Source organism: Castor canadensis, chromosome 8 (assembly GCF_047511655.1).
Source record: "Castor canadensis chromosome 8, mCasCan1.hap1v2, whole genome shotgun sequence".
Lineage (NCBI taxonomy): Eukaryota > Metazoa > Chordata > Mammalia > Rodentia > Castoridae > Castor > Castor canadensis.
The window spans coordinates 45,387,321-45,459,409 of NC_133393.1; positions in this window are offsets into that span (position 1 = coordinate 45,387,321).

A 72,089-nucleotide genomic window follows, 5' to 3' on the forward strand; every position below is an offset into this window, starting at 1 on the left:
GCTTGTGAAGTTGTGAGCCTCAGCTTTCTTCAACTGTGTGCCCCAGCCTATTGAACAGTTCCACCCACATTCAGTCAACTGCCCCTGGAAACACTCTTAAACAAACACACTAAGTGTGCTTGACCAATTTTCTAGTCATCTCTCAATTGAGTCAAGCTGAAATCAAGATTTCCATCACATGAGTGTTTCATTTCTGCTTTTTACTAACTCATTAAATAAATAACAATACTAAGAAGTATCAAATCATATGTTGTCACACCACAATGTATTAGTAAATGAGAATTTTTTAAAAAATATGTTTGTTTTGTGACCTTTTGGTGGTTGTTTATTGATAACAATAGGATTGATGATTTTCAGCTGGTCTTAGACCCTCAGAAGGCTCTCCTGCTGGGTTGGTTACCTAGGAAGAACATATATGTAACTAGAAGGATATGAGATTTCTGCCAAAACTTCATTTTGGGTGCTGTGTTTTGTCACTGGAGAGAGGGTCAAGAAAGTCTTTTGTCAAAAATAAAAGCCTTGTCTCATTACTTGGTACCCAGTTTCTATAGTTTTCAAATGTGTCAGTGGAAATAATTTTAAGATGATTCACAAAGTAGAAGATAGGCAAAGAGTTTAATAGGCAAATAAGATGTCAGGAAAAAGCACATAAAGAGGGAAATGAACCCCAAGTAGAGTGGGCATACACACGATTTGTGGTTCTTCCATTAGGGGTACTTGTATTTGTTAGAGTAGATTAGGAACTCTAGCTTTTATTTTCCATCAAATAAATGATTTCTTTGTACTAAGCACCTGGTCACATTTAATCACTTTTCTGTTACAGTGTCTTAATGTTATCACACAAGCATGGAGACATTGCATCCAGGATGATCAATCAAATCAAAGGATCTTGTGACATGGGTGATCATATCTTGTAACTCTTAGGGATATTCTTCTTATCAAAAGAATTGCTGAATTAAGGATTTTTAGTTCCTGGTGTGCATGATTCATTTGGGAAATTGCTCTTATTCTATACTATACTTAATGAGGAGTGATGATTGGGGAACACTGATAAAAGGAGGGTGTATGTTTTGTGTGCTTTTCTTAAAGATTGTTTGATACAGTGCTCAACAAGTTCCAGCTCCTGCTTTTGGATTGCTTTGGTTCCCATGACACTTGTCCCTATACAAACCTGCCTCTGTTTCGAGACATCCTGTGTACAGGGGAATGACTGTGACTCAAGAGAGAATGTTCCTTTGGCAATGCCCTCTCAGGAGGACAAGAGGAACTCTGTCTGACATTCCTAGACCTCTTCCTGTGAGGTGCTCTTTGTAACAAATGCCCTTACTTAATGATGCAACTATCTTGTATCCTTGTTTTTCAGTAAACTATAAATTTCTAACCATTGTCATTTTGTTCCTGCTATTCCTTAGCAATAGAGTTCTGTTTATCTTTAGCACAAAATTTTAAAACACTTTATTTTAAATAACTCCAGATGAATACATCATATCATGTAGGATTATTGTTTTGAGGAGGGGTGGTAGAGGCAAGCAGTGCCCATCTCATGAGATGAAAATGTTTCATATATAATGAAAAAACATATGGCTTTTGGTCAGATATATTGGCTTTATCTAATCTTAGCTAATAGCTGAGAAGCATAGTTTTGGATACATAGTACAATCTATTTTCTTGAGATACTAAACAAAAGAAAATCAACTATAGTTCCCTTCATGCTTCAAGGCAGCAGAGTATTTTTCACTTATCCACACTCAATCAAAATTCTGTGCTTTTTAACACAGTTATTGATTGGAAAATTGTAAGTGATATTCCAACGCTCTGCAAAAGCTAATCATGTACATGCATGTGTATACATTGCATTGTTTTCTTAATGGAATGGGAATGAAAATTTATCCATTGCATAACTCGGCTTAGGGGAAATGGTAAATAATCTATATTCATATTTGCAATTCACTGTACTCTGTTACTCTGCTAGACTTGAGAGACTGTGAACTACAGATAGAACTTGCTGCTTTACACCATCTAGAATTCTAAAACAGTGATCAGTACAGAGGTGTATAAAAGTGGGTGTCACATAATCATTCTGAGAAGAGTCTACTGAACTCAAAGAGAAAGATAAAAGGAATCTATATGATGTTAACAGAGAAAACAAAACAGGATGCTGGTCATGTTCAAGACTTTTTCAATATCATTCTCTAAAACAGTGTGTCTCAAAGATAATTTTTTGGGAAAAAACTTCTTTGCCTAACTGAAATTGGAACACATTGAATGGATTATCCCTAACCCCCCCTACTCCTAGCAGAGTCACAGTAAAGGAAACCTGTCTAAAGCCATGAAAAAACCTGTATGAGATAACCCCACCTCATTCTGTTGACATTCAGTAGTTTATCATGCTGTTTCTTCCCTGTGAGTGCTTGATTGATCATGTTTTTCCTTAGGTAGTCATGAGAAACCTTTTGTCGTAACAATAATATCAATACGTTAAGTGCAACACAGTTTGGGAAGGGCAGGACTAGTCTATTGAAAAAGATTCTGTGAAATTAAGAGGTGTGGGACAAGACAAGTATATGAAAAAGAGGAGAGGAAGAACATTATCATCTTTATTTTACTTATTTATTTATTTTTGAGACCGTGTCTTGAATATAGCCCAGGCTGGCCTTGAACTCATGGTCTTCCTGCTTCAGCTTCCTCAGTTCTGGGATTATAGTCTGTACCACCTACCTGGCATTTATCAGCTTTGACAAAATATATTCACCTCACATAATTTAGACAAAAGTTTCTACTTTCAACTTATTTGCCCAGATGAGTAGTTTCACAATAAGTCTGTGAAAGGCTCAGTTGCATGGGTTAGATGTAATATGTTTTTTTTAAATCTCTTAAAATGACCTGGAAACTGGGGATATCTGCCCATTAAAATCACTGTTAACAAGAAGAAAAAAGGGGCTTCAGAAGACAAAGCAAATTCAAACTCTTGGATTTTTAGCCATTACTGAAGGCTTGGAGTTAATCAGAGTCTTGGCTTAATGGTACTTTCAAAAGTATATGAAGTATTATATTTTTTTTCAAAATAAAACAAAATGTAGTTTGTGAGAGCTTGTTTGGAGGGGAGCACAGCTACTCATATACCCTTGATAGAACAGTTCTCCTCTATTGGGATGGTCATCCTCTTCAACTGAGCACAGCTTCAGGAGAGATGCATAGGAAATGGTGAGGGAGAAAGGAGACACCTGTCTAGCCAGCCCAATCAGCCAAATCAACCCTGGAGACCAGTGGTGTGACGGATGTTGCAGCCAGATGGCCCTAACATCCCAAAATGTAGATTTTGAACAACTATAGAAACTACTTTTAACAAAAGGTTCTTGACCTGGGGTTATTTGTAGGAGATGGACTTCATAGTACTTATAGTGGTGAGTCATAACCAATGGAATGTACTCTTAAATATTCCCCCAGGAAATAAAAGAAAGTTAGAACTTTAAGTATTTAAAAGGCTGCAATTTGGACTGAAAGTATTGAGAAACACTACTATCATAACCTCAGTGTTCTGGGAAACACACAAGTTTCTCAGATATTGATGAAATTAGTATCCACTCACATATTGCTATTGCTTTTCCATTTCAGGTCCTCATCAGTCCATTAGATATTTATTTATTTATTATTTTTTATTTTTTTGTGTGTGTGAGGATTGAATTCAGGGTCTTGCATATGCTAGATAACTTTTAACACTGAGCAACATCCCCAGCTCTCCTTAGATATTTAGAATTGATCCCACCAGATCACTGACTCACGACAGTGGTCTGCCACCAGAGACAATCCCACCAGCAGCACATTAGACATGGGAACTTTATTAACTGTATAGATCATTGTTATTGAGTCCCTAAGCAAAATGCCTAAAGGTTTTGAAGGATGGGTATTTACTCATTTTCTAATGTGCTTATTAGATTACCTGCACACGTTAGAAGGAAGGTCATCATGGACATTTACAAGAGTCATCTGTTGTACACTCATGGACTACTGTGGCTAAGAACATTGAGAATCAACAGGCAGTAAAACAAGGGACACTGGGCACCCATGAGATTTTCTTATTTGTCAAGTTGTCCTGCTGTCAGGAATTGAATTTTGCCACCTGTAACCTGAGAGTTGGAGTAAATGAACTTTCTTTTAAACTATAAAAACAACACAGGACAAAACAAAAAGGTTTTATTGAAATCAGGTCTGATCTTAGACTGGACTTCTTCAGGGATGGCATTTATACCATTGCAACAGACTTAAAATTGGAACAGACAAATGCCACTCATTATAACAATTTAAATGTCCTAATTTATTATGGCCACTAAATAATACAGCATATTTCCCTTTTATTCGCATGAACCAACTAAAAATAATCAGATGAAAAGCATCTGTTTTGTAAGAAGCTGCATTTATTGAGAGAAAATAAAGCAAAAAAGAAACTCTCTTTGATTCTTAGAAATCCTAGTTATGTGGGATATACATGTCACATACCTACTGGAAATAAGATCAAAAAGAAAGGTAACAAAAAACTTTACCCATCTTCCAAAAGAATTTTTTCTACCTTCTGAAAGGTAAAATTCACTGGAAAAGGCTAGTCTTCATTACTAGGAAGAAAAATATTTGATAGTTTACATCCAGAGATAGAGTACAGTCAGGCTATATAGGTCATAACTTAATTTCATGCTGAATGGCCCAGATAAAGGCTTTAAGAGGAAAGGTTAGCTCTTATGCTTTGCTTTCAGCTTCTCTCAGTCAGGGCTGAGATCTCCCTTTTCCCATCTGATGTGACATCCCAGCATGCACTCTGCTGATGACATCACACCAACCAACAAGTCCTGTAAACATCAAGGCCTCTGGGCACGAAACAAGAAAATAGCATTTTGTCAAACTTCCAAAGGTATTGGTGATGTGTTATAATACAGTTCAAAAAGCAAGCAATCTAGAATGACAGTTGTGAAGTTAAGTTGATTGTAAGTGATGTGAGGCAGGGCTAAACTATTTTGTGAAATGAGCACTTTGAGTTAGAATAAATATAAAAGCTTATTATAATAGCTACTACATTCAAAGACTTCTGAGATATATTTCTTGGACTATAGACCATAATAGAATTACAAACAGATTAATGAACAATCATGTTTTTGTTTCCATTGCACTGAACCAAACAGAACAAGCAAGTTCTACATCAACAAATATTTCCCAAGGAAATTGTGTTGCAAGATCTCAGTTAGGGATTCTGCTATTGGCCAATGCCCAGATATCTTTCACCACAAGTTAGAAACAGAAAACAATCAGAGAAATCAACATTTAAGAGAAGTCAAAGAGCTTTCATTTCCTGAAAGCTGTTCCAATCTTAGCTCCTGCATTGTTCTAGAATGACAATGGCATGACCATCAGATAGCTAATGTAGGATATTATTCTGGGACTCTTTCTTCCCTGCATAGCATTTCTCATCAATCGTCTTACTGGAGTTGGTGGTATCATGAGGAATACAGGTTTCCCAGATTTTAAGGGACAGTACTAAAAGTGGAGTTCAGCTGTCTACCTGGCAGAATTTCATGAATACTTTCTGTCACCCATTTCCTTTTAGACCCTGCGGTGACCTTAGTGACCCTTTCCTAGAAGTAGAACCAGAGGGAATGAAGTAAGGGATGTACTGCCCTCTTTCAACATGGTTCCCATTAATGTAAATAAAAAAGAAAGAGTTGGGCTGGGGATGAAACAGCTAAGATGCTATATAGGTAAGGGTTCCTCAAAGAAATAGAATCAATAAAAGGAAATTTATTATGAGTGATTAGCTCACATGATTATGAAGTCTGAGAAAGCTGAAACTCTACTATCCATAAGCCAGAGACCCATGGAAGTAATAGTATAATTCCAGTCCACACCCAAGGGCCCAAGAACCAGGGGGAACATTTGAGGTATATCTTAGTTCCAGGATAGAGGCCTGATAATTTGGTCCCTAAAAGACTAAAGGTGTCAAGGCACAGTCTGATGATGCCCTGATGACCTCAGAACCAGGGGAGCGGACAAATTCAGCCTCCTCTACCTTTTTATTCTATTCAGGCCCTTAATGGATTTGATGAAGGCCAATGGATTTGATGCTAGTAGTAGCAATCTTCCTTCATCTATCAATTCAATTGCTAATCTCTTCTGGAAACATCCATAAAGACACATTCAGAAGTAACTTTCTATCACCTCTCTAAGTACCCCTTAACCTAATCTCACTGACAAAATTAACCATCACAAATGCAAACCAATGTATCCTTTTAGAATTCATGTCTACATGCACAGAATGCGCTCATTGCCTTTTGTGTTCCTTCTTTCTTTTACCATTCATTCTCTTGGACTCAGTAATTCCACAATTACCTGTCACCTATTGAAAAAGATAAACACCATGCTATGGGCTATACAGAAACAGATTTGCTGCTATCAGCAAGTTTGATAACACACTGCTTTCTTGAATGGTGCCTCCAGAAGATATGGAATTCTTTAGTTTTATGATGTATGTGTTGAGTATAAGAAGTCAGCTTTCTTAAATGATTTTCTAGGTACTTCATAAGTAAATCTTGTCATAATCACTTGACCTGTGTTAATGCCTTGATTCCCTTAATAGTAAAATAAAATCAGAAAACCACTGAACTAACTAACTTTGTGGGGATATTTGGAGGGTTTTGAGGAAAGCCGCTTTAGTTCGTTTTCAACTATCCTGGCAAATGAACATATCACATTTATTAGATGAGAAAACAAAAGTAGCCAATTTCCAAGTAAATCCTTTATGCTTTAGACATTTCAATTAGAACAGTGAAGAGTGTGTAAAAATGACATATGTGTCTATTATCTGAAGTTGCTTTTATATAAAGAAACTATTTCATGACATTGAACCTGTTATCAAATATTAAAGCCTGCAATAGCTAAAAAAAGCTAAGTCAAAACATTGTGTTATATTCAATTATTTAATAATAAACAATTAAACTATAGCCATGAGTTATAGTTTTGGTGGTAGACATTCTTTTCATGATTTTATGGACTCTTTATTTCTTCTTAAGACAATAACCTGAAAAAACAATAGCAACTTAGAAGGTTTATCTCCTGTCACCTTTAAATTGATATTTGAACGTGTATTATTCTTTTCTAGTTTAATGGAAAGCATGATTGATATTTGAAAGTGTACTATTAAGTATTAACTTAAGTTAACATAGGTCTAACTTCCCAGGTATTATAATACTGAATGTGAATTAGAGTCCAAAATGAGTATCCTGCCCTTATAAAACTAAAAAGCTTCTGCTCAACAAAAGAAATGGTCTCTAAACTGAAGAGACCACCCACTGAGTGGGAGAAAATATTTGCCAGCTACACATTAGACAAAGGACTGATAACCAGAACATACAGGGAACTCAAAAAACTAAATTCTCCCAAAATTAATAAACCAATAAAGAAATGGGCAAGTGAACTAAGTGGAACTTTCTCAAAAGAAGAAATTCAAATGGCCAAAAAACACATGAAAAAAATGCTTACCATCTCTAGCCATAAAGGAAATGCAAATCAAAACCACACTATGATTCCACCTCACTCCTGTTAGAATAGCCATCATTAGCAACACCATCAACAACAGGTGTTGGCGAGGATGTGGGGAAAAAGGAACCCTAATCCACTGCTGGTGGGAATGCAAGCTGGTGCAACCTCTCTGGAAAAACATTTGGAGGCTTCTTAAAAATCTAAACATAGACCTGCCATTTGATCCAGCAATACCACTCTTGGGGATATACCCAAAGGAATGGGACACAGGTTACTCCAGAGGTACATGTACACCCATGTTTATTGCGGCACTATTCACAATAGCCAAGTTGTGGAAACAGCCAAGATGCTCCACTACTGACAAATGGATTAAGAAAATGTGGTATTTATACATAATGGAATTTTACACAGCCATGAAGGAGAATGAAATCTTATCATTTGCAAGTAAATGGATGGAACTGGAGAACATCATCCTGAGCGAGGTTAGCCAAACCCAAAAGACCAAAAATCATATGTTCTCCCACATATGCGGACTTTAGATCAAGGGCAAACACAACAAGGGGATAAGGTGAGGATAACAAGGGAGGTATGAGAATTGGTAGGTAACCACCCTCCCAAAAAAAAGATAGCATTTGATGTCTTCAATGCAAAGGAACTAATGCAGAAACTTTAAAGAAACAGAGGCCAATAGGAGAAGGGGACTAGGAACTAGAGAAAAGGTTAGTTCGAGAAGAATCAATTTAGAAAGTAACACATATGTACATAGAATCAATACAAGAATCTCCCTATATAGTTATCCTTACCTCAACTAGCTAAAACCCTGGTTCCCCTTATTAATGTTCATACTCTCTCTTCAACAAAATTAGAGATAAGGGCAAAACAGTATCTGCTTGGAAGCGAGGGGATGCGGGGGAGAGGAAGGGGGTGGGGAGAAAGGGAGGGGGTGGAGGGAAGGGGGTAGTAATGAACCAATCATGTTTACACATATGAATAAAGGAAATAAAATGAAAATAAAAAAAATGAGTGCCATACATATTAAGTGATCGAAGTGATAATTTGATGATTATGAAGCATTTATGTTCTATTGAATGTCCTGGAATATATCCTTTATGATTATTTAATCACACAACACCTACATACATAGTAAAACAGTCTTCAATAGGTTTTCTACTATTTTGAGAGAAGAAATCTGCACTGAGGCAACAATTTGAATGAAGACTCAAAAAAAGAAGTGCTTATTATATTTGTCACTAGTTTCTTCTTATAGCAATAGAATATCTAAATCATAACATTTTAAGCTAAAACAGCACTTTTGAAAGTTCAGGTTCTCTTGATCTATAAAAGTAATTTATGACTGCACAGTAGGCAAAACAAAGGTTACTAATCCATGGACCAAATTATTAAGTAGAAAAGACCAAGGTGGGCATAATTATTTTTACATTTCTGACAGATGCAATTTTTCACCTGTTAAAACTTAGCTGAATGATGGGAAAGGTTAGGAGAAGTGGATTGTCACTGAGATACTTGTGGAAATTACTTGCCATGACACAGAAATGAGTTTTCATCCTTCACATGCAGCTCTCTGCATAGAAAATCTAACTCATAGTGTACTTATGGATAAAACCCTTTCTTCTTCTTTTCATTTAAAATGATTTTGATCATGTAGTTGAATCTTGAATACTTGTTAGAAACAACAGAATTCCAAGTTCAACCATGAGAAGGTTATAGTTCACAGGTTGCTATTACTCCATGCCCTTCAGTTTCAGCATCTATAAAGGAAAAAGGCTGGGCTATAAACTATTTAATCATTTATGATCTAAAATTTTATAATTTTAATAGAGTGAAGTCTTGAAGGATTGATGAATGGATACATATGTAATATAGGATGTAATAAAATGATAACAAGGTGACATGTATATGGGAGTTCGCTGTATGTTTTATGATTTTAGGACAAAATTTTGGGCAATGCAATTTTGGTTAATAATATTCCATCGTTGTGTACTTATATATAACAATTGGTACATGTGTTCACATCACTTGGTATAAACAATGATATTTGAAGTGCCATTGAACTTTTTGCAGCTCCATTTTGTAGAAACAACTGAGAAAAGGAAAAGGATTTAGCCAAAAGATCACCAACTAAGTGATCTTAGTGGAGGAATTTTTTAAAATAGCCCTGACTTGGGGAGTTCAAATTTAAATTAAGCATTAACATATACATCCCTTTGCAAAGTAGTTATTCATACTCTAGGTATTCATTAAATGTGTGCAGTAGTAAAATGATTGATTCATTCAATTTTACTACACTTTACAATTTACAGAGTAGTTTCAGCTATGTTCCCTCATTCAATTAATGAAACAAAACTGTGTGATCAGTTGGATAAGGAATACTACCTACATGTTATCAATGAGACCTTTAGTGCCAGAGATACATCACAATTTACTCAGAGTAACAGAATCAATAAGAAACACATCTGGCCCCAAACCCTGACTGTATCCTGCTGGAAATGTGGAGACTATAAAAGAAGATATTGAAAGGAATAAGTTATAGTGTTTTACAGCATGTTAAAGTAGAGATAGCTTAGAACAATTTTATCAAGAACCAGAAGAGAGGAGTTTGAAGGTTCCCATCACAAAGAAAGGATAAATGTTTGAAATAAAAATACCAATTACCCAGTTTTGATCATTGCACATTGTGTATGTGTGTGGAATTATCACATCATACTCCATATAAGGATAATTGTTATATATCAATTATTAATTTTAAGGAGAAAGAAAGGTATATACTTTACTTACAAGCAACTAACAATTGAATTGGTAAAAAATTGGTTATAAAGTAATTATAACATATTTTTAAAACACTAGCAACTGGCATCTTAATTATGTAAAAACACGCACATAGGAACTTACTAAAGAAATTCAAACTAAGATAAAAGATTGCTACTAGTTACTGATAACTAACTTTTGAATTTCCAACATTGGTGTCAATTCTGAAAATTTTGGTAAACAGAAGCTTTATTCTTTATTAGTAGTTCTCAAATTCTCCAGCCAAGTTGAAGGTACAGTATCCTCCAGTCTTCCAAAAATTGAATCCTGGGAAAGTTCAGTTTTAAACTTGGATAACCCCATTTGGTGTACTTGAGACTAATAATGGAAGTCCATATTGACCATCACCATGACCTCAACCTGGTCAATCTGTTCTTGAAAAGAATGGGACTATACCTGCATCTATGCATAGCATGAAGATTTGGGAATTCACAGTGACCTCAATAATGTATACTTACAACAACAAAATCCAGGCAAAATGAAGAAATATTTTGTTCAAATGTAATAACATAATGCTGATTTAGGATTAGAAGAATTTAATTATATGGGTTGACTTTATCTTCCTGTATTGATACAACTTAAAAATGCGAAAACAAAATTTTAATTAAATATATTTTTTTCTGTTGTGCATGTTCATAGAGAAGAGAAAAAATAAATATAATAAACTAAAATGTTAAGTAAGGCAAAATAAAATTATGAGGCAAGTTCTAAATCAACTCATTTATTAAAATGTTTCTATTGTATAAATTCATCTAAAAACAAGGTTGAGTTAGATTTTCTCTGCTGCTAGAATACAAATTTGATTCTGATCTATCAATAATCTACTTACCATTGATTGAATAGCAGGATATGAGTTTATATTTATATAAACATGGCACAATGTTTATAATAGGGCAAAGTCATAGATACATAATAGAAAATTGTATGCAATTATAGATGATTAACATATCACACTGGAACTTGAATAAAGAAATCAGCATATGATATAATAAAAAGTCTTTTGAAATTATGAGCCTTATTGAGGCTCTAAGAAGACTGGCCTTCCATATAAGGAACAGCAAGACCCATAAAACCACTAGAGATCTTCCTTTACTCCTAATCTCTTCTCTAATCCACAGCCAGAAGGAAAATTGTTGGCACCTTAAAAGTCTTAGGTAAAGGCATTAGTTTCCATGTTCCTAATCACTTTAATTGAACATGTAGTGTGTATACAGAACTGTAATTCTGTCCAGAGGTTGCTTGTCAAGCCATGTTTTTATTGTAATTACCTGATTTGTTCAGCTTTAATCGTATTTACTTTTGAAGGTCAGCTGTCCTGCTCAGACATGGTTAGTTGAAAAGGGAAAATTATGTAACACCCACAGGCAGAAAACCTACAAGACAGAGAAAGGGGAGTAGTAGTACTGTCTTCCTATTTGGATGAGAAATAAAAAGGCAAAATTTTCACCTACAAATTTCTGTGAATTGACAGAATATCTTACTTTCACTTCATTACATCTCATGTTCACTTTTATCATTTGATACTGACTTGTAATATTTAGGGGAGAAGGCTAATAATTTTTTGAAAATTCAATTACCTTTTTTCTTATTGGATACTGATAATAATTAATCTATTCAAAATATTACTTAGGAAAGAAAATTGAAAATGGATACCACCCCATGTTTTCCTGGTTTCTGCTTAGGAAAATTATGTTGTCAATTTTCCATCATGTTCCCATGTATTATGAAAACCTTCTCAAACTCACATCGCTAACTCTAGGGATAGAACTTTCACACAATGATTATACTCCACATCACAGATCTTTAGGATTACTATTACAAGCAATTAACATTACTTACAAATAATTATTTACTTTCTGATATATCCACATATAATTAATACAGACCAAATAACTTGATCACTTGTTTAAATTTTTATCAACCAGAAAGGCATGTAGCTAGTAGTTTCATCCTGATGCCAAGTACAAAATGATGTTATTAATAGCATGAAGCAGAAGAAAAAGTAGAAATAATAAGATGAAGTAAATTAATACTAAAAATAAAATTTTAACAAGTATAGAACAATCTGTAGAAGGATTAGAGGGTGAGAGGCATCTAAACCATCCAGACACTTTTAGAACAAAGTAACAAGAAAATATCTGACATAATTGTAGCCCAAGAAGGAAAAGGAACAATGAATTTCAAAACAAAACTAGCCACTATCATGTTCCAATTATCTATTTCTGTGTAACAAATAATCCCCAAATTTAGTGGCTAAATACCAACCAACCTTTATACTTTGGGGTATCTTGTTTTGGAGCTACTGGAGTTTAAACTCAGTGCCTCATGCTTGCTAGTTAGGTGTTCTACCACTTGAGCCATACCACCATCCCTTTTGTGTATTGATTGGGCTCAGCTAGGGGTCATGGCACTCATAAATTTGAGCTCTGACTATGGCTAGAGCTAGAGCTATCTGAAAATCAGTTTCTTTACTGGGACTTCAGTTGAGGCCACTACCCTGAACACTTGCACATGTCTGCATATGACCTGGACTTCTCAGCATGGTGATTGGGTTCCATGAGCAAACATCTCAAGAGAACCAAGCAGACATGTGTGGTCTTTAATAACATAGTGTCAACTTCCACGCGTCAACTAGTGTCAGTCCTTCTTTGGTGCTTTGTTCATTCTTAATCGGGCAGAGAGAAATTTTTAGCAAAAAACCCTAAAATGATTTTGTATTTCTCTTCTCTTGCAGTATAATATGTGGGTCTTAGCCTACTTGAATTCTATTTAGCACATTTCCAGTTAAAAGCATTGATCAAAATTTTAATGTTTTTAAACCTGATATTTGCCTTAAAACATTAATGGTTCCTTTATTAAGACACTGTTGTTTTCTCACCATTTTTTCAAGCTCATGTCTTGAACATACTACATTATTGAACATACTACAGAAATCCTTCCATTGGTAAAATTCTTTTGTCTTATGTTATCTGAAAACATCTTTATTTTATACTCAACCTCACAGAATAGCTTAAGCATAGTTCTTGATTTATAATTACCATTTCTTAGCATGTTAAGATACCATTTCAATGTTTTCTGGCATCTATATATTTTCTCATGAAGTTTCTGTTTAAAATCAACTTATTTCCTCTGAACATAATTTTCATTTTTTACTCAATGTTTCAATATTTAGACATCTAGAAGGTTGAATTTTATCCAAGCTATTTAGTTTGGATAGGTAGAGGGAACTTAATGGGCTGTACTCAAAATACTTTTATCATATGAAGATGCAAATCGTTCTTAACTCTGGAAACATTTCACCCATTATCTCTCTTCAAATATTGATATTCTCCCATATTCTCTTCTTCCAAGTAGGATACTTGGTAGCATAAGGGTTAAAATTACAGCTCTGTATTCTGATAATTATGTTTAGATCTGCCTTTTTTTTTTTTGTCTCAAAAATGTGCCCGGTCATCAGTTTGTCCCCACTGAAAACCTCTTTTTGAATAGGCATATCCTGCTGGGTAAAATCCAAACCCTGCTCAGTACCCTACATGGAAACTATCCCAACTAAAACTCTTAAGCCTGACTTTCTATAAATTTAATATTCAGAGTTTCTGTTCAAATTAAATGGCCTGCTCACTGTCTTCTGAAATCCCATAGCTTTTACATTGCCACACAATTTTTAGGGTTATATACCCTTCTAGAAATTTACTTTACTTATGAGCACCTTAGCTGTTCTTTGCCACTTGGAAATACAATCACCTACCTAAGAAGAAAACTCAAACAGCAGTAATTTCTATCAACTTGAATTCCTTTGTGGCACATACTATAAAATGAATGTAATGTGTAACATTGGTGTTCATAGACTATAGAACCAACTTTCTTGAATTTAAGTCCTGGAATTCCTACCTGTGAGATTGAAAGTTATGTGACCTGTGTGCTCCACTTTCCAAATCTGTAAAGTGAAATTAAGAAAAGTACCTTCTCCTTTGTTGTCCTGAGAGTTTTAAATATGAAGGTACCAAGTATGAGAAAAAAGGACTCTTAGAATAGTGGTTAACATATGGTATTGCTATATTTTCTGTTAGTTTCAAGTACATCCCAAGTCCCTATCTGTTATATTTTGAGCAGAGGCTTCTGAGGATTACTTCAAGCAGAGGGAACTTACTGGGCTATAATTCCTGGCCTCCCTACTTTCCTTTACCTAGGATATGGAATGACAGAACTTACTCTTGGGGTTCAGGTTGCCACAGAGAACAGATAATTTGCTTTGCCCTTCTTAGGGAAGTTACTAACCTTATGAAGTAACTTTATAACAGGATGAAGAGAAGCCAATATTAGTCATTATTGCCAATAATTGTATCGGCCATTAGATAGGATTCTGAAAGTTACATTTCTGCACCAGTTGACTCTTTCAATTGTTTTACCATTACAGTTTTTATAAACTATCAACTTTATTTTTGGAGTACATATGCCATGTTTTTAAAAAAACTTCTCAATGCATTAAAGACTTGGGAGTCCTTGTTCAGAGACTCTACCATCTAAGTGCCTTGATGATATTAGACACTAAAGAAATATTGTCTAGGGCCAATGATCACTATTATGATTCTACCTCAGAGGAGAAGTGTTGGCTTACACCTAAATAAACTTAATTGAAAATTCCTTTATGAATAGATAAAGAGTGCATTACAAAGTCTTTTATCAACAAATCAAACCTTAAACTAAATATTTAAAAATCCATGAAGTATTAGGCAGCAATTGATAAGACTTCAAGGACCAACGAATAGCAGGATTATTGACTTAATAAACCTTCAATATGTTATGTGATTGATACCTTTCACATGATCTAAATCTTATCTATACTACCTTGGCATTGCTTTCTGATATGGAATAACAGTGGTATATTAGATGAGGTGCCAACCACTGGCTGACCAGGCTGAAATATAGGTGGAAGTATTGATACCATGTACTGTTTCAACCCTTAGGCTGTGAGTCGGCACAGAATAAACTGAGCTTTATACCTGAGCTATTGGCAAACCACTTTTAATCATGAGGTATTGTTGACTCAAGCCTACAACTCATTCCATTCACTTTCCTTATGGCAATGTAAACTAAAGAAAGCTAAAAGGATGCTCGTATTTACATTTCTGTTTCACAGAAGCAAATCTTCATAGACAAGACTGACAAAATGCTCAGAACTTTGATCTTGTGTCTTTTAATTGTCTTTTTTTGTACAGCAGATAAAAATCATTGACATTAATCAATGTTTTATGTAATCTTCAGCAAGTACAAAAGAAAGCCTCTTCTATACCATATTATGACTTTTGATATGTTTGTAAGTATGTGAATTAGTCAAAGCTCATTCAGGAAATCAGAAATCACAATGTTTTAAAAACAGAAGAATTTCAATATTGGAATTTGGAAAGATGATAAAAACAACTGAGGAGCCAAAAAGGGATTAGTGAGTCAATCCAAAGATTAATAATAGCTGGTAGAAGCTACCGTCCTTGGACATGGAGAGTCAGTGAAGGGTGTGGTCTTGACAGAACCCGGAAGTCTGAGCTCCCCATGGGAGGATATGGCTAAAGCAGGGGTTTTTCAGCATTCACCAGGACATGATGTGTGAAGCTAGTGATTCTCTGGTTCAGAGGCTCTGGTTCTGTCAGAGATGTTGCATGATCAAAGCAGAGCAAGTAGGGCAAAGTACCCAGACTTCTTAGCACTTCCTACTCACTAGTTTTCTACAGTTGCCTCCCATTCACTAAATATCCTGGAAGTGACTTATCAACTGATTTGGAAATGTTCTTCCCTGAGACAAGACCAGAGCAGAAAGAAGACAGAGAATGCATGACAAATCAAACAGAAAAATGGTCACTCAGCACCCTCTTCACTTCGTGATGGTTTAGGCAGGGTTTATGCTTGTATGAACTTGTACTCAGGGATGCTAGTGTATATGCTGTTCCCCAAACGGTGCTGCGACTTGCTTCTGTGTCTTAGCCTACTTTATCCCTTGCCTGTTATACCTCTTTCTTCTCTACCTACTTGATTTACTTATCTTTTAAGATTTCCCACCTTCAGGCCTTTCGTAAACACACATCTCTCTTCCTGTTAGAATTAGGGGCATCCTCCTTTTGGCCATTGCTATCATTGCTCTCTATATTACTACCAGAGCACATTGTCATTATAACTAACTAACACATCCACCCTTTCCTAGTAAATGGGAAACTCAAGAGGGCAAGGAGTTTTGTCATGGGTTTGCTTGTTTTAATGTTTGTGGTACCTACCATATTGCCTAGCTTGTAATTCTGTGTATGAAAAGCTGATGAGTGAGAAAATGTTTAGATGGGTAGAGGATGGTGCTCTGGTAGATCTAAGTACATATTTACTGATGTCCTCCTTGGAAGTCTTGTCTTCTACACTATTGCAATCTTTTACTCTCTGATATTAAAACTGACTTCACTTCATTAATAAATTAGAAAGATGGCAAAATATTTTCCTTCCTTCATATATTATTAAGCTCCTACTTAACTATAAAACACTATTTTAGGAGCTAAGGGACCTTGAAGAATATATAGTCTGTCTGAATGTTTTGACTGATTTTATACCAGTTTATTTATCACATAGGCCAGCATTAGTACATATTAACAATCTGCATTCTGATCAATCTATTTAGCTACAAAATTGAGTGTTCATTACATTTTTCCTTAAAGCTATTGTATAATAAGAGGTCACAAGTTGGTTTAAAAAGTTTATGTGTATGAAATTTTCTTTGACATAAAATTGAACTTACAAGCTACTTTGCTTTTACTAATTGAAAGATAAAGTCATTTAGGCTATTTCTTGGTAAATTATATGATAAGACAGCATTGTTAGTATGATATTTTATACAATATTTTTTCTCTTATTATCTACCCAATGTAATGATGTTGTAGTCCACAAATGAATTTACTAATGAGTGGGAAGTTCTTTTTGTTTTGTTTTAGTGCTGGGGATTAAACTCATGGTCTTATACATGCCAGGTGCTATATACAACTGAGTTATATCCCCAGCACTTAGAAGTTTGTTTTTAAAGACAAAAATAATTAATAATTGGCTGGGTAAGAAGATCCTACAACAATTATTGTCTAAACAGACAATAGAACAAAGAAACAAAGCAAAATTATTATCTAAGTATAAGAAAATCCTCTTGGACAGAAGACAGTATCATATTTTTATTTTAGTCAATACATGTTTGGATTCATCACCTTGCTCACACTTTCTAAACTGAGTGAGTAATTCAATGACTTCATTCCAGTATATGATGGTTAATTTTATGTGTCAACTTGACTGGACCATAGGGTGACTGGATGTCTGATCAAGCATTAGTCTGGGTGTGTCATTGAGGATGTTTTTAGATGTGATTAACATTTTATTCAGTAGACAGTAAAACACGTTACCTTTTCCAATGTACATGCACCTCATAAGACTTAAGAAGGATTTTTAAAAGCTGATCCTCTCTGGAGTGAGGGGAAATTACTTCTGCTTGACTGCTTGAGCTGAAACACTGTTTTTTTTTCTGACCCTCAAGCTTAAACTAGAGCATCAACTTGTCTTGAAATTTGATCCTGCCAACTTTTGAACTGGGACATAGGCCATTGATTCTCCTGATTCTCTAGATTGCTGACTTCAGAGCTTGTGACTTCTCAGCCTTCATTTCAGGTGAGGTAATTCATCATTTTATATTATCTATCCTTCTATCTATCTATTTACCTATCTATCTATCATCTTCTATTGATTCTGTTTTCTGGAGAACCCTGACTGATACAGACTTCAATACCAAGAATGGTTCTAAGGAAACAAAATTTTAAGGATGCTTTCTGAATTTTCTGAGGCTACTAAAATTGGTTCTTTAATCTGATTAAATTCAAAGATACCAATTAGTCTATTCCTTATAATAAAGAAAGTAATTGTAATCTATGATATATTCTTGCAATATAGATACACAATATATAACCTTTGGATACTCTTAATCAACACCTTATAGAAAACAAGATTCAGGTGACTGTGTACTGTGGTACTTTTTAACATATTTGGTAACCTGAAATAATGAAATTGGTTGATAGAGCATGTTGTCTCTGGATAAAGTGGAAAAAGAAAATGATTTGAATTCTCACCTTGAGCACCACATACGTGACCTGCAAGCTTCTATGTGTTCCATTTTTTATCTCCTGTAGCTGCAGGGCCAAGATTGCTGAAAATCAAATGCAGTCTCATTGATTTTTCTCACTCAACCAATGACAGTAATTGGCAGAATTACAATTCCAGTTGGACTCCCAGATCTAAAAGGTGTTTATTATTAATAAGAGATCACTAAATAGGAAGGAATGAGATCATGAAAGCTAGGAATGTGTTACCTATGCTTGGTCCACTATTGTATAGATGGAGAGGAATTTTGCCTCAAAATAAATTGTACCTCAAGTATCATCTGTATCTGAATTAGATGATATTTAGATGAAACTATAGATTTTAGAGTTAGAATGAGTTGTGATTTTTAAGGTGGTTGGGATGGAATAAATGCATTTTGCCTGAAAAAAATGACATGTATTTTGGGAGCTCAACGCAAAAATTCTATGGTTAAATTGTGTTACCTTCCTACCGCTGGAAATCTTGTGTTGAAGCCCTAACCACCAATGAGATAGTATTTGGAGATTTAGAGATGGGGCTATTGTTCTCTCTCTCTCTTCTCTCTTCCATATGAAAAGCAGTGACAAGGTGGTTGTTTACAAGACAGGAAGAGATCCCTCACCAAAATCTGACTATACTGGCATGCTTACCTTGACTTTCAACCTCTAGGACCATGAAAATGCAATTCTTCTGTTTAAGATATCTAGTAAATGGTACCTTGTTATATCAGCCCAAGCAGACTAAGATACTGGGCCAGTCCAAAGGATTCCAGACCCTTCTCCAACCAAATGCACACAAGCTGTCATTTCTCTTAACTTTGTCTCTCTGGTAGCATAATCTGCATGGTTTCCTATTCTGACTCCACCAAACCTTTGTGACCTAAATTGTAGAAGTCATGATTTGTAAACCCAGTTTAAATAGTCTGATATTATCCCATTTACCTTTTTTTTTAAAAAAAGAAAAAACCTACATGTAAATCTGCATTAAATTGAACTATTCAAATGTATGAGATTTGGGGATTTGTTTTGTTCCATTTTTTGGCAGTACTGGGGGGTGGGTTGGAGTCATGGCCTCATACTTGCTGGGCAGGTGCTCTACCAGATGAGCCACTCTGCCAGATTTTCCGATAGGATCTCACTTTATGCCCTAGCTGTCCCAATGATCCTCCTCTTTGTGCTTCGCCACATAGCTGGCTGGGGTCACAGGCACATCACACTGCATTCAGCTAACTTTTTGCCCAGGCTGACCGTGAACCATAACCCTCCCAATTATTATGCATATGTCTTTTCTTCAACAAAATCAGTGATAAGAGCAGAACTGGACCTGCCTGAAACTGAGGGGGGGAGGGTGGAGAAATGACCCAAACAATGTATGCACATGTGAATAAATGAACAAACAAACAAACAAAAAATAACTAGGGTTGCAGGCATCAGCCACTACACCTGTTCTCAAATGTTTTTAAGTGCTCCATTTATTTGTGTACATACATATATGATGAGGTATAGCCAACAAGAAATTTTAATTGCTGAAACTTATGTCAGTGGGCTATCATTTTGGAAAGAAAGTTCAACATAATGCTTTATATATTTTGTGCAAGTTTAAGCATACAAGAAAATAATCTAAAATTCTTAGAGAAAGAAGTCTCTAATTAAGTAAATCAAGTAAAATGTGTTCATATAAGAATTAAAGTTTCAATAGTTTACAAACATTTAACTTCCATATCTTATTCATCTATTTGGTATAATTTTAAACTGGTTCTTGGTTTTTCTTTTACATGACATTTTCCAGTGGCATTTTTATTTCTAAATTCCCATTCCCTTATAAAATATTCAAGCCAATGTTATTTGTATCAAATATTGCACTTCCCATGGAAAATTGTTCATGCACCATTCTTCTAGTTTATCAATTCTCCATTCCAACATGAACTTCTCTGAATTTCACACTTAAGTCAAATAATTTGGCAAACAAGACATTTTTGGAATAAGATTTATATAGCAATGACAAATATTTAAAAATGTATAACTGTTGAAACTTTTTAGTCATTTTTTTCCAAATGTGTAAAACAAGCAACCATACTGAACAAAACAGCAACAGTAAAAAGTCATTGTACTAACCAGAGACAGTCAACAGCTGGTAGAAAATTGAATTGAACTTTGTCCAGAGACAATAGGAAAAGGAAATTAAAGGCTTCACAATGCTTATAGCAGGCCAGAGTAAATCCAAATGCATTAGGGAGTCATTAAAACATCTTGAACAATTTTCCAAAGGCTTTTTTTTTGGTTCAAGAAGCCCAAAAAGAAGATTTTGCCAAGCACTACTTTCCTCTCATTGTATTTCATGAGAAATTTAATCCATATGTTTCTGATTCATTTATACTTAAGTCATCAAACAGTTCTTGAGCCAGAGCTATTTGATTTCTAAGAAATCATTTTGGCCTTTTATGAAAGTCTACTATTTTCTTTGAAGTAAGTTTTACAAAACTGAATATACTCAACTTGGTGTTCTAAACCCAGATTTTTAAGTTTTCATACAATCATAGGAACTTAGATTTTAAAAGGGACATTAAACACAATCTATTACAACATCCATCCCAAAGCAGAATATCTCTTGCCATTCTTTGGTACATATAATTTTGGTTGTGTGTTGATCATTTGCCGTGATAGGGAGGGAACTCATTATTTCAGAATTCTTGCCTTTTCAAGCCTTGTCCTCTCCTTTCTCATGTCACTATTGTTTAACATTTATAATGTAAGACTATGTGTGTGTTTGTGTGAGATATGGTATATTATTTTTCTCTGTATAGTGATTTCTTGTACCCCAATGTTACCTTGTTCTGATTTTAATAATTTGAGGGATTTACCTGATATAGAAAATCTGTCTCCAGATCAAAAAGTAGTTTATTTAAGAAAAACTTCATTACATTTTTGTTTAAATATGTAATAAAAATAGATCTATATTTTACATAAAAATTTCTATTAAATAGGTCATTCTCCCTAAGAAAATATTGGTTCCTCAACTGATAAATTGGAAAACCATTTATTGGCTATTATAGTGATTACTACAGTTACTATGATGCAATTAGTTATTATGATGAGGATACATGACTGGTTAGCAGCTCTTCTATATTAAACACTATCAACTAAAATTCCCTTAGAAGGCTTTGTCTCCAGGAGATAGGCATAACAAAAGTAATTGTGTTTTATACACAGTATTTTACTGCTTTGGAATTGTTTAATTATGCATTAGGCTGAGTCACATGAAAATACTGCTTTGTCAGCCAAAAATGTTCAATATCTACAATTACAAATGGTCTAGTTTAATATATAGTTATGTTTGTCTTCATGTTTACATTATTTTGTAGCTGAAAATTTCTGATAGTTCATTCATAAGATTAGTAGGTGACTAAGCATGCTTATTTAGAAGACGGGTTCTTAAAAAGAAGAGAAGAAATAATAGACTTTTTCTGAATTTAAATACTAAATTGCACAGATAATCAGACTCAAGTGCAAATTACATGAGAGATACCAGGCTTTGGAACTCTTTCTTCTCTGATTCACTATGTTTAATGAGAACCAACTATGTGACAAGCAACGGGTCTAGTCTTTGGGATGTAAAATGAATAAGTCACTGTCTCCCTTTTCAAAGGCTTTTCAGTATTTTGACAGAGGTTATTCTTTTTTTTTTAACTGTTCATATTATTGCTTGAGTATTGAAATCCTGATTCCCTGGCTATATTTCTGCCATTTTTTTCTTTAAACTCTCTTAATTCTCTTAACCCTTGCTTATCCAGTAGATTTTTGACTGAAAATGTAAATTTAAAAGTCCCTTTTCATGTTTTGTTTTTCAGTACTGGCTCTGAAATCTGTCCAACACAAAGCATTCTTATTACAAGTAAGCTCTGAATTCCAGTTTTAAGGTTCAATATATGCTATTGCTAAAATTATCTGCTTTATCATTAAAACTATATATTATCCTTAGATAAGTAATATAATTTCCATCCTTATAAAGAGCACTAGAATATATAAAAAGTAAGAAACAAGGTATTATTTTACTATTTAAAATTATTAAAATATCGGTATTTAAAGATAATTTAACCATGACTTTTATCCATTTATTAAGTATTCACTTTATTAAATAACATAAGAAATTTTCAATAGGGATTTTTAAGACAATTTTATATTGAGAAGCCATTCATAGGGAAAAGAAATAGATAATATGAAATAAAGCAACAAAATCACATAAAGTATATACTTAAAGCTGTAGCTTTGATTGATTATTTAAATGACCATTTCAATGAAAACCAGGAATACTTATGATTGAAGAAAGAGTATGCTATTGCTTGGGAAAATGCAAAAGAAGACTATTTCATATGAGGAATAAAAATTATAATGTGGGAGTAGATATATTTTCTAGGCAAGGAATGCAGATTGAGATCAAGCATGTTGAAAGAAATTATATGACCAAAAACTGTAGACTATAGGTTCTTTAGAAATTATCTCATCCAAACATATTTTCCTAGAGAAATGTGAAAAAATTTCAGGCTTTCTCATACCATGGAAGACAGAATTCCACAAGCAAGAAGTCTAAATTCTTCTAGTTTCTATTTTTGCAATTTATATTACTTGGTTTAGGGTATTCTGGAAAAAATAGAAGCTGAGAGCATGGTAGAGGCCTTGAAGATTCACACTAAGCTACGTTCATTGGTATATTCTGTAGTAGGTACGATCTATTATGATACATTGAGTAGATACATAAACTTTGTGAAATAAAAATCTGCCCATGGATCAAAATGTTTGACTGTGGATAGGACAAGTTGGGATTTCAGGCAAGAAAAAACCTGCAGCTGGGAGGAGTAAGTAAAAAGTTTGGCAATGATTATGTTATTGATTTTGGGTATTAAATATGGATTGTGCATATAATATAATCCTCAACCAAATCAAAGGCAGTCTGATTTGTGAAACTATAATTACTGTTCTTTTAATTTATGATATTGGGATGCCAAAGCTCATTAAAAAACACAGAGAAGGATCAGTCATCATTTGAAAGCTTTGGAAACGATGCTATAGGAACTATTGCAGCTGGTTTTAGACTTGGGCAGGGAGTTGGACAAGTTCTCACAGGATTTTAGAGATGAATTTTTTAATTTCCTTTATGAATAAAGAAAATAAAGTTAAGAAATGTTACCTTAAGGAAGTCAACTAAAGAATTGTTTTTCTGTTTGAACTATTAATTCTCCTATAGAGGTGGCTATACTTTTCCATCTTCCTTATTGTACAACTTGCCTGTTTCATTTCTAAAATGTACGTTTTAATAATACCAAACACATTTCAAGTTATATAGAGACAATTTGTAAATTGTGGGAGAGATTAGAGCAGGGAGGCTGTGAAAACCACGCAAGTTATTCGTTAGAAAGTCTCAAATACAAAATCTCTCAGGAATTTAGAATCCAATTTAAGGAAAAATGGAGAGAAATAAAAGAAAAAATGAGGAAAAGTTAAGGAAGAAAATATGACTCTCCATTAAAATAATCATAGTTATTTAGTTAGCAGCTATGTTATGAGAAGCATAGAGATAAGATGACGTGGAGGGGTGAATCCAACTTCCAGAATAGAATTGAGTTGTTGTTTATGGTTATAACACAGAGTTTTAAAGCTTTGAGCTGAGTTGCTGCTCAGACCTATACCACAGCTGGGATCCTTGTCACAGAGCTTCCTTCTGCTACTAAAATGCTAATGGCCAGTTCCAAGAAGAATAGTAATTTGGTTTTCTTTTCTTTTACAGATACAGTGCAGATAGTTGCAATCAGGGCATAGCGGGTTCTTTCAAATAACTTTAAAGCCAGATGGTTATTTTAAGCTGACATATTTTTATATATATGGATTATTACAAGTAAAGGATTTTTTCAAGATTTGCGTAACAATAAACATCCCTACATCCATGATTGCCTTAGACTCTCAGCCACCTTTGAGACAGTTAACTCCCTGTCTTCACGCAGAGTTGTCTTCTCTTAGGAAGAGAGTTTGAGGAATCAAAATTCTCACCTGATCCCTGATTCTTAGAAATAAGTGGCAGTTCTCTCTGTGTCTGGCCACAAATAGCAGGAAGAATGATCAGAGAGACAGAGTATCAAAACTCTTAAAATTGTCTTATGTTTTTAATCAACATCTGTATAATTCTGTCACTACAGTGCTAAGGTTTCAATTTTTTCACAATTTCATAAAAAACACACAAATAGTAGACCTCTATTCTTTTTTTATCGAGAAACCTAATTTTTAAACTATATATGCCCTGATGCTAGAGTGACTCAAATCCAGACACAAATGCTTACTTCATTTTTACTATTAAGTGGGTCACAGGTCTTTTCCTATAAAGTAGAAATATTAAAATGATCCATATAATATCTGATTTTCTTTTGTGTGTGTGTATGTGACACTGGGTTTTGAATTCAGTGCTTCATGTTTGCTAGGCAGGCATTCTATCGCTTGAGCCCTGCCCCCAGCCCTTTGTGCTCTGGTTATTTGGGGGTACAGCCTCACTTTTTACTCAGGCCAGCCTGGACCATTATCCTCCTACATTAAGCTTCCTGCCATAGCTGGAATAACAGACATGTGCCAATCCACACCCATCTTTTTTCCTTTGAGATTGGGTCTCACAAAGTCTTTTGCTTTGGCTGGCTTTGAGCCATGATCCTCCTTAGCTCAGCCTCCCAAGTCGCTAGGATTATAGTGAGCCACTGGCACCCAGTAATGGCTGACTTTCATATAAGCAACAAAATTCAAATCTGAAAGAGACCAAGATTAGACAGGTGTGCAGGAAGATCTTCAACTGTGCCCAACTCTCCTCACTCTAGGTTCACAAGGACTCCTGCTATGTTTTTGGAAACAAAAACCCAATATAATCTATTTTTAAAATGTTGATTATATATAATTATATAAAACTATCTAGTATATTTATATAGTTCTTCTAATTATTATATAATAAGTAGGTTTAAAATATTATTCAAGAAACTCAAAGAATATTTAATTTTTTTTTTTGGCAGTACTGGGGCTTGAACTCAGGGCCTTAAACTTGCAAGGCAGGCACCCTACCACTTGAGCCACTCTACCAGCCTCTAGAATGTTATATTTTTAGTGGTATTTATTCAATGAAAAAATAGATATTTATGGATAATGGGTGGTATATATTATGTATCTTTTTTTTGGTGGTGTTATTGGGATTTGAACTCAGGGCCTCATGCTTGCTAGGCAAATGCTCTGCCACTTGAGCCACTCTGTTAGCCCTCTACATTACATATCTTAATACATATTTCAAGATTTACTTTTTAAATCTCAAGATATGAATCCAATTTTAGTTGTTTTTAGGGTTTTTTTTCCCCAGCCATTAATTTGCTTGATGTGATATTTTCTTGCATTTCTAACTCCAGGAGAGTACTGTCTCTCGGCAGGTCCCCTCACTATTCTGTCCATGTTCAATTGTCGACTGTACAAGAGGCAATAGACTGGGATCCTCTGATTCTCTAAAACTTTATAGAACATGCAATACCTTTGTTTGATTTATTCAGTTTAAATGTTCTTTCTCTTTATAGTTCTTTGTGTTTGATGTCCTTACCTTGATTCTCTACAGCTCTGTAGAATACAGAACAGCACCATTTGGTTTATTCCCTTTATTCTTTCTCTTTCTGTCTCCTCTCTCTTTTTGAAGTCTTTGTTTTCTGTTTCGCCCTTTCAGTTATTATTTGCTGTGCTGAGTCCAATAATTCCCTCTATAGCTTCTTCCATGTAGTCAGATTCACCTCCGTGAGATGAAAAGATTACAAATTTAGGTGACAGAGTAACTGTAAAATTAGGTAACTGCTACGCATATTCCTAATGTATGTTTGGAATGAATTCCCTCTCATTCAAAGCTTAGAAAGTTAAATGTAGGACTCATTTTAAGATTCTTCCACAAAGAGGAAAATCCTCTTGTTCCCATTAGAAGAGTTTGTTTGTGAAGTCTTCTCATGCAGCTAGCACCATGTGGGAAGAAAAAGAAGATTGAGAACATCATAATAGGCACAAAAATAGGGCCAATTTTCACATTACAGAGCTAAATTGGAAAGGAAGGAAATAGAGACATCAGTGGATAAAATTAATGTAATTGGAGAATACTGTAGTCAAAGTAGTTTGTTTGCTCTAATCTTGTACACGATATGAAAATGTTGTTGCAAATGGACCCCAGCTGCAAGTAATCACAGTCGGAGGCTAAATGAAATCAACAAGGATGATCTGGGGGAGAGGCAAATGTCCATGCAGCTTTTCTTGGAGAAAACAGGCAATCAACAGTCCCATGATTAATACATAAAAAAAATGTGTGCAGCTCAAGCTAAGGAACTGAAATGCAGAAAAATACTGTTTTCTAACACCACAATTATTTTATCTATTATTTACTTTTTCTTTATTATATAGCAAAGATACCAACCTCAAATATGAGACCAGCCCCATTATCAGAAGAAATATTTAGTATGAAAGTCCTTGTAAGTGTGTTTGTACCAAAATGGAGGAAGGGAACCCCTGGTATCCAAGTAATGTGTAACTTAATGATGTTATAAGTTATAGTTTTAAAACCTTGTTTATTTTTGGAATATATGAATATTATATTTATTTAAGAATTACTTTAGGTGTGGACATTGTATAAAGAAATGATTAAATCCATTAGTATGGTTTGGATCTTAAATATCCCCCAAGGGACCAAGGACCATGTGTTGGTTACCAGTCTCTGGTGCTATGGGAAAATGCTGGATTCTTCAGAAGGTAGGACTTATTGAAAGGAATTTAGGTTGTTGGGGTGTGCCCTTGACAGCAATATGGGCATACAGGTCTCTATCAGTTTCTGCTTTCTGGCTGCCATGAGGTTAGCAGCTTTGCCTCGCCATGTACTCTTCACAGGATGTGCTGCCTTGCCACCTACTAAAAACAGCAAGAAAACTGATCATGGACTGAGACTTCCAAAACCATAATATAAATCCAACCTTTCCTCCATTTTAGGTTGATTATCAATGATATTTTGCCACAATGATGGAAAACTGTCTAACACACCCATTATATTAAGCATAAAATGGAAAATTTATGTTATGTATTTAAAGTTAACCACCTCACAATTTTAGTTAGTAGAAGTTTAATTTCACCTGGGTCAGAACAGTCTATGTACAAAAGTTGTTCTCCCTTACATTATTCTCTTTATTTTCTGCACAGAATGATTTGCCACTTGAACCCGATGGTGCTTGAATTCCATTGTTGGTCATGTGTGCTACTGTAGAATTCAAATTCATGGAAGCAGAGCTCTCATTTGCCTCAGGCACTCATATTTTACATGTGTGTATCAGAGCATTCATTAAGTGTTTAGTGGATATTTGTTGAATAAACAACTAAAATTTTTTAATAGAGTATTTTTTAATTTGAGAGTTATTGACTTAATAGATTCCAGGCATACTCCTAAATGATTTCCTAAGACATAAACTCTTCAAGGTTATTTCTGTTTTTAGGGAGACAATTTAGAAATCTTATAGATTACATAATTTATGCTGAAACATAGATAGCCATTATGTCCTCAACTTAATTTCTCCTCTATTCTCTTAAGAGTCAAAATTTGCAGAGATGAATTGAGCTAAGAATAACATGGTGGCTAAAGTCCTGGACTTTTATATCAGTCTAACTTGGTATCTAAGTGGATCTGCTACTTTCTAAACATGACCATCAGTAAGGAAGTTAATCCCTGAAACTCAACCTCTCTCTTAGGTGAACATGATAATTTCTTTTCTTTTGAGTTCTAGAATTGACACAATGATGTGTGCAACATACTAAGTTACAGTGCTTGACACACAAGAAGTTTCTCCAAAGTGTAGCTCTTCTTTTTTTAAAATTATTTTATCGTTTTTACATTTACTTACATGTACTTATATTATTTGGGTCATCTCTCCCCTCCTCCTGCCTCTGGGCTGTAGCTCTTCTTATTACTTGGTTTAGTGAATTTTTTAGTGAAGGCTGGGTAAGAACTGAAAGAAGAAATGAAGCCAGAGATACGCATTATCAATATTGGAAAATTATTGGCTCCGTGAAAGGTGTTATATGATTTAATATACAAACAAAGTTCATGATAAAAATTCTGCTTAACCGAGCAGGTAGTAAAATGTTACAAACATTAATGCTCTCCATTTAAAAGTGAATTAACAATTACTTAAGTTATAAGACAAATATTACGTCACCATGAAAAGTTATTTACATTATAAAGTTTTTCTTTTGCTCTATAGTTTTATTGATGCATAATTAATTAATTAAAAAGTAAAATTATGTAGATTGTATATAATGTGATATTTTAATATAGGTATACATTGTGAAATGATTATGAGAAGTGAGCTAGTAAATATATTTATCTATCACTTCAGTTTTTTTCTTTTGTGTGTGTGTGTGTGTGTGTGTGTGATAAGAACACTGAAAATCTACACTCATCAACTTTCAAGTATACCTGATTTATTATTGTCACAATAGATCTCCAGAATGTTTTCCTTTTGTCTTACTGAAACGTTGTAATATCTGAACAGTATTTCACCACTTTCTCTTTTGTCCCCACCCCAGGCAATCACCATTTTATTCACTGTTGTTACGAGCTCAGCTCTCTTTGACTCCACATATAAAGTAAAATCACAGAGTATTTGTCTTTCAATGACTGCTTTATTTCATGTGGCATAAGGTCCTCCAGGTTTATCCATTTTGTCTCAGATGTCAGAATTTCCTTTTCAAATGCCAAGTAGTACTTCATTGTGTATATAGACCATTTTCTTTATGCATCCATCAATAGACATTTATATTGATTCAATAATTGTCTATAGTGAATATTTCTGTAATGAAGATGGGAGTGCAGATAGCTCTTTGACATACTGATTTGATTTCTTTTGCATATATACCAGGGAGTGAGATTACCATGCCATATGGTAGTTCTATTTTTAGCTCTTTAAGGAGTCTCCATACTGTTTTCTATAATTTACATTTCTACCAACAGTGTACAAGGGTCCCTTTTTCTCCACATCCTTGCCAACACTTGTTAGCTTTTGTCTTTTTGATGATATCTACTCTAACACATGTGAGGTGACATCACACTTGATTTTAATTTGTATTTCTCTGACAATTACTGACTTTCAGCATTTTTCATCTATCTGTTGGCTGTTTGCTTTGTTTTAAGAAATATCTAATCAGAGGGGCATGTGGTCCATGCCTTTAATCCCAGCACTTGGGACACTGAAGCAGGAGGATGGCAAGTTGAAGGCCATCTTGGGCAACATAGTATGTTCAGGAAAAGTCTGGGTTCCACTTAAGATCCTGTGTCTGATGGAGGAGTGGGGAAGGGTGAGGGAGAGCAAGAGGGAGGGAGACAGGGAGAATTTCCTAATGTGATTTATTGAAGAGATTATCCCATTGTGTATTCTTGGCACCTTTCTCAAATGTTAAATGAATTCATTTCTGGCCTTTATTCTGTTTCACTATTTTTTTAATGCTTGCTTTTGTGCTAGTACCATGCCATTGTGACCACTACAACTTTGTAGTGTGCTTTTAATTCAAAGAGTATAATGCTGCTAGCTTTGTTCTTTCTGACTGAAATTGCTTTGGCCGTTCCATGCCTTTTTTGGCTTCATACAAATTTTAAGATCATTTTTTCTGTTTCTGCAAAAAAAAATGCCATTAGCATTTTGATAGCTATTTCATTAAATCTGTAGATTGCTTTGAGCAGGGTGGACATTTAAACAATATTACTTCCCCCAATTCATGAACTTAAGCACTATTTCCATTTATTTGAATCCTCTTTATTTTTTTCAAATCAAGGATTAGTAGTTTTTGCTGTACATATATTTCAGCTATTTGGTTTAGTCCTAAGAATTATAGAAACACTACTGATTTTTGTCTTTTGATTTTGTATCATGCAAGTTTCCTGACTTTGTTTATTGATTATAACTCTTTTGGAGGGGTACTTAGTGTTTTCTCTGTATAAGATTATGTTCAAACAGAGACAATTTAAGTTCTTCCTTTCAATTTGGATGCTCTTTATTTATTTTTCTTGTATAATTACTCTGGTGAGTATTTCTAGTACCATATTGATTGGAAATGGTGAGGAGTGACATTCTTAACTTTTTCCTGATATTAAAAGGAACAGAGCTGAGGATGATGCCAGCTATGGGCTTGCCATCTGTCATCTTTATTATGTTGAGATACATTCCTTCTATATTGTTTATGGTTTTTATCACTAAAGGATGTTGAATTTTGTCAAATGCTTCTTTCTGCATCTGTTGTGACTATTACATGAATTTATCTTTCATTCTGTTAATGTGGCATATCATCTTTATTAATTTGCAGTGTTGACCCATTAATTGTCTACTTCATTGTCTTGTATGATCTATTATTGTGCTGTTAAATTTGTTTTACTAATATTTGGTTGAAGATTTATTCATCTATACTTATCAGTGATACTGACCTGATTTTTTTACATATTGTAAAATCTTTCACTACTTGATTTCTTTTAAATGAATATCAACTCTCTTAGAATATTTATGCCTTTATTGCAATGATAAACAGAAACCACAAATCATATATAATTGTCAGTCTCTGAGTAAACATGTGAATGGCTATAAAGTAGAATCAAAATTCTACATGATGAAGAATATCTGAGATTTAGAAATGTACCTTTAAAGCTAACTTGAAACAATTGTGAGTAAAACATGTAAAATTAGTTTGATACAGTCATCAGAATTCAGTCCATTACAACTGAACTTATGATTTGAGATGGGTGTCAAATTTTAGCAATGATTTCCAAATTTCCTGATTTGAGGGTATTTGCCTGAAACAGATCAAGGTCACATTCCTCATCCCTACAAAACTTCCAAATTTATTTTAATTAATATAACAAATCTCCTATGGTTTGCCAAAGGTTTCTAAAAACCTTCTAGAGCTAGACAGTGTCAAGTTTTTATTCAGAAGGTGGCCATGGCCTAAAGTCATGGAGAAAACAGGTTTCTTCAATGTTCTAAAAACACTCATGAAATACATTACATAGTTTGATGTTTCCTCAGTTATAGAACAAGACATGTATGTGTGCAGTATTTTCACATCGCTACCCTCCTAATGCACAGTCAATTTGAAATGGGCTTTCTTCACAGCATGATATAGATTATATTTTATGTATTAGTTCAGTTAGTCCTACCAATTTGAAAACATGCAACATAGAAAAATAAAATCACTATTTTAAAACTGGGCAAATAAGTTAGCACTTCCAGAGTGAAATTTATAAGTTAAATTATAATTTAAATAGAGATATGACTTCAATTTTGGAAATTATCATTGCCATTGTTTGATTTATACTTTAGTTTTGAACTTTTTTTGTGTTTACAAAAAGCAGAGGTTAACTTCTTGAAGGGTACAAAAGAATGATAAACAGCAATAATTTAGAAAGAAAGAAAATGGGGTGTAGAGAACTGGCTCTGTCTGCTTCTGCTTCTAGAGAAAATAAATTTAAAACTTTGTGGGAACAGGAAAGATTTGAATTTTTAACACTTATGTTATTACATACTTTTTATCTAGTTTCTTTACCATTAGTTTCTAGAAGCTGTTCCCTAATACTGAGCACTCTATTGTAGATTCAGAAAAATATCAGTCTCAGGAAGGCCAGGAACCAAGCTTATGTTGCTTCTTAGGATGGCATTGAACAAATGCCTTCTTTTCATTTACAATTATGAAATGGGGCTACATTTCCTATCTTATAAGGATGTTTTATATTCTAGCCAATAGTATGAAGTATTATATAAACACTAATTGTTCTGTATTAGTGTCAAATTCTTATAGCTATCCTGAACCATGTCAAGGAAAGGTAACCTTCATCATTTAGAATAATAGTGTTGATTTGTTACCTTTGTGGGGAGTACATTGGAGTTGTGAGCTTGATTGATGGAGGTGTAATGTGATTTTAACATGTTTTGAAAGGATTTTCAGTAGTACTCAGATGGGCTATAATTATAGTACTACTAAAACATGTTTACACTCAGCTTATTACTATGAAACCTAATACTTAGAATGAGTCTAAAATTTCATCTACAAAGAGGAGATCTGATAAATTTCCAAGTGGGTTGTAATGAAGTCTTAGATTGTCATGCCTTAAAATGTCATCAAATTAATAAGCATAAATGATGAAATCAATCAACTTGTAAATAGTAAATATAATATTTCCAGGTTCCAGAGTAACCTGATAGCTTTATTAGGCATGTTATAATTGTTAATGTTTGTAAAATGTCTCAAAATTCTTAGCTAAAAGCAAAATATCAAGTCCCATATATAAATTAATGTGTAAAATTTTTTAAATGAGAAGTTTTGTTCTATGTGAAAAGAAGTATTTAAAAAGAAACCTCTAAATGAATTTGGCATACACTACAGTCAATAACAGGAAATAATTTACCTTAAAAAGAAAAGAGATTTTGGGGGCTTTCTTAGAGAGTCTTATTAGAAAAAAATTATAACTGGCAATTAGTGTCTTACAATCCTTCAAAGAATGAAAATGTCTCAACTTGTCTGACAGCAGTAAACGTGTGTTTCAAAAAGATAGTTAAAATTAATTAAAAATGCAATATGTAGGAGTTATTATAGACATCTGAATCTAAATATGGGGTTATATGGCACAATCATTGAATACAGTTCTACATAGTGAAAGTATGTTCCAAAGCTCCTTTGTTTAATGATTGTGATTTTGAAATTTGTCTTGCCATCCTCGTTTCTACTTGTTCCCACTTGCCTTGGCACAATGGACAGGTAGGAAAAGTTTTGTATCACCTGAGTAGAAGATTATATAACTAGCCTAAAACCCTTCAATACGACTTACTAATATCACTCAGAACTATTGATCCAAAATTAATTTTTCTAAATTCATAACATGCAAATCCATTTATTTCTGTGTTGCTAACAATTAAAAACATACTTTTATGTACACACCTGTACATTTTCCATGGGCAAATAATTTTTGTTCCTTCAACAAATACTTGGCATGAAGTAATATTTTATTGATAGTTCCTTGAAGAAAATGAGACAATTCCATACATTTTTCTTCTGCATCCCATCAATAACTTCCTTGCATTTAGAAATCTTCAAACCATAACACTTATTTTTTGTGACAATTAAGAGTTTGTTCTGACCGAGAAAAAACATGACAATTATATTTAGCAGGAGAATTTAAATTAATTGGAGGTTGAAATAAAAATAATAGATGATAAATAGAAAGGAAGATGATAGAAAATTGCATTTCCTTGGTTGACATATTTAAAGTTTTCAAAAATACTGTTTCAAAATCTATAATATTTCCTTCTTAAATGAAGATACAACAAATTAAGAATCTAAAACTTTCTTTGACAATGTTGGGACTTGAACTCAGGGCCTCATGCTTTCTAGGTAGGTACTCTTCCACCAGTCTTTTTTAAATAAGTCCTTGCTTTTTTCCTGGGCTGACCTCAAACTTTGATCCTCCTGATCTCTGCCTCCTAAAAAACTAGGATTATGGGCCTGAGCCACTTGCACCCAAAAGAACCTAAAACATGTTGTAAGCAAAATCTAGAGTAAACCACTAACCAAAAACTTATTTGTTTAGAATCATAAGTATATAAGAGCATTTATATTTAAAATTTCTTTTGTGTATTTATCTTTGAACTGAACATTATGGAATATAAGATAACTTCAGTATAAAATTATGTCTTCACATGCTGAAAGATGAAAATTAATTCCAACTCTTGTTATGTGATTTTTATATAGTATATTAATATTAATATAGAATTATCATATAATTATATGTATGATTTACATAAAAAGAGTTTGCAAAGATACTTATACATTTATTCTATTATGTAAAAATGTTTAACATTTTATTGAATATGTTATATGTATTTATATCAATTATAAATAATGGGTGTTGAAAATGTACATTTGCTTTTATTCTGTGAGTTTAAGAGAATATAAACTCATATTTTAATTTTCCATACTGATAGCCGAAGCACACTTAAAACAGCAAGTGTCTGCTGGTGATTCCAGGGTCCAAAAAACTCTGAAGTGGCTCAATAGGAAGAAAGAGATTAAAGAGCCCATGTCATTTTTAGCTTAGTACATTTTACCACAAATGTTTTGGGATTAGATGGTTAGTAGGTGAACATAAAAGTATGCTTCTACTAAAAGAAAGTCCATGTCTCCTTTCTATTCTATAAATCTGATTTGTCTTATTCTTGCTGAATAGAAGCTTTTTAAAACTTGTACTTGGAAATTGGTGGTCGGATCACAAGCAGATAGAAATTAGCAACCATTACAGTTTCCTTCTTTTGTGTTTTTCTGGACAAGTTAATTGGGTAAGTGATAGTAAACTTAGGGAGTATCAGTAACTAAAAGGGATCCAAATATTCTAAGTGTAGTCAGTGCTAATGATTTCACAACAAGAGATTAGCCAAATAATGGCTCATCCTGAACCCATCCTGGTACATGCCTTTTAAGATCGCATGGCTCCATCCTATGACTTGAATAACCAAAGACGGTACCATTCACTGCATTAATATCTTCCAAGCAGTCATTGCAAATTGTAGTAAATTCAGATAATAGTTGAGATAAAACTAGAAACCTTCTCTTCTTAAAGCCCCAAGCCTTTTAGTCCCACACGGTGGTTCAGAGAGATTAAACGTTGTGGGATGGGAACACAGTTTGATGATTTCAAGTCATGAAAACTTGCAGTTCTCTATGTCTCTTACTATCTGTGAAACTTTGAACCAGTGTCTAAAATTCTATAAACTTCAGTTTTTTCTGTGATTAGGCAGCAATATTAGTGAGGCAAAAATTTCTGACACACAATGGATGAACAAATTTGTGGCTGTTATGATTTTTAATGTTTTAAATGCCATTTTCCTAAGGGGTGAAAGAATTGTGATGACAATTCAGGCTTCTTGAATTTTTAGTTCATTATTGTTTTTATTGTTAAACATTATGTCACCTTCTCTGAAGATAAGGAGTCACAAGGAAAACATAATTTTAACAGCTGGATGAGAGATACAGTTTTCATTGACACAAAATGATACTGTAAAGCATAAGCATGAAAAGAATTCAAATAAATTTATTGGAGAAAAATAAAAAATGCAGCTTTAAAAAATTTGGAACATGTTATGTATAAGATACAGAGAAATTATTAAAATTTATTTTACTCTTACAGACTTGAAAATATTTGGGGAATAACGTCTGCACTAAAAAATTTTTAAAATGAGCAACTGGATTTTCTTACATTTTTAAAGCAGTATTTCCTTAAGAAGAAAGCAGGCTTAGTTTTTCAGTGACACAGAAAATTTCTATCATTTTCACTTTGTTCCAAAATTATATTAATGGAGTTTTTGTCATGGGAATAAATTAAAATGGGGCATACGGCATATGGAACGTGATGGTATTTCTGCACCATGCAATTTACAAGAAAACAATCTCAGTTAGATCCTATCAGTGACCATGTGGCTGACATGGGGACCACCTGAAACCCATGGAACCTTGCCACAAAAGTGTTCATTCAGGATGAAATGTGATTGTGAAGAAATTTCATTTACAATTCTTCAGAACAAGTTTATGAAAGGACCACTCATATTTAGATCAGAATGGACTATCCCTTGCAGCTATGCAAATTTCATATTGTGTTTAAGTCCTGGAGTTTTCTGACAGAAGCATAAGTTTAATGGCAGTGATGAGAGAGAGAGAGAGAGAGAGACAGAGAGAGAGAGAGATTAGCAAAGAAAATCCAAACCATAACATTTAAATATCAAAATATGTAAGCATTAGGATCTCTGCCTAACCCTATTACTCCTATTGCTCTCAAATACGTGACTTTGTGACTTTGAATGCACAGGATAAAATATACCATTGTATTAGGCCTTCACAATCATACTCTTCAACCCTTGACGCTACATGTATCTAACAAGAGAAGCAAAAGTGGATCTAAGAACACATCACAAACTTGAGCAAACTATCTGAGATACAATTACATGCAGTCAATATCAAAATATATAAAATGGCATTGAAGTATTTATATTTAATGAGTTTATACATTTTAGAAGATTAGAATATACATTTTGAAATGTTTCTAGGATTTGGAAGATTGTTTTAATTTATATTATAGGTATTTTCCTACAGCAATTCAAATTATGAATCTACATATATCAACCCAAACCATATCCAAGAGAACAAAACTTGTCTATGCAATACACCCATTAATTAGAATCTCCCAATATGTCCTCAAGGCATTCTAAGGATATTCATAAGGATAATGAATAAAGCAAATATTTTGTCCAGTTTTTTATTACAGTTTAACATTAAATTGACTTTTAAAAGTATTCTAATAAAAAGAACTCTGAAATGTCACAGCATTATCTCTTACAGAACCCTAAATACATCACTTAATGATAGGATATCAATGAAGGAAAGACAGGCCCAGGATAAAGAAAGTTTTCAGTTAGCATTATGTATTCTGTAAGTTTCATTCTGATTTTCTCTGCTTCTGTGAAATTTATGCTTTTAGCTACAATGCTCTAAAAGAAACAAAACCACCCACTGTCTGAAACTGTCAATATCATTCTCGCTTCCATTTTTTTGCTTTTCTACCCAGATTAAATAATAATAATAACAATTTCACAATACAGTTATGCAAGCTAGTATTTATGAGCCAACAATCACAAGGAGAGACGATCAGAGTACAGAAGAGCCAAGGGAAGAGGAGGCCAAAGTGAGCCTGAGAAGGGAAGAGAGGAAGCACACACAGAACACATTCTCCGGCTAAATCTAATAGGAAATCGCACAGTAAGGCATTCAGCCAACTGCCATATGCCCCGACAAAGATACCAACAGCAGCAGAGAGCCCAGGGAGCTGTTTCATCATTAGCCCCTCACCCAGCAGTGGTAGAAACTCATTTAGCCCCATGCTGGACTTTCATTAGGCCAGTCTCGCATCAGATGGTCCCGTGTTTTGGCTGTGGCATGGTGTGGCCCTTTATTGGGGGAGGCAGTCACAATCTCAGCGCAGCGGGGAACAGGGATGGGAGTGTTTGTCCCTGACAGATGCCAGGGCAGTGGCCAAGGGGGCCTGATATAATCGCATCTTTTATGCTGGCATTTTTGTGGCACAAAATCTTTAGAAAAGGAACAAAATTTTTCAAAATCTTTCAAATTTAATTTTAACCTGCATTCTACTAAAAATGAGATGGAATTTAAAAAAAGAAAGAAAGAAAGAAAACCAACCCACGAAGATGAAAGCAAAAAGAAAATGCCAGAAATCTTCACTTGGAATCACAGCAAAGAGCCGAGCTGACACTGGCAATTTTTTTTTTTAACCTCAGGACTGTAATAAAAAGTCAACGAAGCAAGGGATGTCAATATAGTCTAATAACAAAGAAGTGAAATTTTAGAAGGACGTTTTGCTGCTTCTTCATTGGAAAGATGTATTAAAATATACACAAATAGAGAGTGAGTGTTACCATCGAATAGAGGAATATGCACGCATAAGAAAGATAGTTTTCTTAGGAAAAGAAACTGAAACTTACAGCAGCAATACATACCATGGTTTGAGAAAAAAAGGAATTTTCAAAACTGAATTTAAGTTCATTTGTTTTAAACCTTTAATAATTCCATTAAGGAATACAGATGAATGCAAGACAGAAATCAGTTGACACTGATATTTTTCTATTAACATTTGAAGGAGGAGATATCATGTTCAATATTTGAGTGACTGATCATTTAAAAATTATATTATGTAATTGTGTTTACTATACTATGCTTTATTCTTTGAAAATTTTTCAGAAATCTGATAGAACCTCAAATTTATCCTTTTAATTTTAAGATTTTATGAATTACAGAACAAACAATAATGATCTAAGAGAAACAAAACTTGACTTTTATTCCTTTATTTCCCTCATTTAATTAGTTTATTTTCATATTAAATTATTGTTGTGCTGGGCATACACTGTGGCATTTACAAAAGTTCTTACAATATATCATACTTGAACTCACCCCCTCTACCATTCTCCTTTATCCACCCTCATAATTTAAGTTACTATTTTAAATAATGGTTATATAAGTTATTTTATATTTACTTGCTTTTCAGTTCAATATGCTAAAAATGTATGTTTCAGTTCAATTGAATTAAAAGCAGTAGATTGAAAGACAAGTTTATAAAAAAGAAGCAGGCAGATCTTCTAATGTCATAGTGTTTTCAAATGGAAAAATCTATTTATTGTAGATTTAGAAGGTCTCAATAAAACTTTAGTAAATTACACAACAGTCCAAAGTAGCTGAAATTGTATTTAAACCCTGAACGTTAGATAAATATGGGAGGAAGAGTTGCCAGTGTCTCATCTTTTCAGAGATGAGTGGCTAGTTGTTGCTGAAGTGTCCTGTTCTCCTTCCTCATCTTCTCTTGGATGAAGTTTGCAGATATCTGCAGGTCAATGGACCATAGGGAGCTTTCTTTGTGCAGTGAATCCCTTTATAGTACATTTCTCTCCAGGCATCTCTATTCCTGTTTGCCAATGACACGTAGCTTATCGTCCACTTAATCATCCTGGTTTATGTCAATTTATGGACATGTTTGAGAGCCTTGCCTTAGATGGTTCCTTTTAGTGAATTTTACAAAAAGTAAACATTGGCATTTTCAAGTATTCCTTCATTTATTGAAATAGTAAAATTATTTGAAAGAAGTAATCTCTTTTCATTAAGGATTATTGGTGCAAAAATAATGCAAATTGCTTTTTAAGGGGAAAAATAATGACATACATACAAATAAATATGATACAAACCTATAACCCATAAAAATACGTTGGGAGCTGAAATGACTGAAGTCTCATTGGTATTTTAAGATCAGTTTTCTCTGGCTTTCAATTTTAGAAGTAGAGCTAATGTAGGTAAGCAGGTATGTGTGTGCATGTTCACGTGTGGGAGGATAATTACCAGGACCTCTAGTAACAGCTCTTCCGGAATAGATGCGTTGGTCGCATTTGATGTTGTTATTGCGTGGGACAACAGTCTTGCTGCACTGTTAGCAAATTGGGCCAAAGCCTCTTTGATGCACCGCAGGTATTAGAAAGTTGAGTGCACAGGGAAGCCTGAAGCAGGTGGGCTGTGTTGAAGCGCCACCTACTGAAAGATCACAATCCCCAATCCTGCATTCTCAAAGTTGTCGTTTACTACAGCATTGGCTGAACTGGTTCAGGGGAAAAAAATTCCAGTACAGATGAAATCCTATTTTTGGCAAGCAGGACTCTAGAAGTGTGTCAGCTTCCAACTTTACTGATTACAACAGTTTGTCTATGCTGATATGTTTGTGATCTCTCTTTGCTAAAGAGGAATATAAACCAGAAAGGAGAATGCCAGCTTGCATGCTCATAAACTGGGTCATTTAGGGGTATACAAAACAACAACAAAAAGAGCAAGGAAAGAGGAGGGCAGACAGTTTTTGATGTAATCTGCACATTTATGAGATTCTATTCAGAATGAAATGATTTGAGTAAAAAAATCACAGTCTTACATATGAACAAACACGCATACACCCACAAAAAGTTATTAATGAAGTACATTTATCCTAATAAAGATTACTAAATTATACTTTGTGAATAGACTTATATGCACACTTTAATTTTTCCACTTACTTTTTATCCTCATAGGGATAACTAGGTATTACATCTCACTTTAAAGTAAGAACAAGAATGTTATCCAGCCACATTGGAAATATTACAAGTAGCTTCTGAACGACTAGACAATCTTGTGTAACTTGTCTTGCAATTGGTTGAGATAATTTTTAGAAGAATTTAAAACAGCGTGCCTTATTATATATTATGGATATTGACAGGATAAGTTTATTTTCTTTCTGAAGCAATCTTTTAAAATAGGACTTAGCATTTTTTTCTACCAAGTAGGCTTGCTCATGATGAGGAAAAATCATCCAGCGTGGTATAAAAGCATAAGAATAATTTAGGGGGAGGAGTAATTTGAGTTTTTTTCTTTTGACTCTATTTTTAAAGTCATGGGAGTAGCAAATCTATTTTTCATGGAAGTATAAACTATTTAAATAATATACCACAGGCTAATTCTGACAGTGCTAATGTAATTTTATGAATCAAAATAATTTAATGTATTTTTAAAATAAGGAAAGTTCTCAGGTCTTATATATTCTTAAAGGTCTCTTTGGTAAATATATATTTGCATGATGTATGGAGGAGCTTGCGCAGAAGTCTATATAAGTAGGAAAGTCATTTATATACTTAACTACTATAGTAAAACATTTACATAGCCTCCCTTTGAAACTGTGATGTTTTATTATGCTGACTTTTAGACTCATAAACTTCTAAAGGTAATACCTCTTATATTACCTACTCTCTCTTCTAAAAAATGACCATGACTCTTTCATGATGTGGGATGTTTAATTACCAAAGTCAAATTAAATCATATTAAGGGATTGATTTAAAGTCACAAAGGAATAAAACAAATCTTGGAAAATGGCTCAATCTTCTTCCTCAAATATTATTTATATTATTATACATGGCTTTTCTTTTCTTTTGGTGGCAATGAGATTTGAACTCAGGGCTTCATACTTTGCTAAGTAGGCACTCTACTGCTTAAGCCACTCTGCCAGTCTACATTGTGTTTTCAATGTAAAAATAACTTGTAATTTTTGAAGATTAAAAATATTTATTTACATGTAACATTCTAGTGTTGCTCTAATTTATTTTTAAGCCATTGTCCTTAATCAGAACTGAAAGTTGTGCCTTTAGGAATTAAAATCCTAGCGAAATCTGGGATTTGCTTTTGTGGCCTGTGCTAAGTCATTTTGACTTAAAAAAATGGGCAAAGGATGAATTCCACATAAGAAGAAACCTCTCATTTCATGGCAGCATATGACGTGTAAATCTGCCATTGCAAAAGAACGTAGTGATCAAAATGTGTACTTCTTTCAGATTGTAACAGCTAACACCTAACATAACAAAGCACAGAAACACAAAAGAAATCATGAACATACTGATAAAAATGGATTAGGCTTCATCATCTGCTACGGTGTCCCGAATACCAGATCACCAAGTCACTCAGTCATGAGTCCAGCCCTGAGGCAGAATTCCCAGTAAATAAGCCGACCTTGGCCCATGCTCCAGGGTCATGGCACAGTAGCTTGACTTACCCAGTGGAGAACACGTTCACATTCTAAAGTAGATAGCACACTGCTCATTGCTCCGAGTTCTAACCTGAAAACTATTAACAGTACAAGGTAGCTGGTGGATTCAGACCTGACACCATACACATGAATCTGTGAAATAAAATAAATGTCTACAAGAGTCTACTTAGCAAAGGCATGTTGAGCAGATTCTTAATCAATTATTTGAAATGATTGCATATTCTTTACAAATCTCAAAATTGACATAATCGTCACCTTTTACTAAGAGATCAGTATGTAATCAGGACCTTTAAGGCATGGTTTTAATTTAATGTATTCTGGATTTCATTTAAAGAAATCTGGAAGGATTTTCCAGGCGATGTGATTTTTTTCATTGTGAATGAAAGTATATCTTAAATGATATTTGTCAGCTAACATCCTCCTAACAACACCATTGCTAACTTGTTTGTAAACAATTCAGTTGATTCTCATTAACTGGGCTGAAGTGCCCAGTGTTCTCTCCAGGAGGGTCCTGGTAAGATCAGTGAAACACCACCTGGGCGTAAGTCCATGTAATACAATAAAGTACAAAAGTTAAGCATTTAAAAAAGAATTAAGGGAAAGATCCTTATGAAGATGGAATAGATCAAGCCTAATTCTGTATTTATGCATGTATTTTAAATAACAACACAAATAAGGGCTCCCAGGTGTTACTCTAAGAATTACTGTTAAAGGCCTATTAATATCAGGTAATAGTAGAGCCCTAATCAAAAGATGCCTCTGTCTCGTCGAGTTCCTCTATGTGCCAGAATTTTCTTATGACCTGTCATGCAGTGCTGTATTACATTTTCTAAACAATATTACAAATATTCAGCCATTTTAGAGATGATAAAACTGAGGATCAGAGAAAATAAATACACCAAAAACCAATTAGAAATTAACAGAGCTCTTTTAGATATTTAAATCCACGTATTACTGACTAAAAAACCCGTGTTCTAAATAGATCTATATTACATGGTGTTTAAGAATGGTACATGGCCTAGACTATGTTGAAGACACTTAATATAAATAATTTGATTTTTATGCTTTGCAAACATGAGGATTCTTAGAATAGAATCATAAACTCCTTTTCCAAAAGTAAATAGCATGTTCTCTCTATATTTTTTATGTTTTCTGCAAATAAAACTTTATTTAGAAGTATTACTACTTATCACTAAATACTTGAAATTTTTCTTTATATAATAATAACATATAGTTAATTAAAAACTGAAACTTTTGTACTTGCAAGTTAAAAAAGTTAACTATTCAAAGACCGTTACTTAAAATATGGTACCTATAAAGGAAAAAGTATAAAAAAGTTTATAATTAACCCAAATAAAAATCAATTTGGCATTTGTTTGTAGTTATTGATATCACTTTTCTCAACATCAAAGCAACAACATCTAAATATTTGTCCAAAGTTCCCCATTTTAGTTTAATTGTAACCATTTAGCTTATAAAGCACCATGCTGGCCTAATTTTCCAGCTTTAGACCTTATTAGTGAACAAATTTCTATATTTAGAACCTCATATTAGTACTTGATTCTTCACATACCTAATTTTTAGTGCCAAGCCCATGATTTAGGTTCTTAAATGCATATTTCAAGCAACTAACTATTTCTTGTTGTAATTGGATTAAGTTCTCTATTATAAATCACAAAGTAGGTAAAATATGCCAAAAGTGTTTATATAAAAGTTTAAGACCCTGAGTGAGCATAGTTTCATTCAACTTATTATTGTAATACTACAAAAACCCTAAAGTCATCATCAGTAATTGGTTAGGTTTATAAATTAGGTTACTAAATTAAGCAGATCAAAAATGATACCAATCCTTTTTCTTAAGGAAATTTATATTTATAATAATCCTACTAGATTTGCAGCACAAAAATTTGACAACCACCCGAGTTACCTGATGCTTAAATATTTTACTTAAATGATGGTAGGACTGACAGTGAGATTAGGAAACAGCGAGTTTATCCTCCTATCATCTGATAGATGAGACCCAGCAGCTCAGGGTCACACAGAAAGCTTGGGATTCTGTTTGTGGTCTGGAGGACAAATGCTACCTTTGCTGCATTTAATTTGAAGTGGGATAAATAACAATATCATTTGAAGGAGTTCTCTTATAGAACTCCATTCAAGAGTTATTTATTTGTCTATTTATACCAAAATTCAACTCTTTTCAAATCTGGATGTAAATCCATTTGAAAAATGCATAACTTCTAAGTGTGTGTGCAGATTTAGTGGTTTGTAAAGTAGTTAAAAAGGATGGTATATAAGTCAAATGATGCTCTTTACTTTATCCAGTTTTGTCTGCCATTCTGTCTCTCCACCTGGGTTGTTTATTTGCTTTGTCTATATTGGAAACAGCAGCATAGCCAGTGGTTTCATACTCACATTAAAATTCCATGCCCAAGGGCTGTGGAGTGATTCAAGTGGTAAAGCACCTGCTTAGCAAGTGTGAGGCCCTGAGTTCAAACTCCAGTACTGCCCAAAAGGCCCATAAAATTCCATGCCCAAAAGAGACTCTTCTTGCCAAATCAGATCATTACAAGAGTTTTCATGAGTAGGAGATGAGAACATGGCCAGAGAGGCATTGCATGCATCTGATTCAAGAGTCTATCTCAGACCAAGTGGACCAAGGTCACCAAAACAAGCCAAAGTCCAATGGGAGGACTGTCCTTTCCCTGACTTTTCCTTTGGTACTTGTTTCAGCCTCTCCCTTTTCCATCCTGAAACCACTTGTTCCTCCCTTTCATTTTGCTCTTCCTCTATCAGACTCTGAAAAGACCAAAAAGAACTATCTAGATTTGTGTACTAAATGGAATGTGGACTTCTCAAGTAGAATAAATATAGGCAATGCCTTTACCTAAAGCACAGGCATTCCCCACCAGCAGAGAATTTCTGTGAAGTCAAAGGGAAAGACCTCTCCAGGGATTTATCACTAATACCACATCAGAGAAAATTGATGTGACTGTGTTAAAAATATTGGCTTTCTCAGTTAGGATTAATGTTTACTTCAACACCAACAAAAAATTCTTCATTCCTAAAAGTTGTAGAATGTCTCCTGTGTGAAGCCTTCCCTGGTTTTCCAAGGGATATAAGTTTCCCTGTCCTTTTCCCTTCTAAAATAAGAAATCCCATTTATCAGGACCGACTACGTTATCCTGTGATTTGTTACCTATAGGTCTGTCCCCCCATGCCCCACTCAACTGACAGCCCATTGTGGGCAGAGACCATGAAATGTTCACCTTTCTCTATGGCTATAGCTCTGCCTATCTGAAATAGTCACCCTTACACTCTCTAGCCCCTGTAGAGAAAGTACATTCATCTTGAGAGACTCAACTCCTCTATCAGGAGTGTGCCCAGCAGGTTCTTCTATTCCCCAGCCCCCACACCCTATGTAGGATCAACTACATTCTGCCTTTTGGTGTGATTATTTCAGCAATACTAAAAACTATTTACTATGGAACTTGGCAGTATGAAATACCAGTATAATCTAGAATTAGGACCACAATATCCTGAAGTGGTTACTAGATTTTTAAATTCCTGACTTAATTATCTTGGAGTATTGCATATAGAACTTAATGGATATTTAATAAAACAGAACAAAAAGCAAATTAAGTAGAGTGCTTTCTTTTATTAATGCTTTCATTCTACCAAGAACTTAGGAGAAAAAATGAGCATTCTAAATTCCATAGAAAGAAGAGAGGAAATTCTATTGAGATTTTTTTAAATGAAGTCATGCTTCTATCTATTATTCATTTTTATTTACTATATTGTTAAAAATGTATGTGTGCATGTGTGTATGTGTATATGTATCTGTGTGTGTATGTATGTATCTGTGTGTGTGTGTGTCTGTATAAGATAAACCAGAAACTGGAAACTGGAGGCTGTTTTCCATTGCAATATTCCACATTCAGAAGATAAAAGTAGAATTTAAAAGGCCAGATGATCTCTGACCAACCACTACTTTAATGGAAATATTTGGAATTAATTTGAAATAAAGAGTAGTAATTTTATCATTTTTATGCAATGAGATCTAAGTGCCTTGGTCAGTGAAGATACAAGACAACCTATTAACTAAGAAGACACATTCTATAAGGTTGTCTAAAGCATGTTCATTTAACAAACATCTCCACTGTCCTGATTGTGCTGAAAATCACTAAGAACATTATACTAACCAATGTGCTAGGTAGTATTAGTAAGTTCGTGTTACAGTTGAAGAAATGGAGGCACAAAGAAGTTAAATATTATCCAAAGTGGCAGAGTTGGAATTTGAACCCAGGCATTCTGTCTGCAGAGTTCATACAATTGTGCATGTAGGGACCAGGCACAAACTAAATAAGGTCTCCCTTATTTAGGGAGCCTTAACTGTGAGACAGGAGAGACACATCCTAGTAAAAGAGCTGTCTTAATCCAAGTTTAAAACTTTGACTTAAGAGATGATTAAGACGCAACTTAATTTGTTACCAACAATTTTGGGTAATGCTGATCTACAGCACCAATTTTTAGGCAAAATACTATCTCTTTTTTATTGTTAGAATGTACAGTTAAAAGTTGATCTGAATGCAGAATAGTGATTCTTGGAGCATAGGAAATGCTGCAGGGAAGCAGATACAGGGAGGCTTGATAACAGCCCTTCATATAGAAGGAGTAAGTTCTAATGTTCTTGAGATAGTTCACAATACCCTATTGCACATTTCTTAAAGATCTTCAAGACAGGGTATCTACAAACCAGAAGACTCCAAGCATAAAGACATGGCAAGGAGAAGGAAATACTAGCTACTCTGATTCGATCAGTGCATGCTACATGCCTGTGTTGAAATAGCTCACTGTTCCCCATTAGTATGTACAATTGTTAGATGTAAATCCAAATATTTAAAACAAATTTTAAAAATAAAAAAAAATCTGCTGAGCAATCCATTTGGCAATACTGCAAGGCAACTTAGTCAACATATGTAACCAAAGCATATCCTCATTCCCCTGTCATTCTTGGACTGACCAGCCAGCACCACCCAGGCACTCAGTCATGAAGTTCAGAAACCTGCCTTTGTTTTAAGCTTAGTTCTCCTTCACCAGCCCCATGTGAAGTTGATCATCCAGCCTATGCATGTATCATCCTGACCATCCTTCAACCTCATTTTTCTCTCCATGCCTACTGCTACAAGTTTATTCCTGATTCAGGGCCTTCTTCTAGGCAGCTCTGTGATCCTCCCATGGTCTGTTGGTTTCTAAGTTTTCTTTGCCTAGACCCATTCCATGCCCCCATATAGCTGCAGCAGGTGAACTTTCTAAAGGACAGATTTAATCATACCATCATGACTGTCAAAATGCCATCTTCCTCACTCCTCCCCTACTGCTTCTCTCTAAGACCAGGGTCAAACTCTGTAGGCTGGAATAAAAGGCTCTGAGTGACTAGTCTCCAGTTGTCCACTATGGTAGTGAGTGGCCATAAACATGTTAAGAATTTGAAATATTGTTAGTCCAGATTGAAATGTGCTCTAAGTGTAAAGTATGTGCCAGCTTTCAAAGACTTAACATGAAAACAAAAATGTAAAATATTCTGTAGTATTTTTTACATTGATTTTCAGTTAAAACTGTAACATTTTGGGGAACAAGCTTTTAGCACATAGGCCTTTGGGGAACATTCAAGATACAAACTTCAGCAACCATCATCATCATGACTAATACCTATATAGCATTTCCTGTGCCGAGGACTGTTCTAGGTGCTTCACATACTTTCATTCAGTACTCATAGGAATCCTGTAAGGAGGCTCTCATAGTACAGAATCCTCACAGCAATGCTGTGTGGTAGATACTGTTCTCATCTCATTTTACAGATGAGACACAGGAGCATAACCTTACTGGTCATCCCACAAAACTCTAGAAGATGTTTCTAGTAACTCTTCTAACTCTCTTACTTTCAGTTCTCACCAACTCACTCTTTGAAGTGCATGCTTTTGATAATTGTCAATTTACTTGCAGAGTTGTCACATTTAATTATCCAATACCAATTCTTTCCTAGCTGATATAACTATGTCCATGAGAGTAGTGTCATGGTTATTTGGTTTAATGAAATGTCCTTTGTACCTACCAGATGACTGGCATGCAGGAACCAGTCAATAAATGCTCATATGCTTTTTGCACTATGTAAAACGTATAAATTATATATGGAAAATATAAATAAACAGTAAAGTTAAAACCAATATCAGCTACCTTATATCCACTGCCTATTTTGATAGGTCATGTACACTTGCCTTATGGCCCCTGCCTTGTGAGGTGGACATGGCTGTGAATACAAAATGCTCCTTACCTTGCCAAAGGATCTTAGCTGGCTTGTATCAGTGGAACTTTTCAGTTCTGATTTGCTCCATTCACTCAGTCACGAGGCTTTGGAAAACAGAAACTAGAAGACTACCAAGACTAGTTGGAAAGAAAATAGACTCTCTTTTCATAACTTGTTGGCTTGAAGGGGGTGCTAGCTAACTTTCAGGTTCCCTCCTCCCTTCCAAGGATGCTAGAACATGGAAAATGGAGGACGCTGAACACGCAAGCTTACCCTGTTATTTGGCTAAGACCTGGTTGCCATTTGGTCAGATTCCCAGAGAAAGCTGAGGCTGCTCTTTACCCCAACCTTGTGTCTCTACTCACCTCACCTGACTATAGCTCAGCACCCTCCAAGGTAAAACCTCCCTGTGACCACACAAACTTCTGCACCTTCAAGAGACTGCAACCAAGAGCACTGAGTTGATGAATGCAAAGCCAATAAGCATAACCAGGACATAAGAGAGTAAAAACAGGTTTATTATTTCTACAAAATAAGGAACACTCTGGGAACAATTCTCAAAGCATTGCCTCTCTAATAAAAAAGTAAGGGGCTTTTATTGGGGGGAATTCATACATATTTGTATTGAAAAGACTCCTTGTCACATAAAAAGGACAGCATGTTCCTGAGAAGGCTTTTTGAGGTCATGCTTCTTCATATTTTATACATTGAAAAAATGGCAGATGAGACATCACTGGGCAGAAAATTTAGTAATATCATGATTAGAGTTTATTCTTTTAAAGAGAAAGTCAGAGTGACTTGATGATTTTGGCTTGTTCCTTGTAAGTTTCTATAGATGGCCTTATCTGAAACAAAAAATCAATTCTGAAGGAAGCTTCATAGTCATTTAAAGGTTCAGCAGTCTTCAGAATCCAGGATTCAAAAGTAAATCCTGACACTCTAATTTCATGGCTGTTTTAGGTGCATCCTAGGATTCCTGGAAAACATAGTCTCTCAACTACTGACTGGTTCTGACCCTTTGCCCAAGGACATGGAAACACTTAAACTACACAGGATTGCAATATAATTAACAGTAGAGAGAATATCTTATATTTCTTTGGTCTGTCAAGATACTCAGCCTGGTGCTAAACATGCTTTCATTGGGTCATTTGCTCATTCTGTACATTTGTAAATAACCCTACTACAAGCAAAGCATTTGACTATGAATCTTGAAGGAAACAGAAGTTCTTTCATGAAAAAATATGCTTGTACACAAATAACTATAAACCCAGGAAGAATAGAATAAATTGCATGGAAAATGAACATACCAACTCTTGTAGTCTTAGTGCTGAGAAAGTAGGGATAGCTGATCAAGAAAATTTTAATGAAGGAGGTAGCACTGAAGTAGGGCCTTGAAAATAGTACAGCATACTAGCAGTGACTTGGAGCTTCTCTATGGTTCCACTTGGTTACACTGTATCTGATATTTTTAAAGAGAGTATTTTATATATTTAACTATAATCTAAAATATGAGATTGGGCTATTTTCCCATCATAAAATTCAGTATGCATTTCTCAAGTTTCAGAGAACCAATTAATTTAAGAAATACTGATTAAGGGGCTACAAGTATATAACAATTTAAGAAATGTAAATATAAACAAAACATAATTTCAGTATTTAAGGATTAAACAAACAAATGAGACACTGGTAATAGCCGCTAAATCGATTGAGCATGTTTTTGAATATTAGTTCATGTATACCCTAAGACAATCAACATTTCACATGAGGAAACTGGTGTACAATTGGAGTATTACGTAGATGCTTTAATACAAGTACGATGTGATTGACATTGCAATAGAAATTTGGAACTGTATAGTAAGGTGTTCTCACCTAAAGTCTGAGGATTCTAACCTACGCAAACCATGCTCATTTATTGGTCTCTTTGTTCTGCTCATTGACCATGGCTGCTGAGTTAAGGGGAAAATGTTTATTCCTCCATCTTACTGAATATCTTCATTATGATGTGATAATCACATTTATGTAAAAGTTCCAATATTTAAAAATAAGCATCACATTTAAAAAATTACAGACAGCAATAAATTTTAGCACTAATAAAAGAAAATAATATTTAGAATTTCTTGAAGATAACTTAAACATTATCTTTAACACATTTGTAAACTCTTTAAACATGCCTTTTATTATTTTATTTTAAGAAAATTGTTTGATTTATGCAGGTAGCTGAAAGTCCATCGTAGATGTAGTCAAATGCACTTATGTGAATGGGCGTTTGTCTATTGACAGCGAGGTCGAACCCTAGCTGGAGCACTGAGCAGCATTTTGGCTCTGTAGTTGGTCAGATGCTCTTTTTATGACATTCAGCAAGCTTTGGAAGAGGCTGTGATACAAAGGCTGTAAGATATGAATTTAACCCCTGTATTCAAACCCATCAAAAAAAACCAGCAGAGAGATAAACCATCTAATAAAGATGGAAACAGTAGGGGGAACAAATGCAACTTCATGTCTTCAGGGGGCTCTCTAGGCGATGATAAAGAAAATCATGGAAGTTTAGGGATTGTGGATCTAAAGTTGATTTATTAAACAGTCAGAAGATTTTTTTGCACCATATACTAGCTGTAAATGCATAAAAAAACCTGCAGGACTTCTCTGGAAATGTTTCTGTATTGATTTCATTGTTGCTTGAGTCAGATATGGATGTTTTTCTTTTATGCAAAATGCTGATGTGTACGGATTTGTGACTGGGTTCATGCCTTCAGGAATTCTCTGTAGGGCATGTAAGTAACCATATTGTAACAGTTTGAAATTGGAAGAACCTCATTTTCCATTTCTTTTCCCTTACTCAGCAACAACAAAAAAACATAAAGGCCAATGACAACCTTTCTCCTTCACTCATCTCACCCTCAAAGAGAAAAAAAAATAATCTCTTGTAGTGATACCTTGATACACAGCATTTTTGCCATATGACCACTGCACTAATTCATCTTTCAATTCTTCTAAAAAAAAAAAGAACTGCTCTCCAGAACCTATTGTTCATTTACCATTACACATTATTTTCTAGGGAAGATGGCTGTGAGGTGATGGTTCTAACACATTTCAAGTGACCTTGGTTTGAAATACTGCTGCTCGGCACAGGCTTAAATAAAACAGCCTTAGGCTAAACTTGGCCTTTGGGTGAAATTTTTACCACACATGCAGACTGTCCTGTCTTTTAGGAAAGACTTTTGTATATTTCTTTTTTAATTGTGCACTTTTAGCTTCCAGGACCTATGCCAATGTTTGTTACTTATCTTTATTTAGACATCCCTATAGTCACTGTGACCATTTGACCAGTTAGTCAATGCAGTTCTAGTCTTATGTTCAAGTCTTTGGAATAACATTAGCCTTGAAGTAGTCTTTGAACATCAATACGTAAAGCTTATGAGAAAGAAGACTGATGGTGGCTCCTAAGAGTGTTTGTGACTGCTAGGTCAACTACATAGTAGCGTCTGGCTAAGCTCCATTGAAATGGATTCTGGTGAGAGTTGAATCTACCTGGACTCATGGATACTTAGTATAGTTATCACATGTAAGATACTAAAGCATGCAAATAAGAAAAAAAAAAAAAAGAAGTGAAAGCAACCCAGTCTGTGAGGTGCCTCGAGGTTTTTAATGTATACACACACACGCACACACACACACACACATTAGTATTTGTTAAATCTTGCAAGAGGATAACCTAATCTAATATACACTGTAAAAAAGCAACACCTTAGGAAAGGAAAGGAGTACAACTGTGGCAAATCTTAGGCTTCATGTGATTGCCAGCTTTGGCTGGATTCAAGGGGACATTCATTACTTGTAATAAAGATCTGAACTCAGATGAGACAAAAGTGTTTGTTGCATGGAACAATGTGAGTTCAAAACCTAGTTGCATTCTTATTAGCTCTGACCTTGAGCACATTACCTAACTGTACTAAGACTTTATCTACTTACTGTAAAACAGTGTTAACCCTTACAATCCCCACTTCACAGTTTCAGTGAGGAGTAAGTTACATAATCCATCCAAAAAAGCCTAGATCCTGACACATAAGTAAAAACTGGATTAGTATTTGTAACTACCTTCATATCAAATAAAATTGTTGATTTTTCCTTACAATACTTGAAACTTGAGAAAATTTTTTAAAAAATTATTAAATACTAGTATTTTTGAGGCCACCAAAATTCAGAAATGATTTGAGTTCACTTATGTCAGGTAGACATACACACACACACACACACACACAAACCCCTGAGGGAACCATAAATAAGAAAAAGAAAAGAGAATGTAATTTGGGAATTATAAAGACTTTTTAATTTTTTAAATTTTATTTTTATTACCATATTATTGTTGTACTGGGGGTACATTGTGACACAGGAATTGTAAGGTCTTAAATATGCAATGCCCAGTGAAGAAGCAGAAGCCTTGCCAGATACCTAGAGAAAATTTTATGTGAAGAATTTCATTATGTAGAAAGTTGTGAATTAAATAACAGAAAACTAAAGTCATTACAGAGATACAATTTCTGGAAGCAGCTACCATCCCTAAGGGAGAGATGGGAATTATTCAAACTTTCAGGCTGGGATCTGGATCACTGAAGAAGGGACTGTCTTTCACAAGTTGGCTTAGCTGATTAGGCTGACTCCAGCAAGGCCCTCTGGTGCAGGGCTGAGTCTCTGGGCTCTTTGAGACCAGTGGGTAGACCAGAGCTACAGGGAGCCAACAAGAAGGAAACACGTTTAAACCAAGACCCTTCTCCCTCCTCCAGCCTTGCCATCTCTCTCTAGTGTCCCCTGTTATAGACCCTGACAAGAAACCATCTGGAAGGGTAGGAATGGGGAGCAGGTCCAAACACCACCTCACCAAGCAGCATATAGATGAGGGTTTGTGGCTTAGCAGTTACAACTGCATAATTGGAACAAAGTTCAATGTGATTTCTTTGATCAAGTTTGAAACTGAGTCTTCCTATCTAGAAAAAAGGGGAGATAATCATACCCAAAAATTAATGCAAAAATTATTCTCATGAAAATGTTTCCTGTAATGTCTTTTTGTCCTTTAAGGAAAGCTGAAATCAGAACATCAGAACACAAGTAAGAAAATATGCATGACTCCAAGACAATATGACTAAGTCAATGGGAGAAAAATAATAACAAAAATTATGAGAAACATAAAGGCAAGCCAAGCTGCAAAAGTGAGTTACTAAGCTCATTTCAACTACGAAAAGCATGCTACAGTGCACTTGAAAAGAAACACATTCGAGTGCAGTTAATAGTCCCAAAATGGTAGAGCAACACTGTATCTGAGCTGGAATAGTACCTTCCAGTTCCCAAACTACTTTCAAAACAGTAAATCCCTCTTTATGAGCTTGGATGCTAAAGATATTGTATACTCTTCAATCAAGCTTAATAATGCTCTCTCTAGAGAATATTAGTCACAGTCTGGTTGTCAAATATTTGTTGCCTTTGTGAGTGGCAGAAATTACCTCCACTTGGAAATGTTGAAAAATCCCAACCACGTATTTTTTTTCATTGAAACTGTGGCATGTTCATTATCGCATAGGATGTCTAGCACCCAAGTGGGAAGTGGTGTCATCATTATCTCTCAGAGTCTGTGTTGAGGGCAGTGATGCTTTCTGTAGACAAGGTCTGTGGTCCAATTTGGGCATTGTTTTAATGAACGAGATCGTGGCTTCTTCAGTTGTCTCAGTGACTTATTCCTTTCTTCTGGGTCAACTGGTAATCAAAAAATATACCAGTATCTCACTAAGCATAGGTTTACAGCCAACCTAGGATCGAGGCATGCCACAGGGTGAGGTCAGGGTAAACATTTGGAAGGTGGCAGCTCACATATCTGAGTTAGACAATTTCTGAGGCCCAACATGACCAAGTAAGGAGGCAACATTGATTTCATAACACCTAAGACCATATGTTCACCGTTAAAAAAACTCCAGAAGGTACAGGACTTTTCTCTTCATTTCCTGGAAAAGATTTTCTTCTGACCTACAAATGTTAAGTTCCTAAACTTTTATACATGACATCTGATGGCACAAGAGTCCCACAGTACAAGCTTTCAACAGGGAGGTTTCCTAATTTTCCCTGGGAATGTGAGACATTAAAAATACTACTATTTGTTGATCTGTGTGAAATTGCCTGAGAGTCAACTATACTTACCTATGAAAAGGCCATTTCATATGGCTCAGCAACTACGGTGACATCATGCTGCATGTTTATGGTGTCTTCTAGTTAGCACAGTCCTTTCTTATGCACCATTTCATTTGATCCCTAAAATAACCTAAGGTAGAAAGGAAACAACTTCCTTCTTATCAATGAGAAATCACTGTTTTAGAGAGATGGAGTTTCCAGGCCTGGGCCACTCACCTGTGCAAAAGCAGAGACAGTGCTCTGGCTTATACCCCAGACCTACCTGCAGAGAGAGGTAGTTGGCCTCTGCACACAGATACTTGTGTTGAGCTCAGTGGAGGCAGGGGATGAACACTGAAATGGAGGCAATGATCTGCTATTAATGACCTTATTGCCCTGGATGGGTCTCTTTTTCTACTATATACCAAAACTTTGTCAACTGAATACAAAGTCAAAACCATCTCCTTGCAGCAGGGGTGTTCACTGATAAATATTTTGAGTATTTTTTGCTCTGGGGTAGAAGTCTGTTGTTTTATCAGGATCATCTGGAACATCTGGCTCCTTACAAGTTTGAGAAAGGTGAACAACCTTAGGGGCACACTTTTTGTGTAAATTACTATTATGTAATAAGAAGGTGGGGAAAATCTTATTCTGTTAAGATTTTCACCTTCTGGCAAGCATGGCCTGTACATTTCTCTTCTCTTAAGTGTAAGTGCAATCTGTGATGAGGATAAAACAGTTACTTCCATGATTATGGTATGTTATATAACTTCTTCTTAGCAGCTGGGAGAGGGATTTTCTTGCTAGATTTAATGAAATAAGCTGACAAGTTTTGAGAAGTTTATGCTAAATTCTGCCGACAACAAGTGAGCTTGAAGGAGGACCCTGACCTCCAAGGGAGACCAGAGTCCAGGCTGAGCCTTTGATTTCAGCCAGTGACACCATGAGCACAATTGCCACTTAACCTGCACATGGATTCCTGACCCATAGAAATTCTGAGATAATAAGTCTGTGTTGTTTTAAAATCTCTAAGTTTGTGGCAATTTGTTATCCAAAAATAAAAAGCTAACATATAAGATAGTCATCAGATACACTCATGGTTTCCCAAATAGCGTCAAACCCAGTTGTCCAATCCTTCCTTGACTTTTATGGTCCTAAGTTTGAACAAGAACTATTTATGTGAACTATTTATGAACTATCTATTCTAGACTCAAAAGCATTGCTATGTCAACCCATATTTTTTAATTCACTCTTTCTAAAACAACATAATAGACCTTCTATAACTGACACATACATATATTTTCTACCTTAATTATTATGAATGATAGACAAAAATATGCATTTTTCACAATATAGTTTAATTAAATGAATGCACAAAAATGATAGCCATGTGAGGTAATGTACTTGTTATACAGTAAAACATTGCTATGTGCAATAAATACATACAACTATATCTCTAAATTTATAAATAAATAAAATTCCAGTCTAGAAATAAAACAACATTGGTAGTTTTTTTTTTAATATGATAGAACTAATTGCTGGGCTACAGTATTAGATTTTGCTAACATCTTCATCATCTTGTCTGTGGGAGCACATTAGCTCCATTTCATGGATAAATAAATTAAACCACATGGGTTCAAAACTAGTAATTGACATTGTGAAATATAAACTCCATTTTTCTGATTCCTGCATTCAAGATTCTTTTGGTTGGAGCACATCTGCAGAAGTAACATCAAACAAAAATAAGTGTAATAGAGAAAACATTTTCCAGGATAACTGTTAGCCACTAGGCAAGGACGTTTAGGATAGTCAACTATGCTTTCAGGGGAAAAGCTGTTGTCCTTTTAAATGCTTTAATGTTTCTTCAAAGTTGTTTGTTTGTTTCAGATAATACCCTATAGGGAAACTTACAAGGAACTACCAGACCCTTTCTAGGTGATCTAGCATAAACTCTGCTTATTATAATACAAAATTCTCTGTCAAAAGGCCTCCTATTGGTCCATGTTTTGAACAGGCAATCTACAACCTCTCAGCATGCTCAGAATTCTGCCTATCTCTACATTTGATGGTAAAGTTTTCCTTTATGAATGTGTATGAATTTTCCCCAATAAAAGCCCCTGGCTTTCTTTTCTTTGTTCAGAGAGGCACTGCCTTGAGAGTCATCTCTGGTATGTTCCTTACTTGCTATAAGTGGTAAATCTTTCTTCACTCTTTGATAAAGAGTCCTGGTTGTGCTCATTGACTTTGCACTTACCAAGAGTCAAAACCATGGCATTCAGTTACATGACTAAAAGAAAAATCCTAAATCTTTTGATTAGGAATGGTAATATTTGAGAGTGTGATATCTAAACCAGTTTCCTTCCTGAGGTAATTCCCCTGGCTCCACCCTCTCTACATGTTATCCAGAATATGTATATGTTCTTAACCTTGTTGATTTTTACCTGATCTACAGAGACGTTATTTCTTTGGGATTTTTAACTTTCTGTGTATCTTTTGAATAGATGTTTTAAACTGCATCTATAGTTTCTCAGTTTGTGCTCACATATTTCTTTATCGTTGACTTTGTTTTGTCAGTGAAACTCCAAGCTAGCATGTGCCCTACATCCTTATGTAGAATGCAAAGTTCATCCTGGGTCCTACAATAGCCACTCTGTCCAGGTCCACTTGTTCTCATTGAGAGGTGAAAGTTTGAGCAGTGTAAATCAGTGGGCCATGTCCATTTGTTTCATTAACTATAGAGTATAAAACAAATGGCTTTACATAGAGAATTACTTGTTAGTAAACTGTATAAACACTTAATTGGTGATTTTTTTCATAAATTAGGGATTTTACTATAATTAAATTGGTCAAAAATAAATTTTGTAGTCATTTGTAGTCAATCAGGTGGCAGTTAGCACCCATTACAAACATTTTAACAATTAAAGCATGCATATTATGAAGAAAAATATAGACCAGAAGAAAATGGTAATGTTTCTATGTTTCTCTATAACAAGAGTAGATGCCAATACAATAGACTGCATAAAGTATGCTTAATTTTTTTTTTACAATGACTTCAATTGGTTTTGGAACAATCGCTATCTATTTGAAGCATCTGTTTCAAAAACTAATAGGAATTGGTATAAAAGTTGTAAACTTTAAAAAAATTGGTTGCTAACCACTTAAGTTCATCTAAGATGTTATGGAATAATCTAACACAAATTGAATATAATATAGTTGATTATATTTATATTACATTACTCCAAATAATGTGTATAAAATGATAATATTTTATGCAAAAATTAAAAGATGAAATATCAATACCAATTTATTTCAATAGTAAGAGTATAGACTGCTTTCTTTTTCTTTAATTTCTTTTATTCATATGTGCATACAATGTTTGGGTCATTTCTCCCCCCTTCCCCCACCCCCTCCCTTTCCCCCACCCCCTCCCTCTCCCCCACTACCCCCTCACTACCAGGCAGAAACTATTTTGCCTTTATCTCTAATTTTGTTGAAGAGAGAGTATAAGCAATAATAGGAAGGACCAAGGGTTTTTGCTAGTGAGATAAGGATAGCTATACAGGGAGTTGACTCACATTGCTTTCTTGTACATGTGTGTTACCTTCTAGGTTAATTCTTCTTGAACTAACCTTTTCTCTAGTTCCTTGTTCCCTTCTCCTATTGGCCTCTGCCGCTTTAAAGTTTCTGCATTAGTTCCTTTGCATTGAGGACAACAAATGCTACCTTTTTTTGAGGGGGATGGGTTTCTTGCCTATCCTCATACTTCTCTTGTGTGCTCTCGCCTCATCATGTGATCAAAGTCCAATCCCCTTGTTGTGTTTGCCCTTGATCTAACGTCCACATATGAGGGAGAACATATGATTTTTGGTCTTCTGGGCCTGGCTAACCTTGCTCAGGATGATGTTCTCCAGTTCCATCCTTTCACCTGCAAATGATAAGATTTCATTCTTCTTCATGGCTGAGTAGTATTCCACTGTGTATAGATACCACATTTTCTTAATCCATTCATCAACAGTGGGGCATCTTGGCTGTTTCCATAACTTGGCTATTGTGAATAGTGCTGCAATAAACATGAGTGTGCAAGTGCCTTTGGGGTAACTTGTGTTGCATTCCTTTGGGTATATCCCCAAGAGTGGTATTGCTGGACCATATGGCAGATCCATGTTTAGATTTTTAAGAAGCCACCAAATATTTTTCCAGAGTGGTTGCACTAGTTTGCATTCCCACCAGCAGTGTAAGCTTTTTAGTTATATGAAGTACCATTTATCTATGCTATCTCTTAGTTGCTGAGCTGCTGGGGTTCCATTGAGAAAGTCCTTGCCTATACCTATTACTTCCAAAGTATTTCCTACTCTTTCCTGTACCAACTTTAGAGTTTGGGGTCTGATATTAAGGTCCTTGATCCATTTTGAGTTAATACTGGTATAGGGTGATAAACGTGGATCTAGTTTCGGTTGTTTGCAGACTGCTAACCAGTTTTTCCAGAAGTTTTTGTTGAAGAGGTTGTCTTTTCTCCATCGTATATTTTTAGCGCCTTTGTCAGAGACAAGTTGGTTATAGTTGTGTGGCTTTATATCCAGTCCTCTGTTCTGTTCCACTGGTCTTCATGTCTGTTTTTGTGCCAGTATCATGCTGTTTTTATTGCTATTGCTTTGTAATATAGTTTGAAGTCGGGTATTGTGATACCTCCAGCATTGTTCTTTTGCTGAGTATTGCCTTGGCTATTCGTGGTCTCTTGTGTTTCCAAATAAATTTAACAGTAGAGTTTTCAATTGCTCTGATGAATGTCATTGGGATTTTGATGGGAATTGCATTAAACTTATAGATTGCTTTTGGGATTATAGCTATTTTTACTATGTTGATTCTACCAATCCATGAACGTGGGAGATCTTTCCACTTTCTATAGTCTTCCTCAATCTCTTTCTTCAGAAGTTTATAGTTTTCCTTGTAGGGCTCATTCACATCCTTTGTTAAATTTACTCCTAGGTATTTGATTTTTTTTGAGGCTATTGTAAATGGAATTGTTTTCATATATTCTTTCTCAGTTTGTTCATTATTAGTGTATAGAAATGGTAATGATTTTTCTACGTTAATTTTATATCCTGCTATCTTGCTATAGCTGTTGATGGTGTCTAGAAGCTTTTGAGTAGTTTTTTGGGTCTTTAAGGCATAGGATCATGTTATCTGCAAATAGGGATATTTTGACAGTTTCTTTACCTATTTGTATTCCTTTTATTCCTACTTATTGCCTAATTGCTCTGGCTAAGAATTCCAGTACTATGTTGAATAGGAGTGGAGGCAGTGGGTATCTTTGTCTCGTACCTGATTTTAGAGGGAATGGTTTCAGTTTTTCACCATTAAGTATAATGCTGGCTATAGATTTGTCATATATAGCTCTTATATTGTTGAGGTACTTTCCTTCTATTCCTAGTTTTCTTAGATCTTTTATCATGAAATGGTGTTGGATCTTGTCAAAGGCTTTTTCTGAATCTATTGAGATAATCAAGTTGTTTTTGTCTTTGCTTCTATTAATGTGGCTTATTATGTTTATTGATTTTTGTGTGTTGAATCACCCCTGCATTCCTGGGATGAAGCCTACTTGGTCGTGGTGAATGATCTTTTTGATGTGTTGTGGAATTCGGTTCGCCATTATTTTATTGAGGATTTTTGCACCAATGTTTATTAAGGAGATTGGTCTATAGTTCTCCTTTTTGGAGGTGTCTTTGCCTGGTTTTGGGATAAGTGTAATACTGGCTTCATAAAATGTGTTAGGTAGTTTTCCTTCCTTTTCTATTCATGGAACAGTTTAAGGAGGGTTGGTGTCAGTTCTTATTTAAAGGTCTGAGAGAATTCAGCAGAGAATTGATCAGGTCCTGGACTTTTCTTTTTTGGGAGACTCTTGATTGCTGCTTCAATTTCATTTTGTGTTGTAGATCTATTCTGGTGATTAATGTCCTCTTGGTTCAGTTTTGGATGATCATAAGTATCTAGAGATCTGTCCATTCTTTAAGATTTTCAAATTTATTTGATTATTGGTTCTCAAAGTAGTTTCTGATGATTTCCTGGACTTCCATGGTGTTTGTTGTTGTCTCACTTTTTGAATTCCTGATTTTACTGATTTGGGTTTTTTTCTCTCCTCATTTTAGTCAGGTTTGCCAGGGGTCTATTGATCTTGTTTACTTTTTTCAAAGAACCAACTTTTTGTTTCATTAATTCTTTGTATGGTTTTTTTGGTTTCTATTTCACTGGTTTCAGCTCTTATTTTTTTATTTCTCTCCATCTATCTGTTTTGGAATTTGCTTGTTCTTACTTTTCTAGGAGTTTGAGATGTTTCATTAGGTCATTGATTTGAGATCTTTTGGTCTTTTTAGTATTTGCACTCATGGCTACAAACTTTCCTCTCAGGACTGCCTTTGCTGTGGCCTATAGGTTCTGGTAGGTTGTGCTTTCATTTTCATTGACTTCCAGGAGCCTTTTGATTTCCTATTTTATTTCTTCAATGATCCACTGTTCATTAAGCAATGAGTTGTTCAGTTTCCAGCTGTTTGCATGTTTTTTCCTTTATTTTTGTTGTTGAGTTCTAGTTTTATTGCATTGTGGTCAGATAGAATGCATGGTATAATTTCTATTTTCTTATATTTGCTGAGGCTTGCTTTGTGCCCTAGGATATGCTCTATTTTGGAGAAGATTCTGTGGGCTGCTGAGAAAAATGTATATTGTGTAGAAGTTGGATGAAATGTTCTGTAGACATCAACTAGGTCTATTTGATCTATGGTATGTTTTAGATCTAGGATTTCTTTATTGATTTTTTGTTTAGATGACCTATCTATTGATGATAGAGGGGTGTTAAAGTCTCCTACTACCACTGTGTTGGAGCTAATATATGCTTTTAGGTCTTTCAGTGTATGTTTGATGAAATTGGGTGCATTGACATTGGGTGCATATAGTCTGATAATTGTTATTTCCTTTTGGTCTATTTTACCTTTTATTAGTATGGAATGTCCTTTATCTTGTTTGATCAATGTAGGTTTGAAGTCTACTTTGTCTGAGATAAGTTTTGCTACTCCTGCCTGTTTTTGGGGGTTATTGGCTTGGTAAATCTTCTTTCATCCTAAGCCTATGCTTATTTCTATCAATGAGATTGTCTCCTGTAAGCAACAAATTGTTGGATCTTCCTTTTTAATCCATTTCGTCAAACGGTGCCTTTTGAAGGGGGAATTCAGTCCATTAACATTGTGTCAGTACTGATAGGTATGTGGTGATTGCTGTCATTTAGTTGTCTTAGTTGTTTGAGGGTTTGGTTGTGTGTAGCTAAATCAATGTTACTCTCTACTTTCTTCCTTTTTCTTTTCCTGTAGTTTGATACTGCCTGCCCTTTCATGGTTATGTTGAGTTTCACTTTCTGTGTGCAGAATCCCTTGAAGAATCTTTTGCAGTGGTGGCTTTGTGAGCATATATTGTTTTAGTTTCTGCTTATCATGGAAGACTTTTATTGCTCCATCTATTTTGAATGATAGTTTTGCTGGGTAGAGTATCCTGGGGTTGAAGTTATTTTCATTGAGTGCCCGGAAGACCTCACCCCAAGCTCTTCTTGCTTTTAATGTTTCTGTTGAGAAGTCTGCTATGATTTTGACGGGTTTACCTTTGTATGTTATTTGTTTTTTTTTCTCATACAGCCTTCAATATTCTTTCTCTAGTCTCTGTACTTGTTGTTTTTATGATAATATGTCATGGGGTAGTTCTAATTTGTTCGGGACTGTTTGGTGTTCTGGAGGCTTTCTGTACCTGTATGGGCATAGTTTTCTCTAGATTTGGGAAGTTTCCTGTTATTATTTTGTTGAATATATTATGCATTCCTTTTTCTTGCACCTCTTCTCCTTCTTCAATGCCCATGATTCTCAGGTTTGGTCTTTTGATGGAGTCAGTAAATTCTTGTATTTTGTTTTCACGGGTCTTGAGTTGTTTAACTAATAGTTCTTTGGTATATCCTTTAATTGCCATTTCATCTCCAAGTTCTGAGTTCTGTCTTCTGCTTGTTTTAGTCTGCTGGATTGGCCTTCCATTTTGTTTTGCAGTTCTGTTTAGTTCTTTTTTCTGAGGTTTTCCATATCCTGAGTCACTTCCTCTTTAATATTGTCTATTTTTGTCCTGAGTTCATTTATCTCTTTCTTTATCATGTTCTTTGTTTCACTTTGATGTTCATACTGTGCTTCTATAGTTTCTTTTATTTGTTCTTGTGCTTTCTCAAATTCTCTATTTTTGTTGTCTTAGAATTTCTTGAGTGTCTCCTGCACATTTTGGTTGACCATATCCAGTATCATCTCTATAAAATTCTCATTGAGTACCTGTAGTATGTCTTCTTTTAGATTATTTTTGTGGGATTCATTGGGTTCTTTGGCATAGTTTATCTTCATTTTGTTGGAGTCTTGATCTGAGTATCTGTTTTCTTCATTTCCCTCTGGCTCCTGTACTAATTTATTGTTGGGGGAAAATTGGTTTCCCTCTTTTTGCCTTCTTCCCATCATTGCCCTTGCTACTGTTACTGTCCCTGTACTGTGTGTAATTCAGTATTGTCTAGCTTATAATAATAATGATGATGATATCTAGAATGGAAGGGTGAGAGGAAAGGGAATTCAAAGAGGATAAAAAAAATGGAAAAAAAACAAACAAAACAAAACAAAAAACAGAGCTGAAGATATAAACAGGGAGAGATAGTGTACTACTCAACAGTGAGCTAAACAGGTATTAGAAGGATAGAGGATTAAGAAAATAATAATAACAATAAAAATAATATTTCCCAAGTTCAAATGCAATAAAGTTTCAGTCCTAATAGTTTCGTGTTAGTCCTTCAGTATCCAGTTCTGGTGTTGGTGTCGAGTAGTAGTTCTGTCATTGTCACATCAAAAGGGAAAAGAAAATATCCCAAGTTCAAATGCAATACAGTTTCAGAAGGAAAAAAAAATGGAGTCTGGAGACAGCTTTGTGAATGTCTATCTGAGGCTGCAGCTCACCTGCCACCTACTGTCAGCCAGCTGCTGCTGCAGGCTTTATTTATTGCAGATCTCAGGAGTGAGCTTTACACTCAAGTAGCCCTGCAGGCTTTGTTTATTTAGAGTTCTCCTGGACCCTTGCCCCTTTTGTCTTCTCCAGTATACAGCCCTACCCACCTGTTGCAATTGCAGTCCTTTTCTATTTAGAGTTTGAGTAGGGAGGTGCCCCTCCTCCACTCTTTTGTGGAGCGAGCCAGACTTTAGCTGCTGTTGGACGCCTCCTCTCCAAGCACACTGGGGGAGGTGGTGCCACACCCGCCTTCTCAGGCTGGCCTGTTTGTTTACAGTTTGTGTGAGGGAGTGCCCCTCTCCAGTGGAGCTTTCCACAGGACAGCCTCTGTTACAAGCTTTCCCTGCTCCAAACTTGCTGGGCAGAGGTCACCACTCTTGCCTTCTCTGGCCGGCTTGTTTATTTACAGTTCTCATGTGTGAGCGTCCCTCCCCACTCTCCGGAGCTCTGGGTGCCGGGCCCTCTTTGTTATATGTCTTTTTTGTTTCAGCAGCTTGTTTATTATTCAGTTTTGGGGTTTTTAAAAAATTTTTTCCCTGGGTGGGGGTCAGTCTGTCCAGGGGGCTAGCTGATTTGTCCCAGGGAGTACTGCGTGCTGCTTATTTGCTCACTTGGTGGTCTCCCAAGCAGGGTAGGAGCTGGCGTCTGGTGGTGCAGGAGCACTCCTGGTTTCTCCATTTAATGTGGAGTGGGGATGCTGTGTGTGGGCTGGGGGTGTGGAGGTGTTGGAGTTTTGCCTCTTCCTGGTGGTTTTTCCTGTTAGGTGTATCTACAGCATCTCTGCAAGAGTTTACTTTAGGAAGCACCCTTTCTGCTTCCTCCCTCTAGTTGCCATCTTGAAATCCGGTCTATAGACTGCTTTTCTGATTTTCTACTTTTTCAAGTTATTCCACAAGGAAAACATTTTACACCAATAAAATATAATGAAAAGATAATATTCTAAAATTCAGAAGTTGCTGTAAATGAATAAAAAAGTCTCTACCTTTGGATCTGTTCATGGTAAAAAGTTCCTGATTAGTTTGTCTATGATTTTTCATTTTAATTTTTTCTGCATTGCCTTTAATCTTACATCTTTTTAATCTGTCTTTTTTTTTTTAATGATATCCTGGTATCTTCTTTCAAGTACTGGCTTGCCTTTTTCTTTTTAATTTTGCCTTTTCTTTTCTTTTTATTTTGAAATGTGTACATTCTTCCTATTAACAAGTCCACATTTTTAAACTTTACATTGACTACTTATCACAATTCCCTACTCTTAACCACCTTCTTGACATAATCTCCTTTGGTTTCCATATCTCAATATTCTCCAGATTTTCTTCCTTTCTCACCATTTCTTTCTCTTCTTTTCCGGTACGTCTTGTGTTTTTTTTCTTTTTTGTTCATTTGATACTTTCCTCCAAACACTGACCTAAGATCATTTTTCCTTTCCCATAATATGCTCCGAACTATTCTCAAATCTTTACTACCTAAATGTTGCTAAACTATATGTTTTCACCTACTACACTTGATTTTTCTTCTTAGCTTCATTCCCACATATGTAAAAGTCCATACATTAGCCTCAGTGTGTCAAACACAGAATTCCCATTTCACTATTTAGTTCTGATCCTCTTCTATTATTCACTGCACAATCACACTCTTGCCTTTCAAACTGATTGCTCTATACAGAGACTTGGAAGTCCTATGTAACCCCTTTCTTTCCGTGGTTTTTTATGCTCAATTAATTACCAGAAACATTGATATTATGTTTTGAATATTTCTAGAATCAGTCCACTGTGGTTATCTAATTGTCTCTTTCATGGTTTAGCTCAACATCATTGTTACCTTTGTTAGAGAAAAAAATCTCTCTCACTCTCTCTTTCTCTCCTTTTAGTTTGGTTTTTGGCTTTTAAGATAGGGTTTCTTCTTTTGCCTGGGCTAGCCTCAGTCTATGATCTTCCCACTTCTACCTCCCAAGTTTGTGGAACTGCAGATGTGTGCCACCATGTTCAACTTTGTTTTTTTGAATTAATTTTTATTATGATATATTCATTATGCAGGGGGATTCACAGCCACAATTATGATTAGACTTATATTTTACATTAGTTACATTGTCCCCATCATCTCTTCCCCTTAAACACCTATCTGCCCCACTTAAAGCAATTGCAAATAGTTTCTTAGTTCTGTTTCATATAGGTATGTGAAGTCCATCTACCATATGCCATCACCTTAATCTTCTTCATTCACCCACCCCTTCCAAAAGTAACTCTCCCACACATGCTGTACCTATTTAATAGTCCTGTTTTTCATAATTAATATTTAAGTTGATGTTCAAAGGGGTGTCTAAATGTATGCCCACTCTGGGTATGCTGTACTTTGGTCCATTCAACCCCTTCTATTACTCTCCCTTATTTTTTGAGATAAGGTCTTGTGAACTTCACTGGGCTGTCTTCAAATTGCAATCTTCCAATTTCCAACTCCTGAGTTGATATGATTACAGATGTGTCATGCCACACCTGTCCCCAAGAAAAAAAAATCTCTTATCTACTCTCCCACCCCTACTCTCAATCCATAATTCACACTAGGATAAGAGTTATACTTTTTTGCAAATGCACTGGAAATAAATGGATTTCCCTGAAAACAACTCTCACTAATCCTAAAAGGCTCTTTATGTAGTCCCTGTGTAGCTTTCTAGTCTTGTTATAAACCATTCAGTTCTCTCTCTCTCTCTGTAATCTAGTCACACTTGACATTTGTCACAAATTTATGTCCCTTTCATTTTCTTTCCTAGTGTAATGTCTACTCTTCATCCAGTTCTCAGTTTATATGTTGTTTCCTCTAGATAACCTGTATTGATCCATCCCTACACTCTTTTAGGTCAGCTTTCTCTTTGTCTCTCTGTGTCTCTGTCTGTCTCTGTCTTTCTGTCTGTCTGTCTCTTTCTCTCTCTCTCTCTCTCTCTTTCCCTCTCCCTCTCAGCTTCAATAACATGTGTTAGTTCCTTTAAATCTTTAATCTTCCAATTGACTATTTGTTTAAGGAGAGCAAGGTTGCATTTACTTTGCATTCTAGTTTTTCCCCAGAACTACCACAGTGCACATTGTAGACATTCAATAAATATGTGTTGAATAAGTTACCAATGGACCCCTTTGCTCTGATGGGGCTGTGTTGGTTTCTGTGTATCAACTACTATTACCATTCTGTCAGCTCCATGTCCAAGATATGAAAGGATACAAAGAAGAGACAGAGAACAATTTACCTTACCATGCTTCCTTGTCCTGACATGCCCTGGGCCCTGCCTTTTTAAAAAGCTGGTGAGCCTTAGTCATTATGTATGAAGGATAGAGGAGTTTTTCTCACAGCCCAAGGAGATCTTGCTTTCTCTTTATTCATGAAGAGAATAGGGCTAAGTGTCTGTAATTGCTGGCTTTGGTCCTAACCAGAAGCTTGAAGAACCAGAAAACCCATGACATATTTCTTGTATTCTGTCTGAGAGTTCTCACATTGACATCAATCTGTGGTCAGTGAAGAACTACAGACTGTGTAGACTGGGGCTGGGCATAGAAAAAGAATTTAGAGCCTCATCCAAAACAAATTTCTCAATTGTTTGACAATTTTTGAGCAATAAGAAAGATGCAATCAATTTAGGATTTTTTTGTTTAGTTTTTACTTATGACTTGAAGCCTTTGGACAATATACCATGCTAATAAAAAATATAGAAGAGACCTTGCTATAATTTCTTCTGTAAGGTCTTAGGATCTAGAGTGCATACATAAAAATTACAATGATAAGGTAAACAAGACAGTTATTAATATTTGGATACATTTCTATTTATACATGCTAAGGCAAAATAACAAAACAGAATAGTTACAAAAAGGTCTATACAAAGTCCCAGAAGACTGATGTTAAATAGTTGGGATAACACCAAATAGTTTTAATTGTTCAATATTTCAAACATTTCAAGATTAAGAAATCACTTCTAAATTTCTCCAGTTGTGACCTCAGATATGATTGAAGTCTGAAGACAGACTCTATCTTATGTTGTCCAGATGATTTTGGGGTTGGCTATGGCCTGTTCAGTCAAACTGTTCATATGTTTTTCTCTGAGAGGAAAGACGAGCACTCCAAGTGATTTACAAATTAAGGAAGAAGGACTGTGAAGAATTGCAATAGACTAAGATTTTTCACCTCTTTGCAAATTAACAAGTCAGTCTGCTATGATTTCATAGATGCTGGCAGAAGACATGAGAGTCTTGGTTCAGAGAAAAGGACTTCATGACTCACAGCACAGAAAACAGCATAAACATAACATTTGTGTTGAATCTTCTCATCCTCAGATTCCTACTTGGATAAGATTGAAGATTCCTGGTGAAACCTGCAACAGAGTGGGTTTTTGTGTGTGTGTGTGTGTGTCACATTTGAGCACCCTCAAACTCAGGAAATCAGGGGATACATGCATAGTTGTTCACCTTTTGAGTCAAAAGGGAAACTATCTCTAACTTCCAAGGGTATCTGTTCTACAACTCTCCTTGAGCTATACCTGTACCATGTTCATAACACATACAGAACTGTGAGGGTGCCAAGGAGAAGCTGTTAAAGGGAAAGGACTAATACTGCATGTTGTTTTCCTTTTATCTCTCTTAGCTTAGACCAAGAAAGTAGATAAAATAATTCATATGAAACCAAATGTGTTATTACAATTTACATAAATAATTGGATATTTAGTTAGTTATTTTGTGTTCCCAAGGCATGACTTAGTCTATTATTTCCTTACTGCACAATACAAGCCCCAAAATGCTTATCTTTGTGAATATTAAGGAAGATGTCAAATAAGCATTGCTAAACTCATCTCCAGAGAAGAGATAGCAACTACTCAAGTGAATAGTCTCTAGCCACTGGGTCATTCCTATTATGCTTTGACCACACTCTCTCAGTTCTGAAGAACATCCAGTTGTAGTACAGGTATAGCACCTCACCTAGAAAATTACTACTATTTTATAAGTTGGGTCACACTGATGAAATGAAGCAATGCTATTCAGCATCACTTTATACACAGAAAGAAAAATAGCACTACCAGAAATTTTCATGTTTTTATGTGTGTCAGGACATAAACTCATGAAAAACATTTCCTTCACCTGTAAGTAGCTGATTCCTCATAAACCTGTGGCCTTCCCTGATGGGTGTAAAGACTGATAAATAAAGAGCTCTCTGACAGAAAAAGTGCCCATACCTGTGAGGTTGATGAGTATTTTGAAGCCACCATGGTTGTATTGAGAGCCCCAGAAGAATTCATTAACCTAACACAAACAGACCATTTACTCTACCTAGAGGATCATGCTAATTAAATTGCTCTGTTTACCTAACTATGTCCCAATTTTCCATGAATACATGATTGTCTTGAGTCTCATTCACTGTTTCTTTGTTGAAGGCTGAGATGATTACAAATTCACACTCTCTAAGCTATACTTTAGCCATCACTCTCAGGATTCCTTGGACTTCCTCTACACTAATTTTTAAAAAACTTATTGCAGTAGTGTTTTACTCGGTAAGATTAGCCCATAAGGAGGAGTTTTAATAATTGCATAGGTCTTTTATTTTAAATTTCAATATGCTTTTTGAAAGTATGGTGTTTTCTACCTCAGCATTTCATTCCAAAAGCTGCAAGTTTCTCATGGGTGTGGTGTGTCGAATGAGTCATGTGACTTTGACTTGTTTACATGCAAAATATCCATGATGATCATTATTTATTATACATATATACAATTGACTATAAATATCTTTAATCAATATCAATGCTTGAGCATTAATCATCTTATTTCTTCTTGCTAAAATTCAAGAATGTCATTCTTACCTGACAAAGGTTCTTTGCTTGGTCAAACTTTTGTCAGTGTTTTTAATCTTGTAAGCTCATCTTGTACTTTATTGTAAAATCTAGTTTTAGCAAGAACCCCTCATTTTGATTATTAGATCATTCTTAGTTTCTGAATGGATTTTTCAGCCTCCAACATCCCCCAGTGATGTCTGACCCTTATGGCCTATCTTCAGTGAAGTCAACATGGGTTGAGTTGGCCAGAATCCCCCTCACTCCTGAGGTTTCCTTTTAGCAATTTTCTATCCTTTGACCCTTTGATGTTCCTTGGATATCAATTTACATTTGTCTAGGCTGTACTTGGAATTAAGTTAAATCTCTCTCCCCAACCAAAATGCCGCAGTGGTTCCTATATTTATTGTGATGATCCTGAATAAAGTCTTCCTCATAGCACTTTGAACAACTTTTCAAATAACTTTTTATTAATAATAAAATTATAAGACTTTACATTTTAAAATTTAATATTACATGTTATGTAATAAAATATATAAAATTATAATATAACATATTCATTTATAACAACTTTTATCAAATAACTTTTCAATAACTATTCAAGTATCATTGAATAACCTTTCTCTGATATACCAAGTACTAATTTCTACACCAGTGCTATGGATTCCATCCTAAGGACTCTAAAATTGTAAGCAAGCCTTATCTCTTATTTAATGTCTCATTCTGTATTTCTATTTATATCTTTTTTTTTCTCAACTGTAGCTTTCTCCTTTGCTTTTAACTGTGTTCATGTCTCTTCTATAAAACAGCAGTAACAAATACTTCCCAAATATCTCATCTCCTTCTATTAACTTCTTCATTTTCTCTACTTCTTGGCTAAACTTTCCAAAAGAACTGTCTTTGTCATTGTTTTTATTTCCTCACTTTATTACAATAGAGGTTCATCTACTTTATGCAGTTTTCATGAAGGTTGACAATGGTGCTCAGATCATAGAATCTAAAATACATTTCTGGTTTTTTTATTCAAGTTCTCCCAGTAGCATTCAAAATTTTTTACTATTTTTCAAAACTTTTCTTCCCTTGGCATTTAGACTTACTCTCTAAGATTTTCTTCCTACTTTTTTGCTGTTCACTTTCTGTTAATGTCCTCTACTTTGATATGAACGCTGTTTCCAGGAATTCTCTTATTATTATACATACGTTCTCCTCTATTGATTTCCAGCATTTCTGTGGCGTGAATTCCAATGAATTTACAGATAACTTACAAATATACAGCTCCAGCCCCAAATACTTCTGATTTCCATACCATATATACAACTTCCTTCTTGACATTTCCTTTGGAAATGTGAAACCATATAAAAGTAAAATTGTCCAATTAGAACTCATTTACATTCCTTTATCCCTCCCCTGACAATCCTCTAAAAACATCACCCAGTCTATCTGCCTAAGAAATCTTGAGTGATCATTGATAATTTATTTTCCCAAATCTATTATCAAGTTCCATTGACTTTTTTCCCTTTGGTAGTTCTGACTTGTATTTCACCACCCTGGGTCACATCCTCAGTGTGTTTCTCAAAGAGTACTATAGCAGGCTTCCCAGGGAATCTATCTACATCCACTCTGGCTCCCTTCCAATGTATCATGAAAAGAAGGGCTTTCAATAGGTGGGACTATTCAAAAAATTATCCATGTCATTGTGTTAGCTTCTATAGTCCTTAATACAAAGGAAACTACTCAACATGGTTATTCAGATGCTGTCCAGAAGTTTCTCTGTACCCTTCCTTTTCCTTTGTTTTCTGGTGTTGCTAGTTCTTCTTTCAGTCCCCCACATCCCATGTGCTCTTTCCTGGCACAGTGTTGTGCTTGTCTTGGTCTCTCTGCTGGCATAGTCTTCTTTTGCATTTTTGCCTAGTAAATTCTAGCTGATCTTTTAGCTCTCAGATCAAGTGACATTTTCTCAAGGAACTTTTAGTTTTTGGTAGGTCATTTTTCCTTTTCTGTGTTCTTAATCAATGTACCTTTCTGTAGTTCTTGTCACTGGAGCAATTTAACATGTTTACATGATTATTTAATGAATGTCTTTCTTCTACACCAAAATACAATCTACACAAAATTAGAGATGAGTCTATTTTTGCTTGCCAGGGATTATCAAAATGAAAGCCATATGTGAGACATGTAATAAATAATTGATGGCCTAAGAAATGGAAAAACAAGAAACAACAGTTATAGAATTAAACACATGTAGACTAGAAAGTGGTCAAAGAATTATGAAAGCAAGCAAGAAAGAACAATGAGAAAGAAGAGAAAAACACCACCCATGATTGCTAAAAACAACAACAAAACTTATTTATGAAATATTTGGTTTATGCTAAGCACCATATTAGATCTTTATAGGAATTACTCTTAGAGAAAATCCAAAGAATGCAGTATTTTAGCTTCTAGTCTATAAGTGAGACAACAAAGGCGTAGAAAAGCTCAAGATTATAATATATTTAGGTGCTGTGATTTAAACCCAGGGCTGTCTCTAATGAAAAGAGATACTTTAGAATTTTCAAACCCAAGATTATAATTTTGAATTAAACATTTTAGATGACATAGACTGTCTGAGAACTTTTGAGGGGCAGTTCATGTGGTTCCAATCATGTGTATAAATAACACAGCCTCTTTAATTAGATCAAATGAAAATTTTGGCTAAAATAAATTATTAGAATGACTAATAAATGACTAATTTTTATAAAGTAATGATTTGATTAAAAATAATAGTTCATGCTAAATACTGACAATGACTTTATTTTTTGAATGGCAAACGGATACAAATGGATACTAACCTCTGACTTAGATTTCTAGTGAGAAAAAGCAATTTATATTCTCAAACTAATCTTTGGTTAAGAATATTTTTAAAGTGCTGTACTTTAAGAATGATAAATGAGAGTAATAGACGTGATATAAATAATGGGCCACAAAAACATGAAATGTTAGTGCTTATCATAGGGAAGGTGGCTAATGCACTTCATGCTCTGCTTTACACTGGAGATTCACATGCATCAAATGACATAAGCTTCA